The sequence below is a fragment of the Serinus canaria genome, chromosome 3 (genome assembly GCF_022539315.1).
Source record: "Serinus canaria isolate serCan28SL12 chromosome 3, serCan2020, whole genome shotgun sequence".
NCBI lineage: Eukaryota > Metazoa > Chordata > Aves > Passeriformes > Fringillidae > Serinus > Serinus canaria.
In genome coordinates this window covers 62,876,592-62,948,680 of record NC_066316.1, presented here as the reverse complement: position 1 = coordinate 62,948,680, position 72,089 = coordinate 62,876,592, and the positions used below count along the sequence as shown (strand labels likewise).

Genomic DNA, 72,089 nt, shown 5'->3' with positions numbered 1-72,089 from the left:
CCTAATGATGTGATTATGCATTGTGTTTGCCCTTTCCATGTGATGCCAAAGGAATTAATGGCATCCCCTCAGGATTCAACAAAATAGTAAGCAAATCTCAAACCAAGGTAGCTACTTCTCTGGGAATAAATATATCCGAAAGAGATGGGGAGAAAAACTCAAAAGGCCTGCCATTCTGCTTTACCTACTGGAATTAATTGAATTTTATGCATGTAGGGTCTGGTGAAGAGGGTTTTAAGGGCAGAGGGGTTCCAATCTTATGTAAATACTTAAAAACTAGTTTACATATTTATTTAAATAATAAAATAGTCATGTTTTGATGTACTGAACAGCTGTAATTTTAATAAAATGAATCCATTATCTCTAGATATACTTGCAAATTCTGAAAGTTTATTATGGATCTTTATTTGAAAAAGGATTTCTTAAAGAACAACAGCTTAGCCTGGGAAACCTAAATTCAAATCTAAATATGCACAAAGCTGACTGAGTAACATTGACCAGACTCTCGTCTTTCCCATATCAAATGAACTGGACTCTGTATTTTTATAATAAAGGATAACAGGAGAGCCTATTAAGAGGATTTTCATTGCCTTGCCTTTACATCAAGGCAGTACAGCATAAATGAACAGCTTCACAATTGAAGGGCTTGGGGTTTTTTAAATTACTGGCTATTCTATTTTTTTATTTTTTCAAGTGAACGGAAATTGACCTTCATTGTCTCTTTAGTCATTCCAGCTCAGAATCAAAGAGCAAGTTAATTATAACCATTTAAAACTTAACAGTTGAAGCCTTTTGATGTAATATCACATTCATTTCTAATTAACTGTACATATGTCTTGCTGAGTTACCCAATAACTCTTGAGATCCGTCAGGATAAAACCTTAATAAAAGCACGAACACTTCAGGATGAAGATCAGACAATTCTTATATAAGAAGAAACAGAAGGTGACAGGGAACAATAGTGCCTATAGGAAGAAATCCCAGCCTTACTTCTTTTCCCTTACATTCTCTAAAATATGACTGCTCCTGCTGCTGCTGCATAGCAGCTCACTGCCCTGAGAGTCTGGGTTGTCATTTTTAGTTTTAGAAAAAAAAACCAAAATACATATCAAAAAAAAAAAAAAAAAAAAAAAAAAAAAAAAAAAAGATCAAGCACAAACATTTTCTTTCTGTGGCTATTTATGGCCAGTGTCCTAAACCTGGCCCTTCAAAAACAGTGAAAGCCATCCCAGAAGCTCAGTGGAGGAAGTTAAAAGCAAGAAGATGCTGTCCCTCTCCCAGTGAAACTCTTCTCTCCAGTGACCAGATTTACTGGGTGTGATGTTTGAGTTGGGTTGTGGGCCTGGCAATCAAGATCCAGTAATGTGCTGGGCCTGTTTGGGATCTTAATTTTGTTTTTCTGAAAATGAAGCTACTAATTCATAAAGATTAGCATTGCCATCATTATCCTCAACACCTTCCTCCCAAAACTAAGTCTTTACACCACGGTCCCAAAAATGGCTTTTGTTCCATATGACATTTAAACTGGCGATGATCTAAAGAGGGCTCAGGAAAAAATCCAAAGTCAAGGTGTGCCTGCCTTATTGAAAGCTGCATCTATCACCCCAGGGATAGTTTTGTCTGTTTTAAACTGGTATGGGAAGGATAGGAACAGCTAGATTGTTCACTCTGCTTCTTCCCTTCAGCTTTTATCCCTGCATGAGGTAGGACAAAACTGAACCAAGAGCTATGCCCAGAGCTCTGTTTGCTCCATTGATGCCAGCTGCCCACAGCCAAGGAATATAAAATGGAGAGCAATCTCTTTGCTCTGAGTAGTGACACTTTAGGGGGTGCAGATTGTCTTTGTCTACAGTGGTAACCATAAGCCAGGGTAAGAGTGATAGTCATGTGGAGGAATACAGAGAGCAGAAGCAAATGGCTGGAAACCCTTTGGAAAGAGGAAAGGAAGTTCTATGAGAGGATGCTGGAAAGACCAGAGCAACAAGATCAGAGAAGCTGGTTTTTCTTGATTATAAATTGAATGCTGTTTGGAGGTTACTCTGGGAGAAAGGTTTATAACACAGCTCTGAGGAAGGTCCAGAACAACTGAAAAAACATTGTGAATCCACATTATTCTGAGGGATGCAATTTATTTTGGGTTAGTGGTATCACGGGAAGGATGAAAATCACTACGTATTGGATAATGAGAGCAGTCAGGAAAAGAAGCGAGGAGCAATATTAGGCACCATTGGAGGAAGTCCATGTATTACATTTTCATGGATGAAAGACACATCATAAGTCAGGCTACTGCACATTCTACTCTGCTCATCTCCATTGAAATCAGTGAGCAGACAGGAGTGAAGAAATGCCAATCACACTCAAAGTATGTTTTCCATAATTTTCCCAAGAAGGAGTTGTACTTCATTTTATTTATTGATAATCCATTGTGCTTAGTAGATAGGCGCATTATTTCGTTTTCAATTCACTGGGTATTCTGTCCCACTAAAAACTGGTAAGCAGAAAGGTTATTGTTGCCAAGGTCTGGGAAGAATCAGACAGAAGGACTTCTCTTGCATAATTCTGTATCCAGTTAGACTTAAAATAAAAGCATATAATTGACCACAAAAATTAGTTTTGTCCTCATAAAATCTTTCCAAAAAATACTGAGAGGAAATTATGTCACTGAGAATATTTTGTATTCAAATGTTTTTGTTTAGCTTCTTGTCACAGCCAACTAGCTGTCATAAAAGCACTTTCATATTTACAATGTTTCTCAGCATGAATGAACCCAAAATGTTTTCGGTTTGGTTTCTTTTGGTTTATTTTCTTTTTGAAATGAGAAAAAAAACCACCACTGAAATGCAGTCCCTTTGGCCTGGAAGAAGGTGGGCAACTAAACAAAAGGAATATGGAAAGGTCATATAACTATAAAATGAACTAAATTATGGCCAGTGCTTTAAAGCAAAACTATGCAGCCTAAAAGTGTGTCCAGAATTAATTCAATATCCATACAATCTTTTGACAGTTTACACCAAAACTAAACTTTATAATAGAAATTCACCTAGAAAAGTAGATGCTGTTAGTCAATATTGCTCTGGGAGTATATGAAACCTAATTTATCAGCCTTTAAGTTCTCATTGCTCTTGCCCGAACCAAATTTAAGTTGAATCTGGGATAAATTCAAATGCAATTCTTCAATTTGAGCTACCTGTAGTGCAAGAAATTAATATAAATTATTTATCAGCATGCTGGCCATTTCCTCAGTGCAGCTATACCCAGTGTCTGGTAAATGGATGGTATAATTTACCTTTCATGAGTCTGAAAAATTAATGGTGGAATCTGCAGGAACTTTAGGTTTTTCCCCTTTTTCAGTATTTTGACAACAGCAGCCAAAATACAATTTATTAATGTATGACCTACAGCTATTCAAAGACTTCTATGTTAATTTTTTTTCTTGCTTCTAATCTCCACTGGAAATTGTCCTCTCAACATCAGCAGAAAAACAGTCCCCATTAATTACAAAGTCCAGGTTTAGTCCAGTCTACTTGAAAGGATTGGCTACAGATAGATCAATCCCTTTTGAAGTGTGATGGCCAGTTTAACAACTAACTAGTAGTTTTTTCTAATAAATTTTTCCTACATGAAATGCCATTCAGGGATTCATTGCCAATGCCAAGCAGAGGTCAGCAGCTTGCATTATGATAAAATCATCATAGAGTCATTAAGGTTGAAGAAGAAAACAAGTTCTAGACAAAAATGCAACATCTGCTCATTATGAAAACCTGGAAGATTGTGATGACAGGACTGAAAATCAAGAAAAGAAACTTGCATTGGAAAGGAGTTATCTAGACAGTTACTTATATTTAATGAATACAAAAACTGCATTTTATGGGGGAAAAAAAAAAGCCATGGGTTGCTCACTTAACTCCTCATTTTTTCAAGCCAATAAAAGACAAAGCTGGGAAAGGAAGCTGGGGAACCAAACATCTGCTATCATACCCTGCCATGCCATTCTTTTCAGAAATTCCATCTGAAGCAGTTTGGGCTTTGGTCTGTGTTACTTGTCCCAGCAGGTTATTCCAGACTCTGACCGTCAGAGACCACATTCTCCATTCCTGGATGAGTCTAGTGTGCTTCTTCACAGACTTTAGTGCTCAAATTACACAGGTTTTCCCCTTTTTAATATTTAACAGTCTGTTGTCTTTACAGGCAACATAAACTTCTCCTCTCACCCTTTTCTTCCTGAATACAGTGATCATCACTTTTTGCATTATGAGTTACTTCTCCCAATTTTGACCAGTGCAGCCACAGCTGTCACCCCTAAAGAGATGGCAATCACAACACTTCAAAACTGAGAAGAAACAGAAGTTTTTGGTCTCCCAAAAACTCCATGTAGAGTTTTTCAGAACAGCCCAAACAAGTATGATGACATGAAATGGATGCTGTGACCTTCCAGGAGTCTGTTAGCTTGAGTGTTGAAAAAGGGTATTTTAAATATCTTTTTCATCTGTGTTTCCCAACACAGAAATCTGTATCCAAATACTTAGATTAATTTGTAAATTATTTCCATGCCTATGTTTTGACCAACAGTGTTCTCCCTCTTGTTCTCCCTCTGTCCTGCTGCCAGCAAAAAATGGCTGTGGGGGGTCTTAGCCAAGTGTTGAGGCCAACCCTACACATAAAAACAGGGTGCACTTCTGAGCTAAAACAAATTTCTCCAGTTGTCTTTCAGGAACTCCAGTTGAAAACTTAAACATTTCAGGTTTACTTTCTTATTTGTGTTTGTCTGTAAGGAGTCTGAAGGAAAGAGTTTTCTGACTTCTACAGAAGTAGAAGGAGAGGATGTCCAGGAATCAGGATTTATTGAATATTGTCTGTTTTGGGAACTGAACATCACCCAACTAGCAAGGGAGTCTTCTGATCCAGGTAACAGAAAGAAAGAAAAAGTCTGAAAACAGAAGAATGTAAAGTTAATATTATTTACTCCAACTGTAGGCAGAAAATATCAAGTTTAGTAATACCACTTTAGACTGACTCCCAATGAAGTGTCCATCATCAGATCAAAGACACCACAGATCAGCAAGTCTGGTAAATAAGATGAGAAATGACAAAGCCTGTAATTCCCAGTACAAGAAAGAGGAAGAAAAGGGGATGGGGAGAATAGTCTTGAAAATAAGATCACATCAGCTAAATGTTTTCTAATCTGCTTGTAGAATTGCTTCAAAGATGTCAACATACCAGCAGTTATTCCCGAGAACTCCTGGAGGAATGGGGAGGCATCAGAGGCCTAAGAAATGAAAAATAGTGCCCCTTGTTAAAAGAAGATGAAGGTTTGAGTTGACAGAATTTCAGTTCTGGTTCAGATGCAAAAAAATAAAAATAAAAAAACAAAATTACTATGTAGAAGAAAAAGAGGAGACTAGGAATTTTTCAAGAATTCATTGTTTGAAACCATTCTATCTTTCTTCTAGGGAAATGTAATAACTGTCTTTAGCAAAGCATCTATTTCTTACTTGTTCCTACCAAATAAATTCTAAAGTTCTGTAAGGGTCTTCCCTGGATGCAACATGTTCATATTAGCCACCTCAGGGATTCAATACAGAGTACAGTTAATACAAACACTGGCAACACTAAACTGGAAGGGACTGAAATCCCATTAGATCAAAAAACTGTTTTGTTCAGGAAAAGTAAAGTGTTATTCAGGTAAGAAACATTTTTTTAAAGTAATTTATTTGAAACAGAATTATAAGCTGCTGAAAACATTGCAGTTCTGTGGAAACTGATTGGAAAGTTATAAAGGATAACAAGTTAAACACAAGTTAATGACTTCATGCTGTTTCTATAATAATTTTTTTTTTTTAAAGGATAAACAATGCACTAGATTTCTATTTAGGATTACAGATTACAAGATTTACAAAGGGATCCTTCTGTTCCATCCAACATCAAGAGATTTTCTATAAAATGTATCTGTTGACCAAAATTCAAGGAAGATTCAGAACAACCAGACAAGTGTAGAGCAGAGCAATAAGAACAATGAAAACTAGAAAACACTCTTAGTTAGGGAAGCTAGACAAAATTATAAGAGAGGGTGAAATTATATATAGTAAATCTTTCAAAAGCAGAATAAACTGAAATAGGAAAGGATTAGTTTATTCTCTAGTGTCATTTTAGATGTCCTAATGTATCCCACTTGGCCTCAGTTGCCTGTACAGGACAGCATCCTGCAGGATTTGCTCCACATGGGCCAAGCCTTCAGAGGTGCCATAGGGCATTTGAAATGTCATTGGGCCCCTCTGACAGCAATCTCTTTTTCTAAGGGAAGATGACTGCCATGGAGATTATGCCGTGGGCAACAGACCTCAAGGCTAAGTAAATACTGAGCAGTGTGCCATCTACCTATACCCCACTACTTCCTGAAGTCCTATATCTGAAATAAATCAGATGACTTGCACTCTAAATATTTACTCTGCTCCATTCTCCTCAAGGGGTGAGCAACTAAGGCAGGTGTAGATATGTGTACTGTAAAAATAAGCAGTAATATGACATTGGCTTCCCTCAGAGTACAAATATTAACTCCTAGGTCATCCACTATTTTCACTCCATCACAAGTAATGATGCAAGAAATACAGACTGAAGTACTACAAGCTATGCTAAAAAGATCAGATAGTAAATCCTTTGATTATTCTTTTAACCTCTTCTGTTTTCTACTCTTCTGGAGAGTTCCACTAAACTTCCTGAACTCTGGTAAGAATCGCCATTGTACACTATAGAAGTCATAAATCAGGAATACAGCATGACTGCTCTGAAGGTAATAGCACTCCTCCAAACAAAATAAAAGGAAATTTTAGCCATTCTGAATTCAACAGAGAAGTCAGTAGGTGCACTGTAATATGGCTGTGCTTGTCATTTTATCTCTATATTGTGTCTTAAACTTCATTGTCAGATGCCATTAGGAAGATCAAATGAAGACCATATGTTGGCCTCAGTAAAAGATGAAATGTTTTCCATCTCTGAAAACACTCATTCACAGTAATTGGCCATCCACCTAGCAAGATATAACCCAGAGCATTCCAAATTGGTATCTTGTAGTTTCATCTGTGTTTTGAAGAAGGGAAGAAAATATCAAAAAGGAAACAAACCAACAAAACAAAACCATTGCTTCTCTGCAGAAAATAATTTCCAGCTTTCCCATCCTGCCTATTTACTCTGAGTCAAACAGTGCATAAATGAAAGAATGGTGAGACCATTGGTGTGACTTTTTTCTCATCATCTGGCAATTCAATAAAATAGCCCCCAGTACACCTGGCAGTTGCAAACTGCTACTGGCAACAACTTCTTCAAAGAAGTTCTCAAAGCAGTCTAAACCATAAACAAATCTTCTTTGACTCCGATTTACTTAAGCAGGACTGTGATAATGTTTTCCAGAAAATTTTGCACTCCTTTAGGTGAAAAGCATGTCTAAGATGAAATGCATGACAGACTAGTCCTGGGTACATGTGTGTAAGCTATCAGCTGACTTGGCTCTTTGATTCCTTGTGAAGTCTTTGATAGACTCACTTATAAACTGTTGTTGAGCTTCACCTTCAGTTTCTGGCATGCTAAATGGTGACGTTTACAGTATTTTTTATGATCTTTCTGGCATGAATATAAGCAAAGGATAAGGATACAATCAAAGAAATTAAGTGAAACTGAATGGATTAGGCTTGAAAACCCTTACCAAATATGAAGTAAAAAGATCTTTTAGACTTTTGGTCCCAACCTGTATTTTGCTTCAGCACCATCCTACAGGCAGTGTGATATTCTGGGATAACTTGTTTCTAACACACAAAGCAGGTGTAAAGTTTACACCAGTGTTTACAAAACTCGCATTGTATGCAGGGAAAATTAATGAACACGTAAGCATGCATAATACTTTCTGTTCTTCATTAACCTCTTAGATATCTACAGATCAGAGCACAGAGACAAACTAGTTAGGCTTTTTGCAATACTCTTGTTGCGAAAAGCTCAGCATGCAACTTTATAATAACGAATGGTAACTGAAACAAAATTGATTTCACTCACATGGATTCTCCCACACCCCCATTCTCATTTCAAACAGTCTGGCTAGGGACACTTCAGTGACAACACAAGGGACACTGGCTATTTGTGATATCACCTGTCTTAGGTGATATCACAAATCAAGCATGTGGTTGTTCCCTGATTTACCTTTTGTGCCTGTTAGGGCTTGACAGGAATGCTGGTATTTTGCCTTTTCCACCAAGCAGCACTCCTGTAAGTCATCCGGTAACACTGATGATTTTCTCATTATGCTTTGGATTCCATTTCCACTTGTAGCCTGTCCTTTATCTTAGCCTGCCCTTCATTTTCCTTCTTGTGATGTCTTGAAAATACTTACCAGCTGCTAATCTGGATGGCATCAACATTTGCCATTCTCTTATTCCTTCTTCTTGATTTTTGGGTTTTTTAAAAATTAATTTTACTGGTTCTTTCATATATAAACACTCTCATTCATGTCAGTCTTAACATTTCCATTGTGAATCTCAACATTCTTAATGCTGAAACCCACTAGGGAATGGTACACCTCAGTTATCTTATCAGTCCCTTCCCTTTTATTCATGAAAACAGTAGGCCAAAATCCTTTTCTTACTTGAATGTATAATACAAAGAGCAAAGCACAGCATAAAAACAAATATACAAAATACCTGAATGACAGGATCAAAACGAGAGTTAAAATGCAGTTCCATTTCATATATGGAAATTCTTTTGGCAATAAGAAGAAAGGATGGAGGTGACAATTCTAAAATTTTCAGGGCAATCACTAATTGAAGAGCAATCAAAAATCTAGGATAAAGAAAAGCACTTTAAAAAATATGTTTTCATATAAGGCAATTGCCACTCAAACAGCATGACTGTAACAAACCCATATTTAATATGATCCCCATCACTTGCCTGATATATAAAAACATGAGGCAGGCATGTACTTCCAATGAATTCAGGATACTTTGTCTAATTTTAGTACTTTTTATACTGCCACAAGAAATGTAATGAGCACAGAGTCTTGAAAGATGTTTTTTCTCCCTGTGGTTGGCAATTCGCTGCAACTCACAACTGCTCAAGGGCATTATGATACGAGTGCCACTACTCCTGCACATGAGAACAATAGCTGTTTTCAAAGGCAACAAAAGAATGATGGACAAATGGTTTAGTATGAACTAACAAATCTTAAAAGGCTTTTGCCCTGTCCTCCACCTGCCCTTTTGGAAAGGAGCTTTTGTGTTATCCTTATAGCTTAGCTACAGTGCATACACCATTTACATGCCTAGAAACCTTCAGAGATATTCACATTCTGTCATTTAAGGGAAAGAATGGAGTTTTTTAGAGCACAGCTATCTGTCAAGCACTGTCATATTTGAGATAATAATGCTACTATATAAACCTAAAGGTGAGGGTTTAAAAACAGCTCATAGTATCACTGCTCCTTCCTTCTTTTAAAATGCTGCAACAGGACTGAAGAAAGTGCTACATACTGGAGCAGTGTAGGGAGAAAATATGGCAGTTCTGGGAAAGTAACAGAAAAGGCCTGGTGAGTTAGGGTGTCCTTAATTTAAAAAAGAAAGCGACCAGGGAGCTTTGTTTTAAGTGTTTGTATCCCAGCAGAGAGGAGAAGGGAGATGGTTATGGTGGACAGAATTCTATCTCCCCTGGAGAAGAAGGACAAAAAATGTAGCCCCAGCAAGCCCAGTAACGCTGCAAGCAGCTGTCTCCACCGTAGTCTGAAGTCCTAAGAAAACAAGACCTGGCTGCCCAAACAGCCTCAAAGATACCACACCCAGGAACATGGTGTAGTTCACAATATTTGGTGCAGCTCTATATTTACCTTGTTCATTATATAGAAGATTCAGGTACTCATCATCATTTTTGTACTAAGAATGCACTGATAGAAGGCATACAGGTTACCCTTTGTAGAATATTATGAGCAAAAAGGTCTAAAGAAAATACAAACGTTAAGAAACTCTCTCATTTAACAACAGAAAAAAAATAAATGTTGAGGAATAAAAGGTTAGAATCACAATTTAAATTTCTAAAAGAGACCTTAACTAAAAGACCTATCTAAAAGAGACCTTATCTAAAATTTATCCAAATACCAAAATCTGAAATAGGAACAGGTAAAGGGTCTTCAAAGGCACATTCTTTCTATCCCTTTATTCCTCACATAGATGGGTATCTCTAGTTACTTGAAATGACAGCTGGCATTCATGTGGAAGGAAGGAGTTTCTTTTTTCACTATTACCTCATTGTATATACAAAAACGTTCCTCTGAGAGATGATGTGACTTGACATGAAGTGAGGCAACGGTAAAAAGATTTTTTAAAGGTTTCTTTCAGCTTGGGTGATTCCTGTCAACTTACAAGACTGCCACAGAGCAAAATGTTTTGTGAATAATTAGCAGGTTAATTACCCATAAGGAATAAGTAATTTGTATTACCTATGTGGTTAGCTCACCACACTCAGACCCATGCTGATTGCACATGTCTGTGTTGCACTACAAATTAAAGGATCAACCCCTTCAAGGCACTGTCTGTTCTTGAGTCCTATTGTTGTTCCAACACTGCACAACACCTAATCCAAAAGAGATTCCTAATGGAAGACAAATATGTGGTGGAATGGATGGGATGCCCTAGGACAATGTAGTTTTGAAAATAATAGAGTCAAGGAAAGCAAAGGAAAGTCAAGTTTGAGTGAATGAGCCCCACTACAGCCAAATGAAATACTTGTTCTTCTGGTTATAATAATTTTGCTTTATTGTCTATTCAGTATTCACAAAATCACAGGAATCATCTGCTGTAGGAAATGAGACAAACATTATTGCTGGAGTGGCCTCAGCTGCTGACAATATGCATGCCAACATCCCCTGCCTGCACCCACCAACATCCTGGGGCTTCAGGAAAATGAGAAATTTCTCATTTTGCCCAAAAACACATTCACAGAGTTTCTCTGAACTTTCTTTAGTTCATATCTGTAGTTTTCAGTCATACAAACACACATGCAACTTGTAGGTCAACAGGGTTGGTTACCCGTGGTTAAATAAACCTTATTGATTCAATTTGGAGAAATTTGTGGAATTTTACAATATTGTATCCAGTGAAACCAAAACTTTCTCTGACAACACTGCACTGCCAAGTTCCCTGGTGAATCCATACGGTCATTCTGTGGCCTGACCTGAAACAGATGTGTGGCAGGAAGGGAGTGGGTTCACAGCGTGTTCATGCTGCACTCCACCAGGCAGAGCACCAAGCACAAAGCATTTCCTGGCTGGCACTGGATTGGGGTGAGTTTAAGGCACATCGCTGCCACCCAGCTGTCTCCTCTCCCACCAGGCTGTGCAGTCCACCTACATCTCACAAAATGACACTGCTTTGAATGGATTTCCTTTTAATTTAATAAAGCGTTTAGGTGAGTTACAGGAGTTAACCTGTCTCGGAACCTTGCCTCAAGTGGAAACTGTCATGCTAAAAAAGAAAGTTATCAGTCAACAACAGTGACTCAGAAGCGAGTTCTCACTTTTTGGTATCCAAAAGCCATTAAGTAAGCATCAGAATGCCAAGTATCCTAGGCTGCCAAGGAAAGTATGTGTGAATGAGGCAGGAGGATAAAAAAGTATCCTGAACTATGTAGAAATTTTACAGTACAGTCCAAAGGAAACATGTCTGAATGAATAATCATGTCTTATTCAGTATGAAAGAACAGAGTCGGTTTCACTGTAGGCATAAAAGGCTCTTCATTTTCTGCATACTGTGCACAAATTTCTTCCAAAAAGAAGAGAAAGAAAGTTTTGCTTTGCTTTTTCACCAAAATACTTAAAGGCTTACAAGGGCTTGGTTCCCTGAAGGCCTTAAAAATGTTGGTAGACAGAGCTGTGACTCAGTGCCACAGATCCTACAACATGAGAATTACTCTATCCTACTTTCAGGCAAAATCAAAATGCAGCTGTAATTTGGTAAAAACATGAGCTCGGTCATTAGATTAGTGCTTGTGTAAGATGCTGCTCCAAACAGCAAGCAAACTAATATCCAGCATGTTGCAGTTCTTTAATTTGACATCTGCTTAAAGAAGGGCTTTCAAGTCCATTTCTGAAACAATAAGCTTCTGTGGGTTCAAACAAGACCTTTAAATTATTTAAACACATTTATCAGAAATTAATTGTGGGTATTCTGCTTAGTTGCAAATCATCAATATGCGGTCTGTTGCAATGATGCACTTCCCTCTACTCAAAAGCTGGGGGCAGAAGTTTTTCGCTGGGACTTGAAATGTTTCCTAAAACTGTGATTTTAACCACTGGAATAGCGTTAGCACCACCTAGAGGCACACGTAAAAAACACGCTCACGTTTTCCCCAGAAAGACTAACTTGAATACGTCTGTCTCTTACCCAAAAAGACTTTCATTTGAAATTGCCTTTATGTCATATCTCTTTTGTTTAAGGAGGCTCCCTTGGGCCAGTTGTTTTGGGGGCTATTTCATATATAAAATTGTACTCCAACATCTTCACCAGATATGATACTTTTAATCACAAAAAGAAGGGAACGTTTGCTTTGATGTTGTCTTCTGCCTTGAAAAAAAAATAACCTAGAAAGAAAATTAATTTGTATTTCTTTTCATATAATTTGAATGGAAAAAATCTCCACAGAAATGAGAGCCAAAACCACGAATAGTTCTGTTTTACCTGATTTTGAACAAAGCTGCTCAGATCTCTTTTAAGTAAGCTCAGCCACCTTTAGCATCTCCTAAAGGTTCAGATATACTTTGCCTGCTATCTTTTTCTTGGTCCATATCATGTCAGTGACTTCAAGGCATCATAGAATGCCCCTGGTAAAGACTTAGTGATTCTAACTGAGGCTCACTAAAACAGTTTTGGAAAGATGCATGCTAACTTTTCTTGTCAATTTTATTCTGCTTTTGAAACAGTATTAAGAGAAAAAAATTAATTAATATGGGGAAATGGCAGTCTTTCTACTGATTACCTTTAGGTCAGTTTGAGTGATGATGTCACATTGATGATTCTTTTTAAACAACATACTATTTTCTAAAATAGCTAAGGACTCTGTGTGTTCTTAGGTGAAAAGATAGCAGCCAAAGCACTCAGTGCTTCTACACTACCATTCTCAGAGTACTAAATCAAAGTGGAAGTAATCATCCAGAATTGGGTTATAATGTCAGGAAGACTGAAAGCACAGTCTAGTAACTTAACCTTCACATTGAAAAGGTGAGAATTAGTTTGCCTTTTCTCTTCTAAGGCAAGAGAGAGGAATGAAAAAATGAATGCAATTGTATGGACAGATTACTGGATTGAATGGTGGTTTTGGGTTTTTTTTATTTGGGTTTTCATTTTCTGGGTTGCTTTTTCTTTCTAAAGAAACTAAACTGTATAAACCTAAAGCTGTTCTTTTGACTCCAAAGACTGAAAACAGAATATGTTAATTAAACAAGATCTCAAATATGAGGCCCAAGTTGTTAGATTAGCAGTGTGCCATTCTGGGCATTTGTTTTACTAGCTCAGCAATTCCACTGGCAGGAAAGGCAATATGAGGTTTTGAGAGACATGCTAAGCTTTCTGACAAGTGCAGAGCAAGAATGAAAACACATAATGAGCTCAATTTTTAAAATTGATTAGTATTGTTTAAAATGTTACATTACTTTGGTTATTTCAAACAATTGCTAGTAATGAAGAGTTATTAAAAATCTGTCTTCTCTTCTGTCTTCCATATAGGTTATCCTTCACTGAACTATTACTCTGCATCCTCTGTTCCTCTGAATTGGTGCTGATTATTTTCCTGTGCAAAGATTAAGCCCCTACATGCTGAAATCTGGCATTTTAGAGTTCATGAAAAACTGTTACCATAGCCCTAAAAATACATTGGTTTGTCTTAGTCACCTTTCTATCAGCTTTACTGTAGATATATCTGCTTGATTGTCTTGTCCAATGTAGTATGTCAGAGCCCAGGTACAGAGGACAATTGTTAGCTACATAGGCAGGATTAATCTTTACAGCTTCAAAGCCCAGTACAGGAAGCTTTGCCTTAAAGCCTTACATACCCTTGGGACAAAAAGTACTTGCTCTGGTCTAAAGGCTTGTGTTGTTAACCTGTCAGTAAAATGACTGTTCCTTTTATTTTTTTCTGCAGAAAAATGTAGTGTTTCCACTAACAGGACATCATGTGTACTGTCTAATTTATTAATGTATTACAGGTTACTCTCTTATTGATCTGCTGAATCTGCTCCTACTTTGGTGTTCTCCTCTTAAGAGATTGTAACATTATCTTTTTATGATAACTTCTCACAGTGTTCTTTTACTTTAGTTTTCCTACCTAGTTTCTCTTTGTTAATTACAGTAAAATTTAGGAGCATGTCATACACATATAAGCTGCAAGTCAACACAGCGCAAATGTTTTACTAACATTTTATAGATACATTTGAAGAACCTGCTGTGATTCTATTTGCTTTTTGCATAAATTGTCTGAGCAACCAGTCTGTCACATCCTAATGCAAGAAAAAAGTTCCAAATATTGTGACAAGTTTTGTAAATACATTTATTTACCCTAAGACAGCAAAATAGTTTTTGTCTTTGGGTTTTGGTGCTAGGGTTCTTTTTCATCGTTGCTGGCTTTTCTTGGGTGTTTTGTCACTTGACTACTTCTGACCTTAATTTTTGCATTCATCTTAGCTTAACAGGCAAAAAATATTTTATATGTTATGTTTGGTAATTCAGTGGCAGAATTCAGAAACAGATGTTAACAGTTTAAAATAAATTGAAAAGGACTTTGTACTTACTAAAAGATAAAATTTTGGGAGAGGAAGAAGAATTCATGTGCATGTTTACATTATGCAACAGAAGCCCTTCTGATTTTGGCAGAGTACAATTGTCATATGTTCATCTTTTAGTTCCTTTGTTAACTTTCTCCTCTAACAGTTTTCTGCCCCCAAATAATAGTCTGTAAGTTTTCTTTGCTGTGAACTCTGTCCTTTTGACTTCTTCAGTTGTTCAGTTTGGGGTCCTTGGCTGGAGTAAAGGTGTGTCATTCTTTTCAAAGCACTGAGTTTTTCAGTCTAATGCTGAAGAACTTTTATGTATTAGAGACTGTGCTTAAAGTAGCTCCTCAGGGGTATCAGGACCCATAATGCAATTTACTTGGGCTGAGAATCCAGGTACTATCTTTGTACAGAAGCTTAGAACATAGGCCAAAGGCTTTAGTGGGGACATGTTTTTGTGGTGAGTGGGAGGTGTTTTGAGTTTTTTCACTTTGGGTCTTTGTCAAAATGTGAATAGCTCAACTGCCATTTAGACTTCAGAATATTTGAAAAGGACCTTCAAATTCCAAAGGGAGATTTCTTTCTCTCCTTCTCTCTCTCCCCACCTCCTAGTCCCATCCTGGGGAAAAACTTCAGTCTGTTTTGTTGGTTTTGTTTTGTTTTTTTTTTTTTCTTTTCCATAAAAGGTCAAAACTGTGGCCACATCTGTGTCCAGTTTTGGCAACTGAATATACTGTTCTCCTTGTTAATGCAAGTCTTAACTGTTGGGGTTTTTTTGCCTTTTATTTGCACACAAAGCCACGCCACTTACCTTAAACTTTGTATTTGTTTTTCATTACTTTTAAATTACTTCCAACAATTTATACCATATGAGTGTACATATACAATATGGGGCTTTGCTAAGCAAGAGCAATATGGTTCAGGAAAGCAGCAACACCTTTTTCAATAAAGGTCAGGAAAATTAGCTGTGAATAATAAAAAGAAAAGTAAATTCAATTACAGAAAGGTAACTTCATTTTAGGCTTCTAGGTAATGAAATAAACACGGCAGGAGATGTTTCTCCTTTGTGATGCCTTCATTCAAAGTGATCAAGTCGAGGTTGGGAAGTTCGGCAGGTCCAGGACTTCACCATCGCGGCTCGCGGGAGTGACTCGGATGAGGAAGCAAATTGAGCTTTGTGCTCTAGGGGACAGGGCTGAGGGATCCATCCTCTCAGGAACTGGTAGGGATTAACTCACCCCGACATCTGAATATTCTAGTGTTCCATCTAGGGTACTGGTTCCTCCAGTTTGGGCGAGGAGCAGCTAAGGTTTTCTGCGTCTCTGCTGGCTTCTGACCTCACCCCTGATGTCTAGATACTACTTGGATCTCTAAATTCCATATTGGCTCGCAGGTTTAGCGGTTCCATTAGCTGTTATTTGGTGGGGGGCTTGCCCCATTGCATCTTGGCTCTAAACTTATTTGCACATCAACTCCTGGTCCCCTCCCCTCCACCATCTGGAAGGGCAGGATGCCATTCTCCCACCTGGCCCAAGCAGGGTGATGCTGATACAATAGAGTGAATTCTCAACAATAGATGGCTAACGACTGATACTTAACAGGTGATTACAACATAAAAAGCACTCCCCTCGGGCAGAACTGGTTAAACTTGTAATTCTACAACCTTTTGGAAAAAAATGGGTAACCCTTTTTTTGTTCATAACAGGTAATAATTGCTTGAATTTGTTCCTTGGTTTGAAATATTACACATCTGCTTGGTCTTAGAATATCTGATCTCACAGATCAGATACAGATATCTTCTAGCCTTGGACTCTTGGTCAGTGATATTCATATTGTAACCCACTTTATGGGTGCTGCTGGAGAGTGTCAGTATTGCAACTTTGAAGCTTTTCTAGTTGCATACTGTGGCTACAGCCTCTAGTCCTCTCTTGGCACTGTGGTACAAAAACTTTTCATGGTGAGCCACCTAACACATTATCTTCGGTTAAAAATATAAAGGCTCAAAGGCACAAACTGCTGTCTCGGAAGGCACAATTTGTGTCTGATCCTGAAATGATGACAGTTCATGCAAATCTAATTGCTGTGCCTAAAGAGCTGTATAAACAGTGTTCTTACTTTGGAATTTAGAGACCTCATTTTAGTTAATGTGAATGTTAGAAGTACACGAACTTGTTTGTTCTGGTTCTTCAGGCTCATTTTCCTTCTCTTCTGTCATATGACACAAAGAGGACAGACAGGTTCTTTTAAGGATCCTGGGCATAACAATGATAACACTAACCTGTAGTTACAATTAAAACTTTATTTTCTTCACAGTCTACTATGATTAGTATAGAATGGAATTTACAGTTAGTATGGCACGGGATATCTAGAAGTAGAATCGATGTAGTACAATTTATAACTGCATAATATAGCACTTGCTATGCAATTAATCTTACAATTTCTAATCACCTGGACCCTCTGCAGGTTGAGTCAGGTCTTAATATGTGGTTTGCTGTATCAATATAATAATCATAATCTAGACTCACATTCATATACAAGAATTCAAGTGACTCCCTCAAACCTCCAGCAGTGAAGGTATCCTTGGTCATGGGGAGGTGTTGAGTCTCGCAGTCCAGCAGTCCAGGTTCTCCACTTAAAATTTGCTGATTTTACAGACAGCTCTGTGTGCTTTAAGACTTCCCTCAGAGTCAACAAGAGCAGCTCCCTGGCCAGGTGCCTGGGGCCTTCAGGGCTGGCAGGGAAGGCAGCAATTGTCATGGTGCTCAGCAACCTTGAGAAGGGTCAGGAGGGGAAAACGAAATCTCTTTGCTTTGTCTGCTTGTTTCACTGGACCTTTGGAACCTGATAAGGGGGGGAGGGGAATGAATTCTCTGCTCGGACACAGAGAGCGGTGACTTGACTTTCAAAATGCTGTTAGTTAGGCTAACCACAGCGGGGGATACTGGTCACAGATATGTGCTTTCCTTTCCATGAACTTTTGAGAATGTGAGGGAGATGTGGATGCTGAGAGCTGGTCAGAGAAGAAAGTCAGATAAGCTTTCCCAGGCATTGCTCTGTGAAGTTTTGGGACATTTCAGAGAAGGAATTAAAACAATTCCTAATCCTTGCATCTGGTGTTGTTTTCTCGTAAGGATGTTTACAAAAGGGTGGTGGGTCTAGTTAGCCAGTGGTGTGAGGGATATTGATTGAGGACCAATCAGGTCCACCTGTATCATAATTGTCTATAAATGTGTGTGGTTTTTAATAAACTCGACTTTTTTAACTTCTGAGACTTAGGAGTCTGTGTGTTGCTTCATTTAGCTGTTCTCAATACAATAGCAACAAGATACTGACTAAAGTAAGTTGTTAAGCATTTGTTTAATCTCTTTCCCACTGTTTTTAATCAATGGGAACAACCATTTTGGTTGTTTTAGGGACTTTTACCCTGCATAGAAATTGGTAAGCGTGATCTGGAGGAGATTGACAAGGTGTTAGTTCACCAGGTTCAAGGAAAGCACAATGTAATGGATTCCTCAGTTTGATTATTAAAACAGTATAAACCCCTCTAAAGTAGATATTTATCAGAGCTGAGCATGTGTGTTCTTTCTTGGTTTATAGGTGGGAGGTTACTTGTTTTCTTTTCTCTTCTTCTCAGCCTCAACAGTAAAAATCCTTGTATGTTTGGGTACTGCCGGGAAACAGTAATTCCAATTTTTCTCTGGAAAACGATCCCACTATAAAACTGCACCACTGTTGCTTGCCACAGGGGTCTGCTTAATGGGATTGGACTGATTTGCTAATGAAAGGTGGTAGCTAACAGCTTACTGTGCACTGCATTTCATAGGCTGGACCAATGCATCTGATTTATGTAAAGCACTGCCCTTTTTTAGCAATGTTGAACCATGTTCCTAAATAACATCTTTAGGATCCCAATACTAACCGACTTAGTAATAATTTTCTTTGTGACCAGGTATCAAGCAGGGTAGACAAGAAATAATCTAACTACTAAACTGAAGAACTCAAACTTGAAAATTAGATCTCTAAAGTCACCTTCTTCCAGTATGCAATAAATTACTTTTTAGATGTTCAAGGCTCCATGAATCCAGATTCATTAGCTTAGATGTCATCTTTTGAGATGCCTGAAGGTGGTTGAAATGTAGCATGCCTGGAGTGCCTTATGCCTGTTGCAGTTACTCAGTTAAGTCTGATGTGTAACTGATTTATGGGAATGCATTTCTTAAGCAGAATTTAACAACTTGTAAAAGAAAGTCAGGGAATCTAAACTGCTTAACATGTTCTTCTACAACTTTTTTTCTTGGAGAACCCCTAGTGTTGAAAGCCAAGGAGCCACCTGAGGGCTGGTACCTCACTGAGACCTTTTCACAGCTTTTGAACACTTTCCTGAAGAGCTGAACTTAAAAGCTAATTCAGGAGACAGAGTCAGTGCCTTGGATAATTTGTCAGTACATAATTTCTGATTCTTCAGGTGATTCATCTGTTCATGATGATTGTTAGCCAACTTTGTTTCCCACGTTGCTTCATGTTTTCTAAGAGAAACAGCTTCTGTAATACAAAAATTTCTTTTATTAAGCACCATTACAATAATGAAGTTCTTCCCTGTCCCCAGGGATTCAATTTCTTCCTGCTGCCTTTTTCCACGGAATTGCATTACAAAATTAACATAGGAGTGTAAGGGTGCTGCTTTCTCAATCCAGGGAGTTCCCAAAAATATAATGCTTTCTGATATATCAAGGCTTTTTTTTTTTTTGGCCTAGATTTTTTGCTGTGCATGACATTTTGATGAAGCGCCGTAACAGTCTTGAGAGATTCTGCATTATGAAAGTAGGTGAATCTTGCTAAACAAGTATCCTGATTTTTCACTATCATCTCTTTGCAGAAACTAAGTGTGATAAAATGATATATATCAGCTGAGGTTTGTGGAGGGAGGGAGTTGTCTTTTATTACACTGGCTTATAATGGGACAGGCTGCCACACAAGCTTTTGGTCACATGGTGACCTCAGAAGGCTTATGTGTCCAGACGCTCATCAGGATTTTTTTTTCCAGCTATATTAGTTAATCTAATAAAAGCAATTACCTCTCCATAGAAACACTGCCTGACTTGCAGCCTTCATGGTCTAAATGTACTGCAACATGGTAACCATTATCAAGTCTGAACATGCTTTTCTATGTAATCACACCAATTCCCTCCTCTCTTGTTTGCCATATGCACCTTTCTTTTCAGGTCTAGGAGATTTTATACTTGAGATGTAAAGTTCTCTTTAATCAATGTGAATTGTAACTAAATTGGGAAACGAAATATGTTTAAATTTAAATGGAAAATTTTGCTTTGCATTGCCTCTGGCATGTTTCATTATCAATTTAGAGCGTGTTTTTAGTAAGTGAGACCCAGATTTATAACTCTGTGAACCTAAAGGTCATCCATGTTTCAGGTATAAGCAAGTGTAATCTATCACCATGTCATGTTTGCTTTAAAACTAATTTGTGTGCATCAGCAGTACAATGCCTCATGGGACACCATTTATTGTTGCCTTTCAGTTACTGAGTGAGGGTTATTAGAAACTTGTTTATGAGATCTACTTTATGCAAGATTATTTCCTGTTTCAGATAATGATTACACTTAAAAGCAGTTTAACTAATGAAGTGTTAGAATGTGTCTGTAATGGTCTCTTTACTTGCCCCGTTTTATCTCCACAGATCTCTGTTTTCATGTAAATAGGCTTTACAGAAGCATGACTGTTTTAAAGAGTTTAATGTTGCTTAAAATTCCAATTTCCCTTCACCTTTTCTTCTGTAAATGCTAGGCTTTTTTAAGATCCACTGAAATATTTCCCCTGAACTTTCAAGGGAAAAAGAGCCCTTTGAAAGGAAATTATTGATCTTAATGCAGAAACAAAGAGGCATCAACAGCTCTGTTGAGGCAGTGAGTAACCACAGCTCCAGAGCGGTGGTAAAACATAAAACTTGCAATGGTTTAAAATTGTGTGATAATGTTTAGCTTACTTAAGGACTTCTGACACAGAGGAGCATACTGGTGTGTCCACCTGTGTTTGCCAGCTGTATGGACTTCCAAGACAAATTTTGGCTTAAACAGGTAAAATATTTTGGGGGTTTATATTGCTTCTCTTCAGAATTCTTGACTTATATGTGATTATTCTGAGGTATTTCAGGTTAAATATTTAATGCCTTTCCTTATCTTATAAATGTATTTGTATATAAGAGACATCAATATGAATATCTGTCTAGGCAGTTAAAATGATCAAGAGGAGTGAGCCAGCAAGACACCTTTGCTTTGGTGGTTTTCATACTGTCAACAATCCCTGTATAGTACCTCTGCTTAATTAGCAATTTATTTTGTTTTGCAGGCAATTTAAGGCTAATGGCTGTTCAGTATTTAAGTTTTAGGGGTTTTTTTAACTGTGATCTAATTAGTTATTGAGAAACCTGATTTTTGTAAGAGCAGTACATATAGCTATAGTGCCCAAAAATATACATTTTCATAAACTGGGTGCATTTATTTTTCTATTAAAATGTGCAACTACTCCTCAAGTCTTCTAATGATTATCTGAAGTAAGATCTGTGTGTTTTCAATGGTATTGAAATTACAATACTCTCATAAGTAATATATAAACTTCCAGCTGTAGCCTTCTCCAAGGCTTTTATTATGGCTTTTTTCATGGCTCTTGAAAATTATATATTAAATGAATTTTGGTCAGTTGCTAGTAGGCTATCCTTATCTGGGTATCAGTACTCTTCTGATTCATACCTCTTTTGTTGATTTGGAAGTGACAGCATTCTTAATGCTAGGACAGAGGAATTTAATATAGTTAATGCCACCTCATGGTTCTGAGGTTTTTGTCATAAGACTGAAAATAATAACTGACATGTTGCTTATCTTGATTATGAATGAACACCTGGAATTCGACTGATGTAGGAAAAATTATTCTTACTACTTGGAGTGGCAAGCGGTCTGTTCTCCAGTTCACATTCCCTGCCCCTCCCAAACAACATCACATTACAATCTTATAGTCCAACTCTTGGCCTGACACAAAAAAAAACCCAAAACAAAACAAAACAAAACAAAAAAAAACCTGCCCAAAATTAAATGGAAACAATAGTGAAACTTTTACTTTTTGAGCCAGGTTTTCTGCATTGCCCATGTCTCTACTATAGTATCTCTTATGGGTTTCTCTTAAAATTTCAGTTTCTTTTTTCAGATCCAGTTTAGGCAATTTCATCTCTTGATATTCAAGTAATCTAAATGTGAGGCTAGTGGGGTTTTAGTCCTTTTGCTTCATAGCTACTTGAGTGATTTAAATTTTATACTTCTACACGTGTGCTTGTAAGTGAGAAACACTTTTTTCAGAACCTTTTTTTTAATGTAACACCTTGTGGTGTTTGAATTCTATGTGTAAATCTGTTTCAAGCCTATTTCTGAAAGGAATTCCTGGAAAATTTGGTATCATAGAATCACAGAATATGCAGAGTTGGAAGGAACCTACCAGGATCATTGAGTCTCAATCATAGCCCTGCACAGGTACCCCAAGAGTCACACCATGTGCCTGAGAGTGTTGCCCAAACACTCCTTAAACTCTGTCAGGCTGGTGCTTGTGACCGTCTCCCTGAGGAGCCTGTTCCAGTGCACAATCACCCTTTGGGCAAAGATCCTTTTCCTGATATCCAGCCTAAACCTCCCCTGACACAGCTTCATGCCATTTTCTCAAGTCCTGTCACTGGTCATGAAAGTGATAAGAACAGGCACATTCAGCACTTGTAATATCAATAGATTTAGATTTGTTTTTCCAGATGTCTTTTGCAGGTCCCTTAAAAGTAATTCCTGATCCATCCACTTGAGATAGAAGTTGAAAACTACTGGTCTCTATTCCCATATAATTTATGTTTGTTTTCCCTGTATTCTCAGCCAGTAACTGTTCTATCACAAACCCCAAGAACCTACAGCTCCTCTCTAGAGTAACTGGTGATGTTCAACACAAATTTGTTCTGTCATGCCTCCAGCTCACTCAGTCTGCATTCGAATTCATAGCTTATGGATAGATGTTACAGGTAACATAGTAGTGAATTCATACAGTCACTTCTTCCTGATCCTCCCTAAAGATGTTGAGACAGGAATTCTTCCTCTCAGGGGTTTTTCATTTGTCCCTAGGCTCTAGTTCTCATTAGCTTTTTAGCTTAGTAATAACTACCATCACTTAAAACAACACTGATGCAGCTAATGGAGTTTTTGCACTGTTTGTTTTTCTTATTGCCAGTGTGGGATCTAAATAACTCAATATGAAAACAACAAGGAGTGTGTACGCTGAAAAACATGAACTAACTTTTGTGACTTTCCTGTAAGAGTGCTCTCGCTCCATTCTGCACAGTACCAGTGCAATTTTTGGGTAGTCTCAGTGTTTAAGGGGTGTGGGTGTTTAAATTATAAGGAAAAACCAGGTGCTTAACTGGAACAGTTCTCATGTGTTCTGCGGGGTATTTTTCAGGGTCAAACATCTGATTGAAAAAGCATATTCTTCATGGCATTGTGAAAATATGCCACATATGACAGTAATTCTTACTACCTATGCATGGTCATTCTAACTTGCTGTTCTTGAAAATATGTTTATTTTTAAACCTTCAAGTTAATATCATGCAGTGTTGAATTGGCATTTGTTCAGTCTTGAGATAAAGAATCTCAAAGTTTAAAAAAATGTTTTAGTAGTCACACTATACTGTTAGCACAGTAATATCAATATTTGGAAATTGAGGAGTTTGCTTTATTATTAGACTCATCTGGAAAATATTCACTTCCTGAAAGATATACTACATAAAGTCTTGCTATGCTACTTAATATCTGAACTATTGAGAAAGAATGTTATGTAACTTGAGTTTAATCTTTTACATACTAGTTGTAGGGGCTGTAATTCAGCAAGCATGGGTAAAATTTTAAATTAATTTTTTTTTTTTTTCATATCCTTTGGATTTTCACCTGGGAGCACTCATTTCCCTACTGAATTTCAAAGTGCCAGATCCTTTTTTGGGGTTAGAAAAGATCAATTTTCTGGATTTTAACAGATTTATTTATTTCAAAGTTCTGATACAATTAAAATATTGAATGATACAATTAAAATATTGAAAGAAATGGGGTCTGGAGCCCTCACAAAGGAGAGGGTTTTTGACGGACTGTATAAAAATAGTATGCCCTCCTGAAAGAGCAGAAAAATTAATTGGTGGCCCTAGAGCTGTCATGAGAGGACCATGTAAAAGCACTAAACAGCCCTGATGACAAAAATTATATTGTTAAATGTAGTGATGATGATCAAAATGTCAGAAAATTTACTTTTCTCTGAAAAAGGGATTTTGGTAAATTCAATTAATCCAACTTCTGAATTTGGAAATAGTGTTAGGAATCCCATTCTTGATCCTTGTTGATGTTGATCAACTAATTTGTGTTATTAATGACTGAAGTTCAAAGCTCTCATATGCTGTGTAACACCTACACTTCAAGCAAACCTATTACTGGAATGGGCTGCCAGGGAGGGGGTAGAGTCACTGTCACTGAAGCTGTTTAAGAAAAGAATGGATAGGGCACTTAGTGCCATGGTCTAGTTGATAAAGTGGTATTAGGTCATAGGTTGGACTTGATGATGGCCAAAGTCTTTTCCAACCTACTTGATTCTGTGATTCTACAAAGATCTACTCTCTGTTGTCCCTAAGCAGTGCTGAAGCAAGGCCATTTTAGAGGTTATTCAATACTGTCATTTCTGTTTGTGACTGTAGCAGTCTCCTCCTCACATTCCCTGTATAATCTAGGCTAAACTTTGATAATTCTTTGCAACATAAATTAAATAAGGCCATACAGTTATTAATTTTATTTTTATATTGCTTTACACTGAATAAAGATTTAATTGTTTCAAAGAAAAATGCAGCCTCGTATAGGGAAAAGCTTGAGGCTGGGATTTTTTTTGTTTGGTTCTGTTTGAGGTTTTTTACCTAAAAGCAACCACTGAGCTGCCTTTTGCTTTTCCTTTCAGAGTTTGGAAAATTAATGTCATGGGACAGGAAGCAGAACCAAAGTTAAAGCTAGAGTCGGTGGTCTTGATCAATGAAGAGTTGGAGCAGACACATCTCAAACACAGAAAAGGATGGCTAAAGAGTAAGAACTGTGTATTTAATTTTAGGAGGAAAAGAGTATCAGAATTTTTAGATCTAGCTAAGCAAGCAAGCAGACTGGTTTTGAAGTTTAGCATTGTGTAACAAGGAGGAGAGAGCTTTTCTGTAACCAAGTTGAACTAATGTCCTTCCTTCTTGTATCCTGTTTGCCTTCAGCTCTGGCTGAAGTTGCCCTGATTCATGACAGCTGGTTCAGCATTTTTGAGCTTGTGATCACAGCTGTTTTGAGTTAACTTATTTTGAACTAAAAAAGGGAAAATTAGTAGTAGGAGAAAGGAAGAGTATTCTGTGGGGCAGGAGGTTATGTTGGGAAGGATCAGTAGATATTACATATGCTTGAATGTTGAAAAAGAGTAATGAGATAGCTAAAAATAGTGTGTTGCTCCATATCCCTATCTGTCCTTTCTATTCATGAGTTAAGAACAAGAAACAGAACTTCTGTAAGTTCTAGTAAGATACAAGGAGGCTGGGAACAGTTCCTTCTGGTGACAGAACAATCGCGAGCAATGAGAACAATTTTCCAGTTCTGTGGAGACTTTCCTTACAGACATGCTGGTTCTCAGGGTATTACTTGTTTTCACTTGGTAGGTTATAAGTTGAAAAGTGAATTTTGGGGGTTTTTGTTTGCTTGGGCTTTCTGTTTCTGTTGTAAGTGGAGTTAAGGCAGAATGGGCAGTGGTGAGGACAGTGTGTTCAGTCACTGTAAGCTGTTGTGGTCAAACACCTGCTCCAAATGAGTCATGAGACAGATGCGTTTCAGTTCTTGCTGTTGAGTGTGGAGTTCTGCCATGTACAAAAGCAAAGGCCTCAGAATGGCAGCTTGGGTTCAGTGCTGGTCTGAAGTGGGAATGGGTTTCTTTTGCTCCCTACCCAAAGGAGTGCAAGTGCCAGTTGTTAATGCATCTTCTCTGTTAAGAACAGGTATTCTAGTTCAGCTCTTAAAAGGGAATTTGAGTAGTAGTCAGCATATGGGTATGCCAGAATGAACATACATGGTGGACTCTGGAACTACCATCTGACATGCTAATGAGATACACCTTCTTGAACAAAACAACGACATGAAGCTGTTGCTGTTTTGAATCAACTGCTGTTTTTTCAGACAGCTCAGTAATACTTGACACCTGCCAGGCAAAATCCGACAAATTTGAACCAGGTGTCTTTTGGTTTAAAGCTGCCTTTCTAGAATATGCTTAAGAGTGTTTTAATCTTTGCCATATGTTTTTGCTGATGTCAGGTTATCTTGCAGAATAGTAATTTAATGAAGCTTTTTAACATGGATAAATTTTCCTCCATGTTTTCTGGTGGGCTGGTGTTGAGAAGCTGTTAAGCAAATGTGTCCTGTTTTGTTGCCATGCTTTAACTTCTTTGCTAGAATCAAAAGACCAAAGAAGTTGATAGGCAGACTGCCGTGTTTTGACTCCAAGAGAACAGAACAAAAGTTTATGAAAATTTAGTGATTGCAGTCTGTATGCTCCTGGAGCTGGCTACCCAAATAGTATGAGGGAGTACTTCAAGAAGGCTGAGATTGAGATGCTTACTGCCAGTTCTGAGGAACTCAGAGTCTTAACTGATTTCACATCCCTGCAGCAGGTTATATGAAACAGCCACCAATTTGTAAACAAAGTGAAAACTAGATCAAGATCTGCACAAAGGTTGTGGTGTCATTAAATTATTTCACCCACTTCCCTGCTACAGCCAGTAGAATTTGTTTACCTCTCTTGTGGTTTGAAGCATTTCTGCTGTTTAAAAGAGTTACCTTTCCTAAGTCTCCTGAGGCTTCTCTCCAATTGCAAGATCATTAGCTGAAACATTCTAAGAAATAATCCAGTTCTAGTTCCTATTTTCAGTATAAAGTTATGGGAAAAAAAAAAAATTGTTTGTTGACTATTTACTGTGTATGCACACTGAGGTGCCCATGTTGCTTGTGACTTCCAAAAATGCTGAAAATTAACATATAGTTGAAATGACATGATTCTGTGATATCAAATAATTTGACTTGCTGATATGCTTTAGTGAAGAACTCTCCTTTTTTTACACCTTTGCTCACACAGTTTGAGAGAGAATGTCCATCAGCACAGTAATATGAACACAGGGGTTAAAATGGAACTTACTCAATAAGAAGTTACTACAACTGATGGGCAAGACAAGTCAGTCATTTAAGAAAAACACAGCTGTGGGCTGTGTACAACCGAAAATTTGCTCATCACTTGCATTTAAACTCCTATCTGGCATGGTTACTAATTGTGTTACCAAGAAAAATGCTATGATTGGATGAATGTTATCCTAGTGTGGGCATAAAATCAAAGAAATTAAATTTTTAGTTTAAACTTCTGCTTATTTTATGCAATGAGGCATGTGGCTGGCTTCAGTCACTTTTGGTTGTTTTCTTCAGTAGGTCTGAACTTTTATCATGGTTACCTGTTATTGGAACAGTTCTAAATAATTTGGGGTTGCACAGCACATGATGAGTTAATGCTTTCTTTTTATTTTTAGTATGCTAGAACTATCTGTTCCACCCTACAACATGAGCTGGCTTTCCTTGGTCACATTCCTTATAGTTCATCTGCCTATAAATGTTTTAGAGTACATGAAATGATGATGCTAAGACACTGTTGTGTGAAGTCATTAACAATAAAAATCAAACAAAATTAATTTTGTGATTCATTTTGCCTAAACACATTCCACTATTCCACTGCTACTACAAAATCAACCAACCTCTATTTTTAATAAAAATCTTATTCTGAAGCTTTTAATCTAAAATCAGCATTTGTGACAGTTGTTAACAATATCTTTGGGGATTTTTTTTTCCCTGGTAAAATGACTTGTGTTTTGTGGAAAGCAAAGAGGAAAAGTTTATTTGTGATTAGGACAGGCAGTGTGAAGTGTCTCAGACTTGGGAAGAATCTGAATGTGTTTTCCAAGACACTAGGAGCCTAAAAGAGGATATATTCCTGTTCAGCTAGCAAGTTATATTTTTCTGAGATGTGGGTGATTTTCACTTGATAATCTTCATCCAAAACAACATCATTATTTTGGGATGTTGTGGTATAAAGCGCTGTATATTTACAAAGCAGCAGAGGTTGCTACTTCTTGCTTTACCTCAGTAATTATTGATCTAAAAATACTAACAAACTTACAGCTGCCTATAGTTCACAAACTGCAGATTTTGCAGCAGGCTCCCTAGGATTTCTGAGCATACTTCTCAAGTAAGGCTTCCACAGGTGGAGCCTTGAACTTAAACTGCTTTTAAGCAAGAGTCATAGATCTTGTGATCCCACAGTGGAAAAAGAAAACAGGTGGTAGGGCTAGATGTAATGGCTCTTTCCATTTTTACCAATGCTCTGACAGCTTGCCCTAGGAAGCTTTCCATTTAGAAAAGAGATAAAATAGTACACAGAACTGGCCAGGCATATACAGTGTGTGTCAGCTTCTGACTCTTGCCATATATCTTTAAACTATAAAGAGTTGGTCCTTTACTTGTTTATACAGCAACAAAACATTTTATTCTTCCTTAAAAAAAAAAAAAAAAAAAAAAAAAAAAAAAAAAAAAAACCAAAAACTTTTGTTGTCAGTGTATGGCATGCTTAATTCAGTAACATTGTAGAGTTAAATTTGTGTTGTCTGACAATGCCTATGCATGGCTTTAAAAAAAAGTCTTGAGTAATTGATTCAATGCAATATCTCTGTATTCTTTACCAGATCCAGACCACTATCTAAATAGAGCTGCATATGCACACAGTCTTGTATGTAGTAATACTTATGTATTTAGTATCAGTGTCTCCTAACAGTTCATTTTCCTTCATGGTAGAAAAGGTTTTGAAATGAGAATTCTGTATATGTTTGAGTCAGTATAAACAGTTTTGCACTGGTATTGTTCTCATCAACAGCCACTCAGGGATGAGCAGAGCACCATGCCACTGGCACAAACCTAGATTACATCAAGAAAGAAGGAACAAGCAGAACTTATGCTACTTCATCTGGATCACCACAGCAGATACTATGTTAGGACTCTTCAACACTTATATGAAAATTGCATCCACATTTGGATCTTCTCTGTAAGAATGCTCAGGAAAATAAGGCTTAAATACCTGTGCATAATATGTCACATCTGGCATGTCAGTATCCAAATCTTGGTGAGTTAACCAAGATTTTTTGAAAAAGCAAGTCCACCTACTTCACTGATTTGATATTATTTTCTTCTATGATGCAGCCTTTTCTTCAAACCCTTGAGCTAGTTAATAAGTATAGCAATGATGGCTTACATGAGTTATCTCAAATGAGTATTTAAAGGGTTAGACTCTTGATTCAAATCATACTGATTTTATCCTTTAGATAGTGGGGTGACTCAAAATGCCTTTGTCAGATGCCTTTAACCTTTCCAGCTGTCCTGTCAGTGAGGATGAGTCAGAAACTGGAGTCCTACAACTAACACTCCCTAAATCTGGAAAGCTCAGCTGTTGCCATAACTGATTTGGCAGCTTGGAGCAGAATGAGGACTGGTGCATTACTGAGGTGACAGCAGCTTTTCCAGAGTGCTCCTGCATCTTTCGGAGAAGAGAGGAAAGTCTTGTTATCCTTTGTTTTATTCTACACTGATAGTAAAAACAGTATTTTCCAGGGGAACTGAGCTGACTGGGCTATAGTAGAAACAATGACCTTGGTAACTTCTGAGGCTGATAGTATGGAACACTTTGTTCACTTTCTATGCTCACATTTGGGACAAGGTGCTGAACTTGTAGAACACGTATGTTGTACAGGATGTGATTGATGTGATTGGTTTGTGGTCCCCTTGGGACCTTTGGGTCTGAAAGAAAGGTGTCTGATCCAGGCAGAGAGGACTCCATTAAGAACTGGGCATTCCCACTGCTTGGTGTGTGTGTATACACACACACACACACACACACACACACACACACATATATATATATACACACACATATGGCATACACACATGTGTTCAGTACCGAGATATCTATAACTGTGTCACCCAATGCTAAGGGGACAGACAGGTTCTTTTAGGAATCTTAGGCAAAATGATGATGATGATAACCTGTAGTAACAATTAAAGTTTTATTTTCTTAGCAACCTATTATAATTAGTATATCAAAGAGTTTATTGCTAGAATGGCACTGGATTCCTAGAAGCAGAATGAAGGTAGTCCAATTTAGAAGTAGCCTAATATAGGATTTTTTAATACAACCTAACTTTTAATTACAGCTTTGTGTGCTGTTAGGCTTCCCTCAGGGTCAAAAACAGCACCTCCCTGGCTGGGTGCCTGGGGCCTCCAGGACTGGCAGGCAAGGGAGTAATTATCCTGGCGCCCAGCAACCTTGAGGCATGTTGGGAGGGGAGGAAGAAATCTCTTGGTTTGTCTGCTTGGTTCACAGGACCTTCAGGGCCTGATAATGAGGGAAAGTGAACAAATATATCACCTACTTGGTTACAGAGAGCAGTTGCTTGGCTTATAGAATGGCATTGGTTATGCTGACCATAGGGTAGGGTCAGGAGCTGGGGGTTCTGGTTTCATACACATGATGGTTTTTGTAGCACTGTCCTGCGGATGTTAAGTAGAAATACCCTTCCTCACTTCCTCACACTGAGAGTAAGAAAATACTTCATAGAAAGCCATTCTGTACAAACTGTAGATAGATAGAGTAAGTTGCATTTGTGGCCTTTGCTGCCTTGAAGCCTTCCAAAAGGGAGCTCTGCACTTCATGAACACCTGGTAACTGCATATACAATGATTTTACCCTTTTCAACTAGCCATAGTTATAATCTGCTATGGCCATATATTTTTCCCCTCTTCCAAAGAAACTCCACAGATCTAACAGCAATATTTTTTATTTGTATTTCTTTTAAAATGTCAGGTCTATAGGCATAACGAAATAATGCTTTCCTGAGATTTTGTTGATGGTTACTATGGCTGCATGTTTGAGTAGATTTGTGTTTTGGTTTTGCTTTCAGAGTAATGTTAAGACTATTACACAAATAATGCTTTCATTTTACTTTCACAATATCTACTACAGGCTTCAAGAGAAATGCACACGGGAAAGAGATTTAGTTCTAACATTTTCATTGTTATCTTTAAAATGAAGCTTTTAGAGCAGCAATAATAAAATTTTCAACTGCTTTTACCTATTTTTTTTAACTAGCTGGATTTTGAGTAGTCTGCTGAACAGCTGTGAAAAGGATTTATTCTGTATAATAAATTTAATAAGCCTGAGATCTGCTTTAGTCAGGATCTGTTTTCAAATACTTTAAGTACTTGAAAATAGAATTTTCTTGCTTTTATTGTGCTTCACCTCTCTTCATAAATCCTTGCTGGGAGGAGAGAATCCCAAGGTATGGTGTGCCCTAACTCAAGCTTCTTAACTCTTCACTTCCAGTGCTAGGACACTGTTTTGGCTGGGATGCTGCAACTGCTTTTGGATCTGAATTACTTGAACTGGATTATAGAACTGATAGAGGATAAAAGCATACTCCCCCAGGTGTCTAAAGAATTATTTGTGTGTGTGTACTTTTTAATCCAATTTGCCTTGATCTAATAGTTATTGCAACCTAGTGTGGGAGGCAGCACAGCAGTAAGGGAGTGAAAAGCACTGAGTAACACTGCATTGTAAGGGAAGACAGAGTGGGGAGAAATTGTTATTGAAGGAGAGCTTTTCATGTCCTTAGGATTCTTGCAGTGTTCTCTCTGTGAAGGAGCAGCACTTAGTTGAAGTTAAGAGCAGCAGTTTCTTAACAATAATGTGGACAAAAACCTTTGTTTCTTTTGAAGAGGTATTAATATGTTAATTGGACTTCTTCAGTAATATAACTTGTAAATGTGCAAGTGGAATTGTCCTGGTGTGTGTTACTAGCTTGGTAAAAGAAGAAATTAGGATACAGCTTTCAGAGTACAGATGCTGGTTCACAATACTTGCCAATAATGCCACAATTGTATAAGAAATAATGTGGCCAGCAAGACCAGAACAGTGACTGCTCCTCTGTACTCGGGACTGATAAGGACACACCTTGAATCCTGTGTCCAGTTTTGGGCCTCTCACTACAAGAAAATATTGAGGTGCTGGAGTGTGTCCTGAAAAGGGAAATTGAGCTGGTGAAGGATCTGGAAAAGTCTTATGAAGAGCAGCTGGGGTTTAGACTAGAGAAAAGGAGATTCAGAGATCTTACCACTCTCTGCAACTGCCTGAAGGGAGGGTATAGCCAGATGGAGGTCAGTCTCTTTTCCCAAGTAATAAGCAAAGGGACAAGAGGAAATTACCTCAAGTTGCATCAGGGGAGGTTTAGATTAGATATTAGGGTAAATTTTTTTCACTGAAAAGGTGGTCAAGCATTGTAACAGGCTGCCCAGGGAAGTGGTGGAGTCCTCACCCCTGGAGATTTTTAAAAGACAAGTAGCATGGTGCTTAGGGACGTGTTTTAGTGGTGCACTTGGCAGTGTTAGGTTGATGGCAGGACTTAATGATCCTAAAGTTCTTTTCCAACCTAAATGATTCCATGGTTTTCTAATTTTCAAGTGCTGTATGCTTTGCTCATACAGCAAATTATGATGACAATCATAATTCCATGATTTTCAGGTGTACTTGTACCCCAGCATTGAAGGATGGACCTTAATGATGAGGAGCGAAGTCAAATGAATATTAACTTATTTACTATGTCCCCAAAAAATGTATTGTTGGGCTATGACTGTAGCTCTTATCTAGAGCAGGGGAGAGGAGGAAGAGACACAGTGTTGAGACTACATTAAAATTCCAGGATAAGGCACAAAATATGTGCAAACCACAGACAGAACCTGCCAGAACTGTGAAGTCAAGGTGCTCTGTGTTGAGCTCTTACACTTGCAAAATACAGAAAACTACCATTTGCAGGGGGTTCTCAACTTAATGGTCAATTTGTGTGGGGAAGAATAAGCAGCCTAACACACCAGACAACATTGATGCACATTCAATAAGGGCTTGATTACATTTGACCAACTTACCAAAGGTGATGACAGCTGCAATTGCAGTTACAGCATAGATAGCATTTCAGTCACCAGCTGTCCACTCAACTGTGGTGTGTGGCTGCTTCAGCAGTACTTTTAACCAAACTGGGAAGGAAAGAGCAAAATCCTGTGGAAACTACAGTAAATCATTGCTTTCTTTCTAGTATCTCAGACAATACAGGAAAACTAGTAAATTTGGCCATGTTTCTGGCAATCAAGTAATTTTTTTTCTCTTTATAAAAACTAATGGGGGCCTGAACAAGCAATGAGAACAGTAGATCACGTACAGACATAGGATATTACAGTTCCACCTATTCAGATTCAGGTAAATTAGATTAAAATTAGCCAGTTTGGTTTGTTTTGTTTTCAGTCTCAGTGTTTTATGGTTTAAACAGGCTGAAGAGAGTTTTTAAATGGAGATTAGCATGGGGAGACATGATATGACTCCACACCCACAGAGCAGGTGTTTTTTATCCATTCAAATCATATCTCTGAATGGCCTTGAGAGCAGACTATTCCAATCTAATTTATTATTGAAAATAATGTTAACTTTAAAACTTAATGAGAACATTGTTGCTTTTCTGTGTCTAATATATGGTTAAGGTTGCTCACTGCTACTTTGTGAAGAATTTCCACTGTGCTTCTGATAAGAATAAACCAATGCAAGAGACTTGCAAAACAATGCAATTCTGCTTTGAAGAAAGCTTTGCCATGCTCTGGAATTGAGCTGACAGAACAGTTATTTTATGGAGGTCCTAATGTTTGGAATGTGAAATTGCATGAAATGGAGGCCTTAGAATAAGTAAATCATGGATGTTATATGTGGTTTTAAATGAGCTTCCAGATAAAGTTTCTTTTCATGCTTTACTCTGATTTATGAGTCCTCCATTGTCAGAATGTTCAGAACTTCTGTGTATCAAAATCTTCTTTGAAGCAGAGAAAATTGTGCTAACAGGTTTCTGTATCTCCTTTTCATTTTAGAGTAAAACAGTGTCAACTTTGGATGACTAAATAAGCACAATTACTTTGTTTTTTTTCTTACCATTGAACTTCCATAATTAACAACACATGGTCACAGCAAGGTGCTCTAAAGCTTCAATAAAGTTTTCTCCCAGGTGTACAGTCCATGAAATCCCCTTCCCTCTTTTTTACAAATCTACCATCTTTTCAAAAGCTTCAATATAAAGATTAACTTTGTAGAAAACCCTGAAAATCAGGTAATTTGGCCTGAACTCATTGTTAGTAGGTTAAGAAATGGGTTTCAACACAGATATTATTTTGCCTTATTTTTTTAAGATAGGTGATTTTATGGCTTCAGACACTTTAAATCTGGATTTTAAGATACTAAGTTTAAGTGAATGCTATCTCAACTAAACAATGCAATAGCTTATTTAAAATATACTTTTCCAAGTTTGTAACTTTTCCTCATATTATACGAAAACAGTCTTTTAACAAGCACCAAGCATTTTCAAGGTGTATGGAAGATCTTGTCTAACTGGGAAAGTCTGTTTCAAGTATTCCTCACACATAAGCAAATAAGAAATGGATACCACTTCTGTGCTATTTGCTGTCTTGGAGGGTTTGTAGTCAATATGAATGTAGGCCTGAATTTTCCTTTCAAGAAAGAAAAACCATGGATCATGAATGGAAGATGGTTTCAGTTATCATAGCTTAATTTAAAATATACTGTGGGGAACAGTTATCAAAACTTAATTTTGAAACTCGATGCCAGACTTTGTTTTATCACTGTCTATTAAATGTCTGGTGTGCTAACTGTGCCATCTGTTCTTCCTGCAGGGCCTAAGAAGGAAAATTAATCACTCAGTCATCCAAAACACTGAGTGGTACTTGAATCAGACGCACAAGGATGGCATAACACTAACTGAATAGATATTACTTTGGAAAATTAATTGTCTTAGGGTGACTTGGTGATGCTGAATTGTATGCCCATTCTTCTGTTTAGCCCAGAAATAAGTTTTGCACCTTTACAACTAGATTTGAGAGTGAAGTGGGGGGAGGAGAAGCAGTGGAATGTCTGAGGCTGTTGTTTTCAAAACATAGAGAGCTTCAGCATTTTTTTCTCCTGGGCTGTGTTGTCTGCAGCATGGGTGGACAGCAGGAGAAAGCTCTCCTTTGCTTTTTAGTTAGTGTTTTTTAGCTAGTTGAGGCAGTGAAGTTCCCTGGACTATGTTTTTTCATTTTCTTGGAACGGTCCAAACCTGCTCTGGACTGAAAACCCAGAAGAGCACCAGCAGCTCACACCTGTGGCCCACTGGGGACCGGGACGTGGCATTTTACAGTGCAGGAGGGATGGATAAGAGACTGAGCGAGCCAAGCTACAGTCCATGACAAGGACTTGCAGAATTTGCCATCTCTTCAGAAAAATGAGAGGTTTTATCGCTTAATATTTTCTTTTTTTTATGCTTGTGCATACTTTGCTTGTTAAATAAACAGTTTTTTCCACTTTTCTCCAAGGAAATCTTTTCCTGAACCACTTGGGGGAGATGCCACTTGGGTTTGCTTTCTGGAGGTACCTCATTTGGAGGTACCTCATTCCTCCAACATTTGCCCTAAATCACAACATTAATCTCTATAGAAGCTCTCTGAAATGTTATCTACCTTGCCTACTCTAGCTGGTTTCATCACAAATACAGATATCTCAGACCATCCTTGGTTCAAGGAGGATTAATTTAAAGCTAGGCCTCTTAGGGCTACTTTTGATTCAAGGAGATCCTAGTGCATGCAGAGCTGGGTCCTCCAGGAACACTTTCAGTCATTTAAGTAGCGTAATAATTTTTAAAGGTGGAAGGCTTGCATTAAATTTGGCTATGAGGTGCTCTGCAGTGTTTGATCCAAGAGGGCCTACTTGTGGCTGGCTGCCTGAGCTTGTTCCAGGGGTAATGTTTGTGCAAGCTCAGGTTCTGATTTGTCTCTTGCTTTCATAGGGATCAATATAGATGAATCAATAAAGATAACCTTCAAATGCTGGCCTTTCAGGCCCGACAAATAGTGGTTGCAAAAAGAGGAAGGTATTGCCTTGAAATCTGTCCCCCTGCCTTTGTCTCTCCTGTCATTTTCAGTTTCTTGTTTTGCATCATGCTGTTTGTCTTAAGGAAAATCTGCCGACTGATATACCTTGGGGAGTTGACTCAGGCTTTACTCAGGGTCTGTTGTAACTGGAGTTCACAGAGATTGCACTTCAGACTTACAAGAGCCAGACCAACGGCACAAGCAGGGCTGTTGACCCCTACTGCATATACCATTGTAGGGCAAGAAAATAGAAGTCAGAGAAGATAGGTTAAGTTTGTATCAGAAAAGTATTGTTACATGAGGGCTGCCTTGCAACCCCTACTTATAAATGTGCGGTGGAACAGAGTCCCCATCCCAAATTATTTTTCTTAATGCACATCAAAAACTGGACTATCAGTGACCAAAGATTCTATAAGAGTATGGGAGTGCTGTGAGGCTGCCTGCTGCCCGAGCATGAGATGAAGAGACCAGTGATGGATGTGATTTTTAGGCATCTGGGATGTCAAAACAAACAGACAGTGATATGAACAGCTATCTAACTTTATTCTTTGGCCTCCTGCCCAGATTTGAGGTGCTGCTAACTATGTAGCCTCTCCATGAAAGCTGTGGAAAAAAAACCACTGGAAATCAGATGTTTCCTGTTGGCAGTGCTCCCTTAGTCCCTGAGCACTAGGTCTTAGTCAGAACTCTGACATTTGGGGGAACTATGGGACTAAGGGAGGGGGAATGAGGCTCAGGAGGAGCACAATCTGCTGGGGCTTGAGAGGTTAGTTCAGGGATATGGGAAGAGATCTGAATTCCGAACATTTCACAGTACAGTGAAGTTTTAAAGTGTTATGTTTTTCTGGAGAGGGGAGGGTGAGAACTGCATCATGGAAGATTTAAATAGCTTGACCTGTCTCAGAGCTGATAATTACCAGATTTCTGCAAGCTAGGTGGAGGAAATTTTTACTGCAGTGTGGAAAAAGATTACAGACTGCTTATGAAGAAACTGGGAAGTCAAATAGCTCCAGATTAAAGACTGGTGAGTTTTGTAATGGCTGCATTGTAAAATAATGTAACCAAAAGCTTTATGAAGAGGGACAAGCAATTACCTTGTGCTCAGACCTCATAAGACAGTAAAATAAAAACAAAATGAAAGCCTTACTCGAGTTGTACATTGCTAACACTTTATGTTCAGTATTAATAAATAACTTCCAGTTCTTAAGCCTTAAGGCTTCAGAAGAAACCTTTTTTCTAAACTGAGGTTTAGAAAGAAAGGTTTAAAGACTTGCCTCAACTGTAAGACATTGGAAATCGAGTTACCCAGCAGATTTCTTCACCATGGTGATGCTCAATCTACTAGGGAAATGAAAAAAATTAAGTGCATGGTTCCACTTCTGTCTCAGCCAAAGACAACAATATAGAGGTTTACCTTCTGAAATACTGTCCAACAATTCTGCAAACCAACTTCTCTTTTCAAATGGAAGTTGTAAACAAGAAATATAAGATGCAATACTGAGTCCAGATTAAGTCACAACCATATTCTTCTCTCTGCTTATCTAGCATCTGTATCTGGATAAATGGAATCCGGTGAGAGCTTGCTGCACATGGACGTCAGGATGAAAAATTACTTGGAAAATTACTTTAAATGTGTGCTTAAATTCGAAAGGCATTCATATAAGTTTTCTCACTCCAAATATTAACCCTGAAAAGCTGAGCCATAAAGTTAGCAACTGTGACTTCTCTCAGGAATCATCTAGTGAATGTTAAAGGGTTTGCAGGCTGTAGTAGGCTGCTGATGCTGTGACAAAAGGGAAGCTGTGTGATACACAGCTTGAAACAGAAATATTGAACTTAATTATCCTGCCACCTACTCCGCTAAAGGTTCTGTTATTGTCCCTGTGCTATCGTGCTTCATTTTCACTGTAAACTGAAGCAGGTAAAACTCAGCGAGACATTTTGAGAGTTTTTTGAGAAATTTCCACAAAATATTAGTAACACTACCAGTCGATGAATGTTTGTTGTGAAAACACTAATTTTAGTTCAACAGAACAACTTCTTAAGAGCTAGCTGCAGTTAATGTCATCAAGTTTTGCAAAATACTTAGCAGAGTATCAAAAAAAAAAAGTGTATTTCACCATTCATTAGGCTGTTTTCCTTGAGATACCCAGTTTCTTTTCAGTTTCAGCAGCTGGTAAGTCTGAAGCCTGAACACAAGTTGCTGTGCAGAGGGGTCTGCTTAGGGCCTGCCTGACATGCTTTTGGGGAGTTGGTTTAGATGTTCCTGTTGCGCATACGCACTGGGAACTCATGTTTGTGAGCTGACTAGCTACTCTTCACCTTTCTTCCAGACGATTCGGAAACGCTAGGCTGGGATAAGGCCTTAGAAGGCCCGCTCGGGGCACTCGCCCGCCTTTCCCCGGGAGCGGGAGCGGGAGCGAGAGCGCGAGCGCTCCCGCACACCCTCCCGCTCCCTCAGCCGCGGGCCCGCCCCTCGCCACGCGCCGCGGCCCCGCCGGGAACGTGCGCCCGCGCGACGCGGCCCCGCCCTCCGTCGCGAGGGGCGCCGCTATTGGCCCCGTCCCCCCCCGTGCCGGCGCTGTTGTGACACGTGAGGGCGGAGCACGTGGGGACGTTATGTAAGCCGCAGGGGGAAGGGGCGGGGCCGGCACGCACGCGAGCTGCGGGGCCGCCGCGCATGCGGAGTGGGGGCGAGGGGTGGGGTCAGGCCGGTCTGGTTGTGCTCCCTCCAGGACAGAGGCCCCGGAGACTCCTCAGCGACAATGAAGCAGCAACAGCAGCAGCAGCAGTCGCCGCTACCACCGCCCCCGCAGCCTCCCCAGCAGCCGTCGCCTCCCTTCGCCAGCCCGGGGGTCCCGGCCTTCCTGAGCAAGCTGTGGGCTCTGCTGGGCGAGACCCCCAGCAACCAGCTTATCACCTGGAGCCAGGTCGCCACCCCCCACTCCCCCCCCCGCCTCATACCCGCCCGCGTGTGGCGGAGCCCCCGCCATCACCCTGCGCTTCCCTCCGGCCGGTATCGGGGTCTGCTGGGGGCCCCGGCGTGCCTGTGGGGAGTACGAAAAATCAGGGCACGGCCACATGGCTTGATTGGGCTCGGGCTGGGCTGGGCTGAGCTTCTCGGCAGAGGCCGGCTCGCCTCAGCCTCTCCCTTGTTTTTTAAATGTTGAGTAGGAGCTCCGCTGCCCGCCCTGGGGGCGCGTCCCCAGCGTCGCTGCGGAGGGTGGGGGTGTCTGTCTGGCGGCTCTGACTGAGCGGGCCCGGGCGTCCGTGGGGCTGGGAAGGGGCCCGGGAGCCGGTGGATTTTGCCGTGCGGTTAAGGAGCCGGCGTGTGGGGAATGTAGAGCTGGGGGGGGGGGGGGAATTTCCCCCCGCGGGGTGGTGGGTGCGCTAGGAATGGGGCTCGCCCTCTGTTAGCCGGGGCTGCGGGAGAGCTCCGGAGAATGGCAAGAGCGGCGTGCTCAGGCCTGGTTTTGTTTCCTGTGTGCTGCCCACGGGGCCGGATCCCGCAGGAGCAGTGGGGGGCGGCCACGTGGGGCATGGTCGGGGGCTTCCCGGGCTCGGTGTCACCTGCTGGGGTGGCGGGAAGGGGATGGGCCACGGGGGAAGTCGAACTGGGCACCAGTCTTCTTACAGTACGATGAAGGGCTGGCAAGTTGCTGCAGTGAGCATCATTGACAGGTCTAAGCAAATGTTTTAATAATAGCTTCTTTATTTTTTCCCTAAATGCTGTTTTCAATAAAATCTTATTCTCAATATCTTTAAATGGTATTGAGTTAAACTCAACTGAGAGCTTCTTATTTTAAATGCTCTAGAAATAATTAAATGTCTTAGTGAAAATGGTTTACCAGTACCTTCAGCCAAGACTTCCCAAGGAGGGAAGCAGGAGGGCTCAGTAGATTATGGCAGCTTTTCTTTATTTTGTTTTTTCGTTTTGTTTTGTTTTAGGATGGGAATTTTTTTTTTTGGTGGTGTTTTTGGGGTTTTCTGGGGTTTTTTTTTTTGGTTGTTTTTTTTTTTTTTTGGAAGAGAGGTATTAAAGGCTTTATGAAGATTGATACTGTCTACATTAAAAAATGCTAATTAGATGCCTTATGCTTTTAATGGAGTATTTCCAAATCCATTGTTTATGTTTATCTAAAGTAAACATACCAATACCTCTGTAGGTATCCTTGTGTTATTCTTTTAATTAAAAACAGTAAAAATAATTGTTTGAGATTCTCCAAGGCTGTTTCTAGAGGGGAAGGTCCCTCCATCACAGTTGATATTGTTAGCAACCAGCAGTTCTTGTGGGGGGAGGTATTGGGATTGCTTGTGGTATGTATTGCTTCCAAGTACCAAATGAAGCACTTGGAAGACTGCTGTATGCTGGAGTCATTGGCACCAGGAGTTGACAATCGTTGACGATTTGCTGTGTAGTAAAGCTTACAGGCTTAACGTCTGTACAGCTTTGCTGTAAATGACTGTCAGGGCAACAAGAGCTTGTGGATATGTTTCCCATATTTTTATGTGCTAGGCCTGGACAATGTCAAGGTGATGATAAAGTGAGGCATCACATGGAAGTTGTCTGTTGGTGTCACAGGTCACTGTAATGTCACTTGGTTCAGCACCTTCAGTTTGTGAATTTCTCACACTGCATTGGCTAAAATAGTCTGTTCTTGCCATTTCTTTTGTTTTCCCCTTTTTCTTCCACTGATTGCTTCCCAGCAGGAGGTAGGTAGGCATTACTGGAAGTTTTTATCTCCCTACCTTCTTCTCAGTGTTAAGTGCTTAAGTCATCCAGTGGAGAGCCATTTGTAACATCCTGTTTCTTATGCTCCCTGCTGATTTGCTGGAACAAGCTGTTGTGGTTTAACCCCCACTAGTAACTAAGTACAGCTCAGCCGCTTGCTCACTTCCCCACCCCCTGGTAGAGAAAGTAAAACTCATGGGTTGAGATAACCATTTAAAACTGAAGTGAAGTAAGGTATGTGATAGCAATAATAAAACAGAAAGAAAAAACACAAGAGAAACAAATGCCCAATATAATTGCTTACCTCCTGCAGGCGAGTACTCACCCCATCCGAAAACAGCAGTTGGCCCTCCTGCTGGCTAACTCCCCCAGTTTATATATTGGGCACAAGGTTCTCTGATATGGAATATCCCTTTGCCCAGTTTGGGTCAGTTGTACTGGCTGTGCACCCTTCCAGCTTCTTGTGTGCCTGCATGCTGGCAGTGCTTGGGAAGCTGAAAAGACCTTGACTGCTCAACAACAACTAAAGCTTCAACTTACTATCAACATTCTCTCACTGAATCCAAAACTCGGCACTCTACTAGCTACTAAGAAAAAAATTAATTATATCCTAGCTGAAACAAGGACACCTGCCTTTGAACAAGGACCTTCATATGGTCATGTAGTTGGTTCTTTAAGCTTCTTGGGATCACAGATCTGCTGGCATTTGAGGATAAGAGAAGTGACTCACTAAACTAAAAAGGCCTCTTAAGAAGATGCAGGCAAAGTGTTGACATTTGTTTAAGATAAGACTTTTTATTAACTACAGGGTGAGAGTATTGTGGATGTGTGGACAAAACCTAAACCATTTTGAAGTAGGTAATTTGCATTCTGCCAATTACTTGCCCTGTAGTTTAAATGGAGTGCAGTCATTGAAGAACAAAGAGCTGATCCTTCTATTTTAGTTGAAGCCTGTGGATTAAGATCAGGGAAGATCAGACTTTCCTCGCAATTGGCATTCCAGAAGGGGAATCTTGCTTTAGGTGGCTACCTTTTTGATAACTCCAAAACTCAATGGACATCCTCACCTCTTTGACAGCTTCATCTGCTCTACAGATCCTATCAAACCAATCATGCTTTTATACTGGAAAGCAGATGGGACTGTCAGCTGGTTGTTGATATTTTTTCCTTGCTCACGTTCTTTGTTAAGATTCATTACCAGGGTTTCAAAACTACATTCAAAATTAAAGTATTGTCCAGTAGTGAAGCTGGTAAACAATTATTTCATCTCTTTAAGCAGTGTGTAACAATAGAGATGTTTGCCTTCAGATACAGGTGATGATGTAAATTGATAGTACTCAGTTGCTTTGCACAACTGCAAGGTTTGTGCCCTTTTTGTTTTGGAAAATTGTTGGCAAGCAGATCTGTAATGTGCTGCATGCACAAAGGAAACATTCCAATCTGGTGATTAATTCTAAAAGCCCAGTGTGTTTTCTGCTATGGTTTTTAAGTAGCTTAATGTGTCTCTCTCGTTTTAGAATGGAAAGAGTTTCTTGGTGTTGGATGAACAGAGATTTGCAAAAGAAATTCTTCCCAAGTACTTCAAGCATAACAACATGGCAAGCTTTGTCAGACAGTTAAACATGTGTAAGTTCCTGGATTTTTGCATTCTAGCATAGTTCTAAATCCTGTATGTAAAAGTTAAGTTACAATTTCCTTTGAGCAGGTGCTTTGTGTTCTCTGCAACTAGGATACTGTCTTATCCTCAAAATTGGTAAAAGGATTGTTGGGACAGCATACTTTGAATTTCTTAATGTGGGTTTTGAGGTTTTTCTTTTCTTTTTTTTAAAGATGGCTTCCGTAAAGTTGTCCATGTTGATTCTGGAATTGTCAAACTGGAGCGAGACGGTCCAGTAGAGTTTCGGCATGCATATTTTAGGCAGGGCCGGGAGGACTTGCTGGAACACATTAAAAGGAAGGTTAGTGAAGAGCCAGTATGTGGAAAACCTGTATTATTCAGTATTGATAAAAAGCTAAGTTCATGTCAAATTTTAATGCGGAATTATGGGTGTAAATAAGTTCGGATTTTATGGAGACAAATTGCCCTGCTTTCATTTATATCTTGAGCTTGTTTAAAGATATTTTGGGGGATTTGACAAGGCTTTTTTATCTACTTTGCTCTCATTATAGTAAAGTTTCACAGGTGGCAAAAAAGCTTGAGTTATGTAATATGACAATTTGCAAGTGAGTATTAGAAGTGCAGAGCATACTTTGACTTTACCGTCAGCAATGTAGGAAACTACTCATTTATGTAGCTTGTTTCAGAACCAAGAGAACACCCAAGAGAATGGGGCAAACCTGTAAACACATTTGTTATGCTTCTGAAATGTGCTCTGCTGTTACTGAGTCAAGTGGATATAGATGGCAAATAGAAATACAGCATGTTGTGGTTAACTCCAGCCAACAAGTTAGCCCCACACAGCCACTTGCTCATTCCCCCCTATGTCAGGATGTGGAAGTGAGTTGGGAGAGTAAAAGTGAGAAGACTCATTGGTTGAGATGAGGCCAGTTTAAAGTCAAAGCTACACACACAAGCAAAGCCAAACTGGGAATTCATTTACCATTCCCGATAGGCAGCCAGGTGTATGGCCATCCCCAGGAAAGCAAGGCCCCATCGCATGTAATGATGACTTGGGAAGACAAATGCCATCGTTCTGAACATCCCTCCCCAACTTCCTTCTTCTTTCCCTCAGTTTTATGTGCTAAGCATGACCACCATATGATATGGAATGCTCCTTTGGTGAGGTGGGGATAACTCTCCCAGCTGTGTGTGTGCCCTCTCAATGTTTGTGCAGCCAACTGTCTGGTGGAGTGAGGTGAGAAGCAGAAAAGCCCTTGACTCCATGTGTAAGCATTGCTCAGGAGTAACAGAAACATCTCTGTATTGCCAGCACTGCACCACAACTGCACAAGTCCAAAACAGCCCCATGTTTGCTGCTATGAAGAAAATTACCCCAAGCCAGCCAAAACCAGCACAGAGTGATGTACTTGTTATCATCAGGTTATTGTGATGCAGTTATGATGAAGTAGAGCACTTGGGAAAATACCTGAAGAGTCAGGAGTGTACACAAATATTTGTAACAACTAAACCTAATGTGGTGACAGCTGTGTTTCTGGTTTGGGTTTTTTTTGGATGCGTGGTTTATTATTGAATTGAGTTCATATTTTGTCAACATTAGTAAGAAAATATACTTGATCACCAAAAAAGAATAATAGTTAAGCATGAATTAAGGAAAGTGTTGTCTCTGGATTCTAATCTTTTAAAGGTTTCTTCTTCGAGACCTGAAGAATACAAGATCCGTCAGGAAGATCTCTCTAAAATAATATGCAGTGCTCAAAAGTTGCAAATTAATCAAACGACTATTGAATCTCAGTTGTCTCTTTTGAAGAGGTAAGTTGCTTCATCAGTATCTGATCCTTAATGCTGAGTAATTGTGATTCTACATAATGGACAAAGACATAATTCTAGGTGTCTCTTGATTTCTGGTTGCCTAATTTCAGTTATTGCTTTAGGAACATAAACTTCCATAGAAAAATTGCTTTAAAATTCAACTTTTTGATATTATTAAAAGTTACAGGCAATGTTGCTGTTTGCAGATCTGTCTAGTAGCAGGCAATTAAATAACACTTTTAATAATATTTCCATATAGATGCTGAGTCTGAATATTTAAATCAGCTCTTAGTATGAAGTATGCTGGTTTTTGTCTTCAGGTTCGAAATAGTTACTGTATTTGTTTTGAGGCAGTTTGGCATATAATACTTCTGTATGACAATTAATGCTCATTGTTTTTATTTTCCTGTTGTTTTTGTCCTCATCCCCCCCCTGTTTAAAATTGTGGAAGAGTTAATACCCGTGAAAAAGCGTTTAAAAAATCTAATTTGGAAATTCATTAGTTACCTGATTGACAAAGAAACAGAATTGAAAATCCAAATGTAAATAGAGTTTTTGTAGAATTAGAAATTTTGATTTATTCTCAACAGTGATAGAGATATGTGTCACAAATTACTTAATCGTTTAGAATATGTAGATACAGACAAGATAAATAAGCATAAGGTCATGCACTCTTAAGTCACATCACCTCAGTAGAAACTCTGTTGGAGTTTCTATTTCTTCTTCTTGAAGATGGTTTCATGACAGTGTACCTCTGTGGCAGAGGTCACCAATTAGTTCAGGTTTTAAGAGGTAAATTCTCTCAGTTCTAGACTTCAGTTCTAGTGTCTTGAGTGTTAGAATATTCAGAAGAAAACTTCTTTTGCTTAGGCATAGTCTTTGTTTAAATCTGGCCAGTCTAGAGTAAAAATCATATTTGCCCTTTTGAAATCCTAGACTAATATTTGGGTTAAAAGGAACCTCAGAAGGCCATCAGGTCCAAATTACTGCCCAGGGCAGGGCTGGCTTTGACTGAAATGACAGCCACTTGCTAATTAGCTGACAGTTTGTAGAGATGAGAACATAGTGGTTGGTCTTTGACATCCATATTGTCATCCCATTAGTTTAAAGTGTGATTGAGGTAGAAACTGGATCTAAATCAGAAGACTGGTCCTACAAAACATGTTGAGAAAGCTAGTGAAAAAGCTGAGAAAGTTCAAAATCCCTCACTTTTGCTGTTACTTTTGTGATGGAACTGTACTCTTAAATTGTATGTTGGACATAGGAGCACTTTGAGGAGTGAGTAGTACCCTTCATCACACTGCATATGAGCTGCTGTTTCTAAAAACTTAGTTTAAGATTTCCTAAAATCCTATACACCGGTGGAGTTTGCTTCTTTGTGTTGAAAATTAAACTACAAAAGAGAGGAGGGTGGTATGTTGTCTACCCATATTCATTGAAGCTTTTGGTACTCATTATCTACCTCTTAACATGGCATACCCTGTGGAAGCAAAATAGCTTGTGGTTACAATAGGGCAGTTTTTACACTGTCTCAGTAACTGGAGTCCTGTGAGTACTGGAAGAACCAAGGTTTCTAAAACAGCAGTGTTTCATCAAAACTGCTACCTCTGACATGCTCCTGTTATTTTTTATCACCTAACATGCCTGTTTGACTGGAGCTAATAGAGGTAACTGGTAAATGCTGATACTTAATTTATAAATGGTGGATGTATGGGTAATGATTATTGCCAAATTTGGGAATTTTACTTTTTTTTCCTTTAAAGCAGATGGAAATTCTCTGCAGGCTATTTGTTGCGTTTGGGTCTTTGTTTCATAGTTACTTTCCAAGGCTTCTTGCTGCCTGTGTGACACTCCCACACCAACCCCCAATCTAGAAACACATTTCAAAGTGTTCTAATGAAGCCAACTGATCTGTTACAAAAATTAAATACTAGTTTTAGTGTGACTCAAAATGACTTTAAATCATCATTTTTAAACAGAGAGAATGAATCCCTTTGGAGGGAAGTGTCAGAACTGAGAGCGAAACACTTGCAACAGCAGCAAGTTATTCGAAAGGTAAGGCTTCATTCAAGTGTTACGTGTGCTTGAGTGAGTGCTTCTGAAGTAGGAATGCTTTGCCATGTTACCTTGCTTTGCCCTCACTTAGCTTTTTATAATGTCAGATCTCTCTTTAATAAAAAAAGCAACAGGGTGGTATATGATGAACAAACCCTACTAATACAAACATTCAGGGTATTTTATTGCATAAGCAGAAATAAGGCCAAAGTCTTGTGAACATTTTCAAAGAAAGATGCTGAAGAACATCCTAGATCTGTTTATTAAGTTACCCTTAATATGGGCCATCCATTTTTTATTACATGGGAGTCAGATGTCTAATTCTCTGTCAGCTGCTCAGGAGAAATTTTGTCACTGCAAGAATTACAAGATTCTCTATTGGAAGTTCACTGCTGCCCCACTTAACTGACCTACTGACTGCCTAGTTACCAGAGGAATAGATAATTGAGTGGAACCTATTGATAATATGTTAACTTAGATTATTTAACAGTTAGATTTATGATCTACCAAAACTGATATAAAAGCATAGAGTTTATAGATCTATTTTTTTAACTTATCAGAAAGGGCATCATTGCAAGTAGCCTTGTAGCAGAGACTTACTGATTTTTTTTTTCCCCAGTTTCTTCAAGCCAGATACATACTTTAAAGCCTTAGATTTAAAGCATAAGAGAAGGAAGGCTAACATTTCAGAAGGAGTGACAGTTGATGAATACAGTTAATTGTACATGTAATTTTTTTTTTTCTGAATCTGTCAAAAATGCTTTTCACCAGAACCACTATTTACAGATTCAGGTTATATACCTGGTCGACATCCCTATATGCCTTTTGTCATTGCTAATTAGAACTCTTTCAATCATTTGAGTTGCTTCATGTCTTTCTCTGTCTTGTATGATGTTGTATAAAAGCCGGCTCTTATCATCTGCTTTGTGAAAAGTCTTTAACAGTTGAGAAACTATTTAGATATTATTAGCACTGGTTTATACCTTGATTTTTAGGTTTTCTGAACAGCTTTGTATAAAAGTTATGCAAAGAAAGTGTTTTGCTGTTCATGTATAGGTTTTATTATTGGTGTCTTTTGCTATAAGATGCCTTGGTACTTAGGAGAAACAATTACAAAGTAAAGCAACCAACAGTAGTGTTCTCTCCCTTACAGATTGTTCAATTCATTGTTACCTTGGTGCAGAATAACCAACTAGTGAGCCTAAAACGCAAGAGGTAAATATGGTCTTGAAAACTTTTTGTCCACTTGATAAACTGACAGGCCTTGTTGACTAATTGCCAAAGAGGTGGGTTTGAGATGGCCGCCTTACTTTGCTCTTTCTGATGCAGGCCTCTACTTCTGAACACTAATGGACCTACAAAGTCGAATGTATTTCAGAAAATTGTGAAAGAACCAGCTGACAGTAGCCACCATGTAAGTTTTCTATTACGGGTACTCTTGTTTGGATGGAGTGCAGGTGGGCAGATGGATCAAATTCATTGTTGTATGGCAACTATAACACAGCTGTGTACTGAGAGCTGTATAAGTGATAGGTTGTGTTGTTTCCTTTCAGAAGTTGAAGGGGTTGATAATCACCATTCACTTTCCAACATAAGCGTGTATAAACCAGTTACCTGTGTATTAAATACATGATTGTGCTGAAAGCAGTTTGCTTCTAAGAGGGGTGCTATTAGAAATAGCATGTATAATGTTGCATTGTTATCTTGGGAATGTGGCATCCCTGGCCCCATCCAGGGACAAGGGGCCAGTGTGCTGCTCTGCAAGGCAGGATCCAACCCAGCAAAATCATGTCATGTTCCTGTTACATTTCAGTGAGTCACACCACTGAAAGTTGTTTTCAGCTGTCCAAATAATAATTGGCAAGGAAATTGTTAAAACAAGTTCTGTAGTACGGCACTAGAATTAGTAGCTTTATAACAACGTACTGTTTAAACAGTAGTCACTGTTTTAATTTTTTTAGTTCTATTATCTGATAATGCTAGTATAATTTTATTTCTATGCCTGTAATATTTACCAATTCTTTTTCTTGTAGCTGTTATTCTCCAGCTTGTTTATTTACTTGTATGGCTTTTTCTATTAAACATAGATTTGTACAAACCACTTGTAATCTCCAAGGTGTAGAAAAGCTCTTTAAGACTTCGTTAGATGTGAAGCATTGTAATATACAATGATAACTGTCAAAATGCTGAAGCTCATTGTCCCTCTGTGCCCTGACTCTTTAAAATAATTCTCAGGTACCTCTCAACAGAAATGAGGGCTTGAAACAAAGGGAACAGATTTCAGATGACATTGTTATTTATGATGTTACTGAGGATGTGGGGGAGGAAGAACATCCCATGGCTGATGAAGAAAATCTTCCTGTTACACCAGAAACAAGTGAAGATACCACTTCAGATTCTTCCAAGTAAGAAGTCTCAAAAAGTGTATATTGATAAATGACTTTGTGTTGTATAACATGCACTAATTCAGATGTCTTAGATTTTTTTTTTTTTAGTGAAGTGGTTAGAATTATTCAGCACTCCTGCACATACAGAAACATAATCAGTGAATTCATACTAGCTTTTGACTTACCTCTGGATTTATTCCTAAATAGTTAATTGGTTGTTGGAGTTTTAATATCAGGAGGATAGATGGAAACTGGTGAAAGCAATCTGTATTATTGCATAGTAGTTAAATATACTAAAGCCAGAGTAAGAGAAGTCTTCTTTACTTTTTGGTTATGTGTATAGACAGGAACGCCTTCTCTTGTTTTTCCAGGTTTTTGTGGAGAAGAATTTACATGTGGTGTTTGTCAGGTTTTGGTGTGGTCTTTGCATTAAGCCAATGAATTTCAGGGTTCTGGGTTTTTTACAGTCCAGTTGTGTTCCTTCCTGTCTCTACTCCAGTACTTAAGAAATTCTTCGTCTTTTAGCCACAAACAAGTTGAAACTTGGTCCAGGGATTTAGATGCAACTCTCTTCTTAAATAGCATTGGACTGATAGGGCCTGCATTATGCCTCAAGGAAAAAACTTTATTATTTGTAGCTTATACTTGAATTGGCACCATTGTTCTTGCTCAGCTGATGCCTGGGAATGCATTCTCTCTGAATACAGCTTCATGAGAAAAAGGCTGTGATAGAGAGGCAACTTAACTAATAGCTTCTTAGGGGTTAGAACCAGAATAGGAATGAAAGCAAATCATTTGAGGGGCTTGCTCTTGGTTTTCAGGTTTTGTTCCTGGTATGCATAATAAGGTTAACTACAAACCTGTCAACGGAGATGCTTTGTTATGGGTGCTCCAGAGTTGATGCTGTTCAACAGGAAATAGGCAAAATATATACTGTCTGTCTGGCTTGATGACCTTATATGATTTGGTACATACTTCACATTTATATGCAAGCTTATAGTGGTTCTAATGACAAAAGTGTCAGTGTTCCTTTACCAGCTCTTTAGCAGTTGGTTACTGTAGTCTGGCACAAGAGTGTCTGCTAACTGAGCTGCATTAATTGTATTGATCATTACAGAACCGTATTAATGGAAAATAGATATTTTGAGTATCTTGTTGTGTTTGGTATTAAATAGCAGTAGAAAAGTTTATTTCCTGATAGTAGCTAGACGAAAGTGAGAGGTAACTAAACCTGTGGAATAATACTCATTTAAATGTGTATGAAATGCTGTAATTAATTTATCTCACATTACAGCTGTAGCTGTAGCTACCATTCTCCCGATATTGTAATTGTGGAAGATGATAATGAAGATGAATATGCCTCTGTAATTCAAGGGGATAAAAACACTGAATCAGTTGCTGTCCCAGGTAATGATCCAGCCAGCCATGTCAGTGACAGCACAAGCCCACTCATGTCAAGTGCTGTACAGCTGAATAACCAGTCAACTTTAACTGCAGAAGACCCAGTCTCTGTGATGGATTCCATACTCAATGAAAATGGAGTAATTTCACAGAATATCAATCTTCTTGGAAAGTAAGTAGTCTGGTCTTTTGTTTTTTCTAGTATTAGAACTGATTATTTGACTGAAGTAAAAAGAACTGAATAGCAGTTCCTACTGAGATCTTTAAATTTACAGGCTACTAATATTTCAGCCAGTTTCTGAAGATTCTTCTATTTTAAGTATTTTAAGATGCGACCTCTGATTTTAATTGTTAAGTGAGTGAGTTGAGATGTTTAATCTGGCAGTGTAATGTTGTGGAGATTGTTTAAATCGTCAGGATTTATTTTTGTCATTCCTGCAGGTGGATTAGACCCATTAGGGCTATGCAAGAATTGCATCTCTGCTAATGTCATGTAATAGTGTTATGTTGACGTGATTCCTGTGATACCTATTCCAGAGCACCTGTCTGCTGACTTGGGTTCTCTTCTAAAGAGGCTAAAAGGCTTCATTTTTCCAGAGGTCATTTCTTGTGAAAGACTTAGTTCATTCTAGTTCTGGTAAAGATTTTTAGATGCATGTGGTACATCTGTGTAAAGCTTACTTAAGGATTTCTCTTACTTTATTAAGGGATACAGCAATAAAATACTGTTTGCCTTCTAGAGTTGAACTTCTGGATTATCTGGACAGTATCGACTGCAGTTTAGAGGACTTCCAGGCTATGTTGTCAGGACGACAGTTCAGCATAGATCCAGATCTCCTGGTTGATGTAATTTTGACTTAAAATTAAGTATTTTCATAATAGGCTATAGGAAACATTTGTGTGTATTGTTGCTGTTTAATAATGGATTTAAATCACAAATGATCTTTTTTTTCTTCCTTTTACAAAGCAAAGTTATAAATATTTATGAGTTTCTGGAGCACTGGTATAAGTCTTCATGCCACACCACTGCTCAAGTGAATGCTTAAGTTTCTTACTGAACAGTGGCTTTCTTAATGAAATAATGCTGATATTTGTTGTGATGTGAACTTAAATGTCAACTCAATTAATACTCTTGCTTGGAAATAACCCAGCACATTATCTTTGGTCTTCACAATGAACTGGGGTTAAAAAGAACCTTCCTCCCTGTTGCAAGACCATGTTGCTGGCTGGTAGCAGGGTGTTGTCTGCCATGATTCACATGTCCCCTCTGAAGCGCTGCTCTCTGTCCATTTGTTCCTTAAGCCTAACCTGGGCCCCAGTGCATGAGGTTACTGGGTCCTGGTTCCATGTGGCTGCTGAACCGCTGGAGTGCTGTTGGCCCTTCTCCTACTTCACTGAGATCCCTCTTAAAAGCACCTCTGCTCTCCACTTACTGATGGCTCCTTCCAGCTTGGTGTCACTTGCAGTTTCATCCATCTTACAGACAGAATTATCCATGCAGCAATGTCAGTAGAAATTGGTGTTTTAAGACTGCAGCAAACCATGTTAGATGCCATACAGTTGTTTCTTTTGGAATTCCAAATAGTCTCCAGTCCTCATAGATACAGGGGTTTTTCTCACACATACAGAAGCAATGGTCTTGTATTCTTAATAGCAACACTGAGATACCTAAAACTTGGATGTCTTTTGTCTTATTCAGCTTTTTACAAGTTCTGTGCAGATGAATCCCACAGATCATGATCATATCACTAATACCAAAGTAAGTCTTAAATCCATTGCTCAACATACGCAGTAGTGAGAGATGCAAAATTCACTCATCTTTTGCTGTTTTCTTTACTGGAATCATGGCACTTTGTGCTCTGGCTTTTAAGACTTGCATGAGAATAGGAAGACTGCAGCTGAGTTCATCATGTTGGGCTTTAAACAGCAAAGGAAAAAGCACCCTAATTAATTAGCAATATCCTTTAAAACTTGTATTACCTCTACATTATACCAGTCCTTTGACTTTTGTATTCCCGAGATTTTTTTTTTTTTTAATTTGCAAACATGGTATGCACTTCTATCAGAATGGTTTCATCTGTATTGTCTGGTGGGAAGAGAATCCAGTAACAAGCAGTGAAGCAAAGATGTAGCACTTTGAATTTGTCCAGTTCATTTAAAGCATTAGTTTTGGTTCTTGCTTTGTAGCCTGTGTTTCCATTTCATGTTTTCTCAGCTAAGGTGTGTTAGTGTGGGTAATACTGATTATGCCACTGCATCTTATCACAAATAAAAAAGTAATATTTGACATAGTCGTTCAGCTGTTCTCCAGTGGCATTGGAACAGGTTTTAAAAGTGTATTTTAAAAGTTTGCTTTTGTTCCCAGGTGGAGACAAAGGGAAAAGAAACCAACGAGAATAATGCTGGTTCAGCAGCTTCACAGGAAACGCAAGGTACTAAGCCCAGATCAGGTTAGTTGTAGTCATCTATTGAAACATTTCCACAGTTGAACATTACTCTGAAAGCTCCCTATCTGATTTTATGTTATGCTGATAAATAACCAAACACAGTACTTCTATTTGCTTTTTAGATTTTTGTCTCTGCACTAGATGCAGAGAAACTGGTGTTTTGCAGGCGAATCTGCACTAGTAATGTTATGCATGAACATAACAATTCTTTAAATATACAAACACCTATCTTTTTTAGTTATTATTCTTCAAATAAGTACTATGGGTTGGATTTTGTTTTTTCCTTCTGCATGTAGAAAGGCACATGAATTTATATTCTGGGCATTTTTTTCCCCCACAGATAAGCAGCTGATACACTACACTGCTTTTCCACTCCTTGCATTCCTCGATGGGAACCCAGGGTCTGCTGTTGAGAGTGGAGGCTTCACAGCTGAAACTCCTTCCACTGTCGAAAAATCCCTGGAAGGGGACGAGCTCCTGGAGAGCAGCCTGGATCCACAGCCCACCCAGAGCAAACTGGTGCGTCTGGAGCCACTGACGGAGGCAGAGGCGAGTGAGGCCACGCTGTTCTACCTGTGCGAACTTGCCCCAGCACCTATGGACACAGACATGTCCTTCTTGGATAACTGATGTGAGGGAGGCTCTGTATATAGTCATGAAGATGAACTATTTATTTAGAATATTGTTTGGTATGAGAGTTTTTTGTACATCACTGTTTTATGTAACCAGATATGTGGAATCTGAAGTACCTTTCCTATCTTATACAAGCAGTTGTTCAGCTATGGAGTTAGACAAGCCACCAGGCACAGCTGGCACTGCCGAGCCAGGCTCCTGCTGCACTGCTGTGAACACTTGGTGTTGCCCACATTGCTCGTACTGCAAGTAACCAACACTTGTCAATAGTGAGCTTTGGTTTATGGTTTCTTATACTTCTTGTCTTATGTATGATGACATAAATTAGTAGTGTATGGTTAGGGAACACTGACTGTATTTTGGGGGTTTTATTTTTTACATTTTGTTTAACACACATGAGGCTTTTTTGGGGTGGGGGGACCAGGACCTGATGTAGGCTTTTTTTTTTTTCCCTGCTTCAACTGGGAACAAAGTGCCTGTACCTTGCTAAATCTTGGTTCTGCCTTACTTTCACTTCAGTGGAAGTGCTCACACATAGCACAAACTGGGGAAAAGTTCTTGACAGCTGCCAGGCCCCATGACTGCATGAGTACTTTTAACTTGGACCATCTATGCTGACAAAATAAATGTTAAGTGTGATACTTGTGAGAAGTTTGTCTTTTATTCTGTGTGCCAGATGGTTATGGATTTAACAGCCTCTTGTTTTCCTATCATAGTAGCTGTTCAAGGTCTACTGTTTACAGTTCTTGGAAAATAGTTTCATTATCTCCAGCCTGACAGGTTTATTGATAAGCCTCCAAAAGAAGAGTGAAAACTGGGTTTCAGTAACTTCATACATGCAACACAAAACCACATTCCCCAACTCTGGCAGTGGATCCAAGGTTTTTTTCCAAAGGAGTACTGGCCACTTGTTCCAGGAGCTGAATCCATAGACAGAGCAGTCTGCTGATTTTCTGAATTCAGCAACTTGTTCTTTGTTACAGGACTCAGGAACTTTGTTACAGGATGCACCAGAAGTGATGTTCAGGTGTTTAACCCAAATTTAAACAGGTGTAATCTAGTGAGGTGGCAGCATTTGAAGCAGGAATGCAGTTCCAGGTGCAAGGCATGTTACTGTTTGCTGGGACGTGGCTGTGAAGGGCACAGAACTGTCAGAGAACTTCACCCAGGGGGGGTCACATGTGACCTCCTGAAAGAGCCAGGGACTCACAGGTGTTCTGCAGCCCTGCTGGCTCTTCTCAGAACCTGACAGTGCTACAAAGCATCCCCAGAAGAGGGGATGAAAAGGTTACACAAACCCTTGCAATAGCCACATCTGGCAGCAGCATGAGACATCAAAAGTCATGGGCCATCTTCATCCAAATTTATTTATTAATAAGGTAACAACATATTCCAAATTATTACAAGCCTTTACTAAATCTTTACTGTCTCAAGTTTGACTTGACATGTCAGATTTTTCTGCAGTAAATGTAAGTGTTCAGGTGCAGAATTAAAATAAAAGCTTAGAGAATAGCAACAGGAAGTCACAGTTACAAATACCACACAAAGGGATGAGCATGACATCTGCTGCAGGCTCCAGAGTCACTCCCAGTCAGGCTGCTTTAGGCTCAAGTTGTAGCAAGTAACAGAGAAATTATGCAGCTTATGTACTTCAGTTACAAAGCAGCAAGCACAAAAGCATTTTAAGATTTTGTAACTGCACAGGAACTATGCCTAGATTTAGACTTTCTAGGCTCAAGTCCATCTCTGGCAACGGACAACAAGCAAAATACCTAATACAGTAAAAGATTTCAAGATTCAGAGCCCCAAATATTTTAAGAAACCCTTCAGTTGAAGCCTCAGTAAATGCAAACCTCCTCCTTTAGTTATTGTAACTTCCGTGCTCCTTCTTCACTTTTTTACCTTTATTTTTTTAATCACAATACTCAATTCCTCCAAAGGGCTTACACAGCTTTTACCACTTGGCTCCTTGCAAACTTCATGGTTGTAGCTTAGCCAAGAAAGTGGCACACAAAACAGCAATAAATTACAGCACAGCTATGCTACTTAAACTATTTAAAAAACCAATAATACTATGTAGATGCACTTTGTAAACAGGTGCCTTAAAAACATGCTTCTGGGCATCTGATACCAGGGTATTTCTCCTCAGGGTGCACTGTCCTTCTGTGTGCAATGGGACACACTGGACTGGCTCCTCTGCAGCTCCAGGTGCAAGTTTCCCCCCTCACATCTGTGCTGAAGGTACAGCTGCCCTCGGCATGGGAAAAGTCAGGCTGGTAGTGCCAAAGCGCTGCAAGATGTCCAGTGAACCCACAGGTGCTCCACTTTGAGTCGAACACTTACTCAAGGCTTACTTTGGAATCAAGGCAACAGGGATCATCAAAGGCAGACCCTTCTTCACTTGCAAAGCCTGACCTAGCACTGTTTAATTACCCTAATTGACACTTGCACTTTTTTTCCTACAACCATTTAATGCAATTGAGGGGAAAAAACCATACTTCCAAAAGCTCTTGATCTTACATCTCATACTCCCAAAGCACTCAAAGTAGGAGTAATCCGATGAAAACCATCGTTACAGCAATTACCATTGAGCTCAGCTAGAAAAAGTCATTTACTGAAATGACAAGACATGATTCAAGGTAACCATGCAGGATAAAGCAGGGAATACTACCTGGACAGCACACACACATGTATTTACACCCGCACTATTACCCGGAATACTGTTTGTTTCAGGGACACATGGCGCTAATAGAGCCTCCCTCCAGAGCAGCACAGCTCAGTCGAAGTCACGGTTGGTGAGAACCAGCGGCGCCACCAGAGTCCACACGTACAGCACGATGCCAATCCAGCTGGAAGAGATCTTCACCCACACAGATGGCCACTTGCTGGTCATTGTCTCATACGAAGAATCCGGACTGTGAACCAAGGAAAAGAAAAAGGATCATTTGCTATTTGTTTCTCAATATAACATACTTGTGTTCTGAGCTACCCTTCAACACTGTTTTCACACATCAAAGGACCCTTCTCCCAGGCAGTTCACACCAGTCTGTACAACACCACCACTTGTAAGTAGGTGTCACAGGAGGAGGAAAAACAATAACAACACAAAAAATACTCAGTAGGAGAAGCTGCCAAAAAGCAGAAATAATTACAAAGAATCTCTAACAAATCTGCAGAAAGGCAGTAAATGGATAGCACTTAGATACAAAAAGAATGCATTTTGTCTTGCCAAAGGACACCACTGTCGCAATACGACACAAAATGAACGACACTGGCAAAAAAAATCGTTTATTTCCCAACCTCAATATTTAGAGCATTCCAAAAGTGACCATGGATTGGAGGATTAAATTGCCACCTCTCCAACCACACTGGTTAAACCAACAGTCCAACAATTCTCTCCTCCTCCAGAAAGGAATGCAAAATAATCATTATTTACATGAAGAGTGTGTGAGAAATTCCACTACAAAAATGTAAACATCAGAAGGCTTGGAAGAACTTTAGAACAGGGCAACATACCACCTAGAGAAATTGATCATCTTGATGTTATACTGGGCCCAAGTAGGGCCACAAATCAATTTCACAGCAGGACTATCTATTAAGAGTTACTTCTGAAGGAATACCTTTTAGTGTTGCTTTTTCGATACAAATTGTTCTTTGACAAGTGACTAGAGACCTTCACCTATATTTTTTAATTCTGAAGAACATCTGATCTAGCTGTTAGCAACAGTTCACACACAGGAGGATTATTTTATTGGGAGGATTTTCTTCAAGGATCAGACAACATAATTTCCTTCCACCAAGCCCCGTGAGAGAACGGCTGTGGTTGGAAGAGACCACTAAAGGTTCTCAAGTCCAGCTCCACTGTTCCAGCAGGGATGCCTAAATCCAGCTGCCCCAGATGGCTTTGGAGTGCCTCCAAGAATGGAAACTCCACAACTTCCCCTGGTAACCTGTGCCAGTGCTCAGTCACCCTAGCAAGTATTTCCTGATGCTCAGAGGGAACCGCCTGTGTCTCAGTTTGTGCCTTTTGCCTCTGGACATGTCACTGGGCACCACTGAGAAGTCCTGGCTCCATCTTCTCTGCACACCTGCTTCAGGTGTTTATATATATTGGTGAGACACCCCTTGGGCCTTCTCCAAGGTGAACAGTCCCAGCTCTCTCAGCTTCTCCTCATATCACATATGCTCCAGTCCCTTAATCATCACCATGGCCCTTCGCTAGACTCTCTCCAGTATGTCCATGTCTCTCTCGTACTGGGAAGCCCCAGAAGCGGAGGAGATAGGAAGAAACACCTTCCCCTTGACCTGTTGATATAACATGTCCTTTTTCCAGCTCTCTGTACGTGACATGGGCCTGGTGTTTACTAATTTTTAACTGTTATATAATTTAAGACTTTATCCTGTTCTTCCTTTAGCAGGATGTATTTTAGCAGTTCAGTGAATGACAAGAATCATCCTAGAAAATATGGCAGGCACTTGTGAACAAGGTTGGCTACAGTTTCCAGATACACTTCCCTTGAGAAGGCCCACTCAAGACCTACATTCCAGAGCATGCAACTTGTGTCTCCTTGTCCAGCAAGAGACGGCCTCTTGTATGCTCATTATCAGCACAACATCTAATCAAACATAAATACCTGTACCAGTTGGTAAGTGTCATCATGATATACAGTGATGCCAGGAAAAGCATGAAGTGGAAGAAGGAGTAACTGTAAGTAACTCCGTCCCTCTCATTATCTATAGCTCGGTGAACATCATCTCCATCATCAAGGGAGCCATCACTCCTGGGCATTCCATCCTCTATCAGCGTTGATTCATCACTGGTCAGCATCAGCTTGTTAACTTGGCTGTTGTTGGATGTCCGAATGCTGGATATGGCAGGGAAGGAGAGGGTACAGATACCCAAATAAATACAATTTAGTATACAACAATAAGAAGTGATACAAATTAATGTATTTTTTTAAAGGAATCTTACCTTGAATAAAGAACACACAGAAGAAACAAAACCAGTCCTACAATCCCCTGTGCATCCCACCACTGCACTACCTGACCTTGGGTTGGAATGGTGGTGCTGTTGTAACCAATGATGCTCAGCAGACTGGGGTTACAGCGCCTGTCTGTGAGGGAAATTGCAACAGAACTTACATAAAACAAGAACAGGACAAATATTTAATGGCATATTTCCATGCTGAATGCACAGAAATAGAAAGGAACGTCGTGACTGTGACAGTCTTTAAGTAAAATTTGAATTTAATTTTAGCCTACTGAATCTCTCTAGAGCAGGGAAATGACAGTATATGGCATAGAAATCTGTATCTTTGAGCAGATAAAAGGATTCTGAACTTATGTAAGATATAAAGCATCAACTGCTTTACTATTCCATCTGGCATAATTAGATGCAAAACAGAAATTTCTGCATAATAAACTTCAGAAATTCTACTTCTAGAAAACAAGTTTGACAAATATATTCTATAGATGGGGTACCCAAGTCATCCCAGAACTGGAAAACATGCCAGTAAGTCAGTTTTTTATTATGAGTGGTTCCCAACCCAGAGCATCCACAGGTAACACTGATGAAACAGCTGAAAGTAGTAGACAATCTTATTTTCCCATAATCACTGCCTGAATTAGATGACTCATGTATTCCATAACACAGAAACACAGAAGATTGTCCACAGCTAAGACAAATGGGTCAGAGACCCAATTTAAACCACTAAAATCAATATCTGGTGATTTATTTTAATCATCAGAATTTCTTGACTTATTTATTTTTAGAGACATTCAACTGTTTCCAGTCACAATAACCACTGGCAACATTTATCAATACTTGTTATAAATCCTCAGTTTGGAAAAATATAATCAGTAGCATCTTGGTCATCTAAGAAACATGAAACCTGGTAGAGAGATGAAACTCCTAGACTCCTCAGGGGAGCTGCACTGATCTGCAAAATCTAAGCTTTAGAATACTGCAGTTCTGCCAGTAAACAGCAGAAATTACATACCATACAAGCAGGGGGAAAAGACATGACCTTAGCATGCTGGTTGCAGAGGGGGCGAAGCTCAGAGATGTGTGGGCAAGGCCAGGTTGCTATTTTCTATGGCCTTGCTGGGAGCGTAGCTTTGGGGGAGGAAAAGGTGAGCACACCCTGGAAGAAGTGGCACTCTGCTTCCCCCTCCCCCTCAAGGGAGCTTGCCTGGACCAGCCACGCAGACCCTGCCCTCCCTTCCTATCCCTCAGGAGAGTGGGCTCCTGGCAGCACATGCAGCTGAGCCCTAACACATGCACATTCTGTGACCTGCCCTGCAAAAGAGGTGGAAATACAATTTATTGCTGAACCAGTTACCCAAAAAGCTCTATAGTGCTAACTACACTTACCTGGCTCATTGGTCATGGCTGACCAAGTCAAATACATTGTGTAAACTGTGATCACTGAAGACTGCAGCAAACCAGATCTTGGCTGAGATTCCTACACAAAGGAGTCACAGAACAGTAAAGTTAGGCAATCAAAAGTTGCAGGCACAATTATAGTGATAATACAGGAGGGAACAGAATTAAAATAGTACCTGAATCCTTGGCAGAATTGACATTACAGAAGCACCAATGCACAGGAGCATATTAACACTGATGAATGTCTTGTTTTCAGAACAACCTTCTGGATGAGTGTAATAAACATAAAACAAGACAATAGCTACTAGAGACAGCAGATAGTTGACAGCTGTAGCTGAGAGCAGAGCTGTGAAGAAACAAAACCATAGTTACACTGGTTAATTACAACTGAAATAATACTGCATGATTATCAAGTGTGGGATACAATATACAATGAGAGTTATGGGCACTGAAACGTAAAAGAAGTTCTCAAATAACCTGTAAAGTATTAAAAAGAAACAATACACGGGAATCCTGAGGCCATGCTTGATTCTCCAATGCCCTAATAGCAACTAGGAGGAGCAAGGAGGATAAAGGAACATAGTTGTACTGGACACACTTTGGCTAACAGCTTAAAAAAGAAATTGAAGAAATACTTAAGCGCCAGAGGCTAAAACAAAAATCTCATTTCCAAATTACATCTTAGTAAAAACACTAAATAGAAAAGTGGCCACTGAATGAAGACAGGCCACGCTGTCTTTTGAAACACCTAAATTATCAAAACTGAAACACTTTATTAAAATAACATTTCTCCAGTGAGATGACTTTACTCTCCTTCACTACCTTGACCTTTCACTCAGCACATACCTTTAAAGAATGACTAACTGTCAACCAGAAAAACAATTGTTTGAGATGATTCTACTCAACATGATGCACTAGCAGGTTACTTTGTTTTTAATCAGCACTGAAGGGCTAGCAAAACCTATGGCTGAAAAAAAAACAAAAAAAAAAAGAAACCCCCAAACAAACAAACAAAACCCCAAAACTAAAAAACCCTAACAAAAAAAACCCACCAAAATCAACCCAAAAAACAAAACAAGAAAAATCCCAAAAGCTGCAGTTGCCACTTCTCTGATATCATGATGCACAGAAAGCTCCACCTGAACAAGAGGAAGGACTTCTTTACTTTGTGTATGACTGCACCCTGGAATAGATTGCCCACAGAGGTTGTAGAGTCCCCCTTGCTGGAGATATTCAAGAACCATCTGGACACAATCTTGTGCCATGTGTGCTCTGGGATGACCCTGCTTGAGCTGGGAGGCTGCATCAGATGAGCTGCTGTGGTCCCTTCCAACCTCACCCATTCTGTGGCTGTGTGAAACTCCTGCCCTGCTCCCAGGGAATAGATCTTATTACTCAGAGGCTGCTGCATCTCTCCCTGCTTCCCCTTACTTAACCTGACAACAGAAGGACATCAATGGAGCTGAACTACACATCTGAGAAAATGATACTCATGCATGAAGTAGCCCTTTCTGCAATGGTAAAATGAACTATTCAGTGAGTAACTTATTGAACACAATGCACATTAAATTAAATTTAAAACTTGACTGTAGTACAGTCCCTCCTTACCTGCATACCAGCATCTTGAGTTTCCTTCCTCCATTTTTTCAACCCAAGATTCATTCCAGGAATGGGCAAAGTCAATAAGCAAGACCAGCTGAATAAGAATAAAGCAGAATGCTCCAGCCATACCTACATAAAACCACACTAGAAAAGAAGTAAAATAAAACCAGTTAAGAACCATAGGTGATTTACCCCCCATCGTAGTGTCCCTAAACACAGAGAAGCACTACACTTACACAGCTATAATTAAAACTGTATGACATCACCATGCTTTAAAACTAAGTATGATTGCACCATGATACAGAGGAAGACAATATTCCCTCACCAGTTGTAAATGGTCCCTCTGGGATAAAGAAAGCTCCAACACTAATTGCAAGTGCCGTCGCAAATTTAAAGAACCAGAATCTAAAGGGAAATAAAAAAATAAGGCAACTGTTAAGTCTGGTCTAATTCACACATAAAATACACATCTTTAAGCGTTGTTTTTTTTTTTAATTTGCTCATTCTTAACTTGCCTCATTTGAAGCAGGATAAAAATTTTATCTGCCCAAGATTTTTGTTCCCTAAAAAATTATGCTGTGCTAGACTGACACAGAGTTTGACACGTTTCCCAGAGGTATCTTCTTACTTGTGAATTCCAAATTAGGCCAATTGTGAGCTGCTTTTTTTCTTCCTAAGAATGTTTTAAACCAGAGCAGTGAGATTGTTGGATTGTCTGCGTATCAGAAAAATGGGTTAAAAAATCCCCTTGTACTTTTAGTATCAAAGACCTGATTGGTACCTACAATGACATAAAATATTATGCTGGAGCTCCCTATTGGTCTTGGTTCACTTCCTACATGAGAGAAATATACAAAAGTTGATATTCTTCTCACCCAACTTCAGATTCTTTAGGCCTACAGCTGATGAGGATTTATCACAAAAACAAAAGCAAATCATTTATGCTGCACAGAAAAGACACAATCAAGTTCCAAGTCCCTGCTTCAAGGCAGTGTCATTGTAATTTTTCTTCCAGTAAAAGATATGCACTCACAGACCATCAAAAGAGATCAGATGCTTCCAGAAAGGATACAAGGGAATATTCTGCACCAAAGATACCCCAAACTCACCCCAAACACTAACTATATAAATATACCCTGCATAGAGAACTTCAAACTGTTATGCCAACAAAACTGTAGCGAGGTAAAGACTATTTTTTCTGATCCCAGTGACAGGCAGCTCCAAAAACAGGCATGATGCCATCTACATGCACTTCAAAACTGAATATAAGAGCACAAAGATATGTACCACACCCCCACCATGTCAAACACTTGTCAGTTTTTCAAGTTTTCTATCCCTTCTCTTTTTTTCCCATACTTGAACAAGTTTAATTTCTCCTGCTGGCTGGAGAAATTAAGTGGTGGATACCAGAAGAACAAGTTTGAATTGTGTGGAGAGGAACTATGTGAGATGACAGAAGTGTAGAACATGGAAGAAAATGGACCAACTCCCTGGGATATAGAGAAGTGACAAAATTCAGTCTGAAAGTTGAATTAAGTTGTAACATTTACAGTGCAATACAAACCCCACTAAAAGTAGTTTTAGAGTTCACTTTTTTAAATCAATGTCATTCTCAATTATAGAAATAGAAATGGGCTCAAGTTTATATATATTTAATCTCTAATTCTAGGCTTTTTTAAGGGATCTTACTGCTCTACCCCATTCTACAACTGAAAACAACAGTCATCTGAAATACACCTAAAGCTGCTGTGCACTCTGTAAAAGCCAGCAATTATCTGGTAGATACATTATAATTTATTTTTTTCTATTGTGATCTGAGGCAAGAAACCATTCTGACTGCCATTAATAAAGCAGAGAAGGTGAACACTGGCACTTGATTGTATTACTGGGCTTAACTTGCATGCAAGCATAACAAAGTTAGTACACATATATGCAAAAACCTAGTATTCTGAATATTTCAAATCACTGACAAAAAGATTGCATCTCAATATATTACTGAACATACAGACAATTTCAAAAAATCAAAAGCCGTAACTCTTTTCATAAAGCTTACTCTAATGCATATTATTGAAGCAACAAGTTATTACAGAAGTGTTGAAAGTAATGTTATTAAACATTCTACCAGCAACAGTTAAAATTTTTCCTGTATCCTAGTGCTGATTTAGGTTGGTTAAAAGAGCAAACTGCTATGGGTTGCATAAACAGTACCTAAATTTGTACTGGAGAGCACAACTCCAAATAAAGTTATCAAGAAGATCCCAAACACTTAAGAAAAAATTTAGGTAAAAAACATTCCTCATTTTGTAAAATCACCATGTGCCTTTTTCTGAAAAAGAATGAAAAAACAACAGAGCTTTGATACAGAATGCAGCTGAACCATCTTCTTTTTGCTTGCAACAAACATGTTCTCCTGAACAAAACAGGTTGGAGGGAAAGGCTGAACTGAGTTACTCTTGCTAACATATCTTAATACTGTACTCTCTTTTTCTTTTTCAAAAAAAACCAAAGTAAACAAAGCAATATTCTGCTCAGCTTTAATTATTTTCCCCTACAGAAATAATTTGAAGCTTTTTCTCTTTTTATGTTAGACATGTTTAATCCTACTATACTGAACAGAAAATAAATTTTTTAGTTATTCATAGCTTCTGTTAAAGACAGTCACCTCTAAAAACCAGTAATCTAAGCAATCACTGTGACCACCAAGATTAGGCACCATAAATGGTTTTAGGCTTTTCAGCATCATGTCCTCTTACAAATATTTACATTTCCTTGGTTCAAGGAGCTACATTACACATAGGCAGAACCTGGATGAAAACTACCACTTGTGTCAATACACAAGCTGAAATTGCACTATATTCTTCCATCTGACAATCTTAACTAAAATGAAATACAAACAAAAATCCACTGGAAAGCTCAGAAACTAGATACATAACTCATTTCTTTTTGCAGAAGGGCAACTGAAAAGATACCAGAAAGAGAAAAGACACATTTTATACATCTATATTGATATATATGTGTAACCGCTATAACCTTTAAAGAAAACTGTTCAGAAAAGAACAAAAGTCCTTACAAAGTTAAGAGGAATATAATTTAGATGAGGCTCTTAAATATTTTTATTTCTTGAAAAAATCTCTGTGGAATGAAACAAAAATTAATCACTAACTCATCTCCATCTCAGCACTCATTTCTGCATCTTACCCGTTGTGCACGGCTGCTCTGGGGTCATTGCTGCTCTTCACTTTGATCATCAGCAAGGAGAAGAGAAGGAAGAACATGGCCATGCCAAAGCACACACGGTACACGGCCTTGTAGCCAACCAGGACATCACAGTTCACGTGGCCCTGCACACCAGGAATACTTGTTCCCAACCCTCCATCACAAAATCCAGGAATCTGTGATAAATACAACACACATCAGTCATCATTAAAAGACTTTCTGTCAGTAAATGAATATTAATAAATTTCCAATACTCAATTCATTAATATTGTAACATTATGAAACTATTAACACGGTTAGAAAATATGATATTGAAGGACTGCATCATTAGCTGCAGTCCAACTGGAATATCAAACACGTGCAAGAAAAAAAAAAACTGCACAGGCAGGATAAAATAAAACAAATTTTTCCATAAAATAATTTGGGTTGGAGAAGACCTTTAAAGGTCACCTAGACTAACCCCTCTGCCACGGGCAAGGACATCTTCAACTAAATCTAGTTGCTCAAGGCCCCATCCCACCTGACCTTGAATGTTTTCATGAACAGGACAGGGATCTTATTAACAGGTTTGTTATGTTATTAGCAATTTCAGAACCTCTCAAAGAAATGCAGTTTTCCCTTGCAGATCTGAATCAAGAGAAAATCAAAGATCTGTGAATTGATAAATTTGACTTGACAGTTACTATCAGGCTTATGACATAGCAAGGAGGTGGCAGCCTGCTTACATCTCTTAAAACAGACACAGCCTCTCCCTAAAGAGTACCATCACCATCAGTTAGGTGTATCCATAATTTCCATATGAAACAGTTGAGAACATTCTCTCCAGTCACTACCAGGACATGAGCAACATCTTTCAGAAGTCAAATCATATTCCAGAAGGCTGTAATTTTCTTTCCTAGGTGACTAACATGGCTCTCACTGAAGCTCTAATGTAGTAACTATACCAACCTACAATACACATTTACAGATGAATAATTTTGGGGAAAAAAACATGAAAATCATGCCTAACCAAAGCTACTATCTACTGAAAAAAGCTGAAGATTGCAAAACAGAAATGAAGTACATGCAACCCAAGTTCAGTGAACCAGTAAGCTCTACTGTAACTCACATCACTATTCTCTAGTTTTATATCACATCTTCATACAGCTAATAAACTGTAAGATCCTACAAACATTTCCTAATTCCCTGGGTGGAAAACAGGCTACTGTGATGAGTGAAAAATATTTTTGTTACACACTACAGACTTTGAAATAGAATTTTAACTAGAACCTCATGATGAAACTAGAAGACATCTTAGGGTGTGGTTATTTTTTTTAATCACAACCACAATAAAAATCAACTAAGTGCCATAAATACAAACATCTCAATAATACTTAATTTGAAACTACACATCCATAAATTTTCTTGTTTGATGCAATTTTTTTTTCTGCTCTGATTACTTAAAGAAGAGGCTTTACCTCAAAAGAGTGATTTTCATTTATAGAGGGATCTTCCCACAACTTCTTTATTTGACTTACAAATAAATTAATGGTGTCTGTGAAGCACAGCTGGTAGCAAAATGACAAATTTCCAAATAAAATCCATGCTTTTCAAGATGTCAATTACTATTATCTGTGACATTTGTTCTACCAAAAATGCTAGCAATAAATAACCTGACCTTCTTCAGCTGCTCTTCCATGCCTGGTATTAGCATCACACAGGCAATGCTCACGCCAAGAAGTAAAAAGAAGGCGTAAATCAGCCGAGTTATGGTGGAGTTGTTTCCGCTGGGGCAGCATCGGCAAAGCAGGCACGGGGCACTTCCACACAAGCATGGTATCTGACAAAAAGACAGAACATTAATTATTTAAAAAGCTTTGGATTACTAGATTTCAATATTTAATCAGGCTGTGCAGATCATCAGATATGATGGAAAATTACTCATCCCATGCATCCCACCATTGGTGCAGACTAAGTCAGTGCAACATGCTACAGAGCCACCAAACAACAGCGCTTCCCGATGCGCCACTGCACAGTGAAATTAGTGATTTCTAATACTTCTAAATGATTATAAGTAATCATTTAGCCATTCAGAAGAAATAAAGACTGGATGCAGGCTCATTTGTTCTCTTGAATTTTATTTCATTTCAGCCAAATGACATGCAAGGAATGCTTCTGTTAGCAACTACATTATCCCTTCCACAGCTGCAGAGATTAAACACACCACCGGAAAAAGATATGAGCAGAACTGTTATGTAGGTACACTGTCAGCACCTGGCACAGCTGGGATAAAATCCTCACTGGGGCCAAAAATATTTCCAAAACACAAAAACAGGTGATAGAGCCTAAATCTTGGGTTGTAAACCATTTCATAATAGCAGTTACTAGCTTATCCCATAATTCTGTTACTCTGCAAAATTAACGTACGCAATGTAAAAGTTACAAACAGTAAGAACAGAGCAAATATGCAGTACATGTGTTATTCATACCAAATATCAACAGTAGAAGTGGATAGGAATGCTGTACAGTTGTAATACTATAAGGGGGGGAAAAAACAAACAGGACCAAATTTACCAGTAAGTAATTCTCACACAGAAAATTGTGTGAAGAAAAAAAAGGAGCTATTTCACCAGGAAAGGATTGGGAAGCAGGGAACAATTCTCTGCCATGTGCATTGTGACAATTTGAGAAGTAAAAGAAAGGAAAGGTCCCACAAGAGAACATTAGACAAAGGAGGAAAGGTACAATCAAAATGTGTGATCACTGCCCTTCTCTGAGCTACAACAAACCACGACACAAAAAGAAGATAAAGAACAGGGTTAAAACCCAGCTTCTCCCCCAGCACACATCCAGGGACAACTCCATCATGGGACAAAAGCCACAGGTGCCCATCACTGTGTGAGAGACACGCAGCCACAGAAGGACAGCAGTAGTTACAAGGCCACATGAGCAGGACATTCCAATCACCCAGTATGACAGGCATGTGTCAGAAAGAGTTCTCAGCAGTTTAGTCATATGACAACCAAAAACTCCAGCAGTGCACTGCTACCAGAAAAGCCCCAGGGTTGCTGGGAAAAGCAGACAGACTGCCACAACACTGCTGGCAGCCTCCTGAGAAGCCCTCCGGAAAAGGCCGATTATCATTCCTACAATTTCAACCAGACTCATGCACTGAACCCACTAACTTCAGTATTTTAAACAACTTCCCTGTACTCTTTTTGGCATGTGTTCCTTCCCAAGGAGCCAACATTCTTCATTCCACTACGCTACAGAATCATCTTTAAATTAGCAAACTTCACCATTACATTTGTCTTTCTAAACTGAAACAAGGCAGAGTCTCACTATAAGTATTTCAGGATGTAACAAGCTATTATATTGCCCCTTTTTACCTTCTCCTCCACTCAGTGCAGCACAAATAATATGAAGGCACTCATTATAGGAGGTTTCATCTCAATATAATAAAGAAATTATTTAGACTGGGAACAACCAGTACCTGCAACAACCTCCCCAAGGATATGGTAGAGTCTCCATCACTGGAGGTGTTTGAGATGCAACTGGGTACCAGACCATCCCACTCAGGCCCTCTTCTTCATAAAACATGGAGTTGATGGACATTTGAGGCTGCTCTACAACTGCAAGCAACTATACTAGGTGCATCTACACTTCGTCAGCAGGAAACATATGGCAAATATTGTCTCTAAATGCATCAGAATTTTATAGTACTACTGTCTTACACTATTTCCTACACACAAAAACAATTTTAATAAAATAAAAAATATTTTTCACAAAAGTGAAAAATATCTCAGTTCTCTGTTCAAAAAATTACTTTCTTGAACTAATTCTGTCTGCATTAACATTTCTAAACATACTTTAAACTAAAAGGTTGAGTTTGGCAGAATAGAATATATAATTAGGCTCATCTGCTGCAGAAAACATCAGGTCAGAAAATTCACTTCTGTAAGGAATCCCAGTGTTTGTTAAATACCTAAATAATTCAAGCAACTTTGCCTCACTGGAAGCACAAGCATGAATGCTTCTACAGGAGAGACTTGGAGTAGCTGAAATGAAGATGACTGTCTCCACCTCACTGGGAAACAATGTGCCTCAAGAGAAGCCGTACACCTCACTGGAGTGTCTGAGCTCCAACACCAGCTTTTAAAATGTTGTGCCCCTTAACAGCTCATGCAAATCCATCTCTGAACAACAGACACCTGTTGATACATGACACTATTTTATACAAGCTGGCTGCTTACATAAGGAATCACATTACCATCCAATTCTCTCTTTCATTGGCAAAAGAGAATAAAATACACACCATTCCAACAAAATAGTGCTATACTATCGGCAAAACTACTTGTTACACACTTCATAAAGAACTGGAACCAAGGAAGATTCAGCCCATGGAATTCACCTTATCAGCAGAGGAGACAAGGTGAGTTTGTGTTACTTTCTTCTTAAATTTAAAGCACACCTCCCACAAAAATTTCAGTAGTACACACTGCAAGATACTACCATGGAGATCAAAGCTTAACTCCCCAATGTGATTCAGCTAAGTCACACATGCAGACAAAAAGTTACTCCACAAGTACTTTTTCATTGGATTCCAAAAGGAAACTCAGACAAAAGTTACTCAGACACAACTGAATAAAATCTATTGCCTTCCACAAACTTTACTTACCTACCAACTCATATCCCTTTATATTTTTGAGGAAAAAATAAGCAGCTCAATGGTGTTTTCTAAGGCAAAAATAATAAAAGACAAACCCACACACCTATTCTGGGAGCAGCCAGCAGGGCATACAAGTTAATTCATGCCTGAGTCACTTCACTCCCTAGGGCAGTGGAAATTGCATGAAGAACAGGTAACAAGATGTATACTGAAGGAGAGAGGAGACAGAAAACCCCACAAAATCACAAAAGGACAAATTTTACTGCCCCGATGCACACGGATCAAGTTTTTAATATCAAACATAATCTTCCTACTGGAGTAATGACTAAATGATTATTTATTGAATGAATTATTTGCAAAAACACTAAGCCACTGATGAGCCTAGTCAGGGTTTAGCTACATCATCCCTACTCTTACGCTTATAGACATTGAATTAGTCAAGACCTTTGCCTTGACAGAGAATATTAAAAGAGCAAAACAGCAGCTCAGCTGTTTCAGAGAAGAGAGCAATAGAAGCAAGACACAGCAGAGGGAAAACAGCACTGCTTTATCAACCTAGGCTGTCAGGAGCAGAAGACTTTTGCTGAGATGGTTCTCCTCGTACAGCTTCAGTCTCACCCCCACCTCTGACAGGCTCCCCTTGCTCTTAAAAATGCTAACCTGAAGCACTGCCTGATCGGCACAGGGAAGCGCAGAGCAGCAGCACAGCACAAAAGCCCAGAAGACACAAGCACGGCAGGAGGCCTGAGCACAGATGGGCTCTGCACAGCACAACACGTGGCCCTGGGGAGGAGCAGCAGTGACAGCAGCGTCCCCACAGGCAGGGGAGCTCGCCCCACACCAACCCCACTGCACCTGGTCCGGCGGCTCCCTCACCCTCACCGTGTGCTTCCTTCTCAGAGCCACAGACTGAGTTTGTACTGACATATCCCTAGGGACCAGCGTGGACAGATTCCTCCTGCTCAGAACTGCTGTATAGGCTTTAAGTGCTGATCAGCTGTGGTTTTAAATGTGGAAAGAAAATGAACCCTCTAAAGCCATCAACGGAAAGAGAAAAATAATACTAACAAAAAAACTACCCACCCTGATTTGTTTGGGCACTTCAAAGGAAGGGACAGGGGTTAACTATTCACAGTAAATCTGATTTAAGATTATGATCTCATGCAAATCATTTTATCGAAGAGGCTGAATTTCTCTGCAGAGAAACAAACAATCAAGAGCAAGTAGACAGGGGTTCTTCAAACACTACAAACACCAACCAGTTGTCAGAAAGGCTGTTTATGAATGTGAAAAGGCAGTATATATTAACTCAAGTATTTGAATTAAAGCCTATGTCATGAAGTGTTTAACAATAACTAAAAATAATACTGTTAACTATATCCAGTTAGTAATTCAAGCCTAACTGGCTATACCATTAAGAAGTATTTAAAATGTTAATGAGAGCAAAAAGAACCCTGACAGTAATTAGTTAAAAGGATATTATCAGTGTTCGAATTCATTATTTACAGGCATATTAGCCTGGAAGTTAATTTATGCAGATTTTCCAATTTTATGAAAATTTAATATAATTTGTACGTGAGATTATGTGATTATGGATCATCTCTCTTAATTAAAGGTCACTCTGTAGTAGAGGAGCCAAAGCCATACATTCAGATGTAGGAGCTTGGATAACTATGAGGTTTTGTTATATCACTAGAAGTGTGCGTATGAATGCTTTAACAATAGTGAATTTAATTTAATTCATGCGTGGTATAATATTTTTGGTATGAAAAATTCAGATTTTTACAATCCCACTGACATTCTTACAGCAAACATCTAAAAACTCACAAACCACTTGACTGTGTCGATACAGACAGGGACTATTCTTGGAAAGACATATCACTTATTGATAAAAAAGCAGTGTCTCAGTTGAAGTTACCAGTTACCAACTTCCTCGCTTTCCTGCATCGTGCCAAAAGTCTTAATGCCATCTCAATCTACTGCTTCCCATGAACAAAAATCACCTGACTGACGTGGTGACACATTACCATGGATTACTGTGCCGCCAGGAAGGGATGGCTCGGCGAGACAAAGATGCTACAAAGGGTGGAGCTGCTACAGACAAAGCCATAAGAAAGAGGCATTAAATACAAATATCAGAATCGGGGAAACGTGCAGGTTTTGATTTTCCCGAAAAAAACCGCTGGAGTTCAAAGCATTTGATCAGACTCTTTAGAGATTCGGGGAGAGGTCATTTCAGCGGACACCGCAGCACCTCCCGCACAGTAACGCGGATTAAGCGGCGCCCAGCAGCTCGACAGGCTGGCCTGTCCGAGTTTAGGACGAAGCTCCCCATAGCGCCAGCAAAACGGCTCCGACGGATCCCTGGGGATCCCGGGAGCAGCCCGAGACAGGGACCACGGCGGGGCCCGTCCGCTCCAGCGCGGCGGGGAGAGAGCCCTGTCCGGCGGAGCGGGGGCCGCGGCCACTCGGGGCGGACAGAGCTCGGATGGGGCCGGGCAGGGGCCGGGCAGGGGCCCGCAGCCTTCCCGTGCCGCAGGAGGGGATGGGAAGGCAGCGCTACAGCCGCCCTGGCTGACACAGGCGCGGGGAGGCGACGGGCGAGGCCCGGGTGCGGAGGGAGGGGAAGGAGGGGGGGAAGCACCGGGTGCCGGCTCCGAGCCTGCGGCCGGCAGGGAAAGGCAGGGAAAGGCAGGGAAAGGCAGGGAAAGGCAGGGAGGGACCCCCGCGCCGCCCGCGTCCACCTTACCCAGCTCGCCATGGAGCAGAGGCCCAGGACGCTGCCCATGGTCCCCGGTGGGCTCGGGCTCGGGCTCCTCCAAGATGGAAGCGGCGGCCGCGGCTCCCGACGCCGTTGTTTACTGCTCCCAGCGGCGTTTCCGGCAGCCTGACGGAGCGGGCACGTCACTGCCGGCCGGGCACGGGAATGCGCCCGGATTCTGTGGAGCCGCAATGGTCTTGGGGCTCAGGGCTGTGTACGCCTTCAGGCCCAATAATCACAGAATCACAGAATAATGAGGTTGGAAGAGATCATCACCTCTAAGATCACCTCTAAGATAATCAAGTCTAAGATCATCATCATCACCTTTAAGATCATCAAGTCCAACCTATGCCCTAACACCTCAACTAGACTATAGCCCCAAATGCCACGTCCAGTCTTTCTTTAAACACATCCAGAGATGGTATCCT

General features: G+C 39.4%; 2 protein-coding genes across 10 annotated transcripts; one reads left to right on the top strand and one right to left on the bottom strand.

Moving 5' to 3' along the window:
• Window positions 1-38,643: 38,643 nt before the first annotated feature.
• On the top strand, window positions 38,644-53,690 carry HSF2 (heat shock transcription factor 2). Of its 9 annotated transcripts, XM_030236353.2 has the most exons (14): window positions 38,644-38,894; window positions 42,214-42,322; window positions 42,527-42,654; window positions 44,002-44,126; window positions 46,106-46,181; window positions 47,335-47,396; window positions 47,511-47,595; window positions 48,417-48,586; window positions 49,863-49,975; window positions 50,066-50,141; window positions 50,710-50,815; window positions 51,669-51,728; window positions 52,335-52,419; window positions 52,757-53,690. In XM_030236353.2, exons 1-14 carry the CDS (start codon window positions 38,730-38,732, stop codon window positions 53,044-53,046), a joined length of 1,650 nt encoding a protein of 549 aa, XP_030092213.1. In that variant the 5' UTR covers window positions 38,644-38,729; the 3' UTR covers window positions 53,047-53,690. The 9 variants fall into 9 exon arrangements, with proteins under 9 accessions (XP_030092213.1, XP_030092209.1, XP_030092210.1 ...); XM_030236349.2 differs by having other exon boundaries at window positions 49,869-50,141; XM_030236350.2 differs by having other exon boundaries at window positions 49,863-50,141; window positions 52,335-52,401.
• Window positions 53,691-54,397: 707 nt separating this feature from the next.
• SERINC1 (serine incorporator 1) lies at window positions 54,398-71,791 on the bottom strand. The gene is made up of 10 exons (XM_009092569.4): window positions 71,650-71,791; window positions 65,910-66,071; window positions 64,235-64,428; window positions 61,362-61,441; window positions 61,043-61,180; window positions 59,611-59,780; window positions 59,423-59,513; window positions 58,022-58,163; window positions 57,684-57,914; window positions 54,398-55,964 (listed from the first exon to the last, which is right to left on the bottom strand). The coding sequence occupies exons 1-10, from the start codon at window positions 71,686-71,688 to the stop codon at window positions 55,826-55,828; spliced, it is 1,386 nt and encodes a 461-aa protein (XP_009090817.2). The 5' UTR covers window positions 71,689-71,791; the 3' UTR covers window positions 54,398-55,825.
• Between the last annotated feature and the right edge of the window lie 298 nt (window positions 71,792-72,089).

Excerpts from the sequence above, each read along its gene's own strand:
- HSF2 (XM_030236348.2), top strand. The coding sequence starts at position 38,730 with ATGAAGCAGCAACAGCAGCAGCAGCAGTCGCCGCTACCACCGCCCCCG. Across the intron at positions 47,596-48,416 it reads CAGCTGACAGTAGCCACCAT|GTACCTCTCAACAGAAATGA; the intron begins GTAAGTTTTCTA and ends AATAATTCTCAG. Across the intron at positions 50,816-51,668 it reads ATCCAGATCTCCTGGTTGAT|CTTTTTACAAGTTCTGTGCA; the intron begins GTAATTTTGACT and ends TGTCTTATTCAG.
- SERINC1 (XM_009092569.4), bottom strand. The coding sequence starts at position 71,688 with ATGGGCAGCGTCCTGGGCCTCTGCTCCATGGCGAGCTGG. Across the intron at positions 64,429-65,909 it reads TGGAAGAGCAGCTGAAGAAG|ATTCCTGGATTTTGTGATGG; the intron begins GTCAGGTTATTT and ends TATTTATCACAG. Across the intron at positions 59,514-59,610 it reads CAATTCTGCCAAGGATTCAG|GAATCTCAGCCAAGATCTGG; the intron begins GTACTATTTTAA and ends TCCTTTGTGTAG.